At 45.8% G+C, this 72,089-nt stretch overlaps 3 protein-coding genes and 2 non-coding genes across 5 annotated transcripts; 2 read left to right on the top strand and 3 right to left on the bottom strand.

The window, feature by feature from the left end:
- Window positions 1–309: 309 nt before the first annotated feature.
- On the top strand, window positions 310–381 carry trnaw-cca (transfer RNA tryptophan (anticodon CCA)). The gene has a single exon. It is a non-coding gene; the product is annotated as a tRNA-Trp (tRNA).
- A 20,369-nt stretch (window positions 382–20,750) lies between these two features.
- Window positions 20,751–20,833, top strand: trnal-uag (transfer RNA leucine (anticodon UAG)). Its single transcript has one exon. It is a non-coding gene; the product is annotated as a tRNA-Leu (tRNA).
- A 4,488-nt stretch (window positions 20,834–25,321) lies between these two features.
- LOC137362018 (histone H2A-like) lies at window positions 25,322–32,740 on the bottom strand. The gene is made up of 3 exons (XM_068026602.1): window positions 32,417–32,740; window positions 29,712–29,828; window positions 25,322–25,447 (listed from the first exon to the last, which is right to left on the bottom strand). Exons 1-3 carry the CDS (start codon window positions 32,738–32,740, stop codon window positions 25,322–25,324), a joined length of 567 nt encoding a protein of 188 aa, XP_067882703.1.
- An 836-nt stretch (window positions 32,741–33,576) lies between these two features.
- Window positions 33,577–33,801, bottom strand: LOC137362020 (histone H2B 7-like). Its single transcript, XM_068026605.1, has one exon. The coding sequence runs from the start codon at window positions 33,799–33,801 to the stop codon at window positions 33,577–33,579; it is 225 nt and encodes a 74-aa protein (XP_067882706.1).
- A 14,647-nt stretch (window positions 33,802–48,448) lies between these two features.
- On the bottom strand, window positions 48,449–48,751 carry LOC137362012 (histone H2B-like; the record flags this gene model as incomplete). The annotated part of the gene is made up of 1 exon (XM_068026594.1): window positions 48,449–48,751. A coding segment is annotated over one exon (303 nt), but the record flags the coding sequence as incomplete, so codon positions are not given.
- Between the last annotated feature and the right edge of the window lie 23,338 nt (window positions 48,752–72,089).

The following is a 72,089-nucleotide window of genomic DNA, read 5'->3' on the forward strand; positions in this document are numbered from 1 at the left end:
CTCCCGGCTTTGGTTGGTTTTTCAACTTTTGACACATATTAAACTCAACTTCCCAGCAGAGTTAAATGTAATACTTACTGTGTGTGTCCGACCCGGACTCAGTCCAACCTGGACCCAGCCTGACCTGAACCCGAAAGCCAGAACCGGAAGAGCGACCCGACATGCCCCGAACCCGACACAGGTCGTCGGGTTCAGGTCGGATAGCAGGCCTTGACAGAGTGGAGGTCAGATAAGGATTGAATTAATTTCAATCACTGAATCTAAACAAGAAGTAAATCTGTCAGGAATGGAACACTTTGCTTTATCTGTGAGCTTGTGGCACAACGGTAGCGCGTCTGACTCCAGATCAGAAGGTTGTGTGTTCAAATCACGTCAAGCTCAGCTATGTTTTACAGCAGCTCAAGTTCCTGGATTTCATATCAGAAGAGAGTTCGATCTGTTGGAATGTTCGTGCATGGTTGAATTTCGAGATCAACTTCAATAGATGAAAGTCCTGATTTCTGGTTCCGTTCCATTTCCATGCTCAGTTCTTATTTCACACTGTTTTATATCAGAACAATGTTTCAGGGATGTGATGTGTCCATTGTTTGTACAATCGCTCTGTCACCCAGTGTGAGAAATAAAACACAAACCGCCCAGCGTGCGGCTCAAACCCATACCTGGCTCTGTCCATAGGCCGCTTAGTTCAGTTGGTTAGGACGCAGTGTTGATAACAACAAGGCTGTGGATTTGATCCCCATGTGCGCTGTCACATGGTCAGTCATTAATTTGACACATTTTTGTAACACTTAAAATCCAACTTTTAGATGCAAACAAGTTTACATAAAATGTCAAAGGGAATTTATTTTGAATAACATCCATTGCATCTTTGTCACTGGTCTGGAGTAACACAGAATTCTTTCCAGTTATCTTCCATTTGCTGATAAACATTGAACTCGTGGCCTGTTCTCGTTAATGGTCACGAGCAGCAAAAACAGACAGAGTGAGTCTGACCACCCAGAGATGTGGAAAAGGCTTCAGTTTGGGACAAATGCAGCAAATCAAATGTTCACCCGGCCCTGAGAGAGTCAAAAACTGGGGAAAAGGACACAGGGAGATAGAGAATAAGCTAGAGCAGACAATGTAAGTATTTCCCATCCTTGATATCTCTCTATTCCAATCCAACCTTCAGAGTTGGGTAAATAATTTCAGTGTAAATTGTGCAGCTCAAGAGTCAAAACCAAAGGGTGATGCAGAATAAAGGAGAACTGCCAAAACCCCAGATTGAACCAGGGATCTTCAGTCGAACACACTCCCAACTGAGCTATTTCAGTCACACAGGCTTGGGATGATAAATGGCAAGTAACATTCGCACCACACAAGTGCCAGGCAATGACCATCTGCAACAAGAGAGAATCTAACCATCTCCCCTTGACATTCAATAGCATTACAATCACTGAATCCAGCACTATCAACATTATAGGGGTTACCATGGGGAGCCATACAAATAACGTAGCGACAAGAGCAGGTCAGAGGCTTGGAATCCTGAGGCGAGTAATTACAGTGCAGCTGTTGGCTCCACCCCAGGGGCTGAATTTGTTCTGTAAACCATGAAGCAGCTTCCTCTCAAATCCTCTCAAATCAGGTTTATCAATAAATCCTCTTACAAAAGCCCCAAAGTGTGATATATGCCTCTCACTCATCCATGACTCTTGACTCCTCAAAGCCTGTCCACCATCCACAAGGCACAAGTCAAGAGTGTGATGGAATACTCTCCACTTGCCTGGATGGGTGCAATTCCAACTCAAGAATCTCAACACCGCCAGGACAAAGCAGCCCGCTTGATTGGCACCCCATCTGCAAACATTCACTCCCTCCACCATCGACGCACAGTTGCAGAGTGTGTACCGTCTACAAGATGCACTGCAGCAATGCACCACAACTCCTTAGACAGCACCTTCTAAACCAGTGACCTTTACCACCTAGAAGGGCAAGGGCAGCAAATGCAGGGGATACCACCACATGCAAGTTCCCCTCCAAGCCACACACCAACCTGACTTGGAACTATATCGCCGTTCCTTCACTGTCGCTGGGTCAAAATCCTGGAACTCCCTTTCTCACAGCACTGTGGGTGTACCTACCCCACATGGACTGCAATGGTTCAAGAAGGCAGCTCACCACCACCTTCTCATGGGCAGTAAATGCTGGCCTAGCCAGCGACGCCCACATCGCATGAATGAATGAATAAAAAAGTAAAGTATCCCTTGTGTCATTGTTTTGGTAGAAAATATAACCCTGGTGGAATTGCCCCTCCCAATCACACCTCACTTCATAGAACATAGAAAATGGAGAAAATTTACGGCACAGAATGAGACCATTTAGCAATCGTGTCTGTGCCAGTTGAAAAAGAGCGATCCAGCCCAATCCCACTTTCCAGGTCTTGGGAATGGGATCTGAACAGATCTCAGAGCTCACATTATGTGAATGTTCTGTTGAAGTATTGGTGAGCTGATATACCAGGGGAGATTCACACTGTTAGACACAGTGTGAAATACATTCAAGTATTTATAAAACATCACAACATGTGAGTAATATTCCCCATTGATTTCTCAGCACTGATGGATTGTGAAGTGGGAGACAGCCAGAAGTCCCAATGATCCACACTGACCCTGAGCTGAGAATGAAATGAGATAAAGTTCAATCTTCAGCAGCGAGTTGCTGCAGAGAGGTAAGAGTCCTGAATCAAGGAGAGACTTTCTCATACTGCTGTTGAATCTCATTTCAAACACTCCTTGAACTCTCTGCCGAGGAATTCAGAGCTGGAGAATGCCTGTAAAATCAGCCTACAAAGGAAATAAAAAACACCCACCGTGGGGCTCAAACTCAAAAACTTGAGATTCAGAGTTTCATGCTTTCATCGACTGAGCTCACTGGGCCTGAGACAGTGTCCCCGTCCTGTCTGTTATTGGACCGTGCAGCTGTTGCCTCCACCCCAGGGACTGAACTTGTTCTGTAAACCATGAACCAGCTTCCTCTCAAATCCCAGGTTTATCATTAAATCCTCTGGCAAAATCCCCAAAGTGTGATATATTCCTCTCACTCATCCAGAATAAAAGTTACATCTTTTGCTCTTTTTACCTTCTAAACATTGACTTCTATTTTTCTCAGCATTTATTTCTCTCTCCTTTTTATGTTGTGCGTTTCCTAATAAACATTTCATTTCAATTATTTATGAGGGATGAAATGAACAGAAGAGATTTTCTGCAATGGTACCAGGGGTGGTTCGGATCTGGAATACACTGCCTGAGAGTGTGCTGGAGGCAGATTCAATCGTGGCTTTCAAAAGGGAATTGGATAAACACCTGAATAGAGAAAATTTGCAGGGTTACAATGAAAGGGCAGAGGAGTGGAATTAGCTGATTTGCTCTTGCAAAGAGCTGTCATGGACATGATGGACTGAATGGTCTCCTTCTGTACTGTAACCATTTGATTCCTTGATTCTAACTCTGTCAAAGTTGTTCTGAACTTGCTCTGCTCCAAGGAGAACAACCCCAGCTTTTCCAGTCTCTGCACACAACTGAAGTTATGAGGAACCTTCCTCCAGACAGAAATCCAACTGTTCACCACCACTCTGTGACCCAGCTGTTCACAATATATATCAATGATTTGGATGTGGGGACCAAATGTAGTATTTCCAAGTTCGCAGATGACTCAAAACTAGGTGGGAATGTGTGTTGTGAGAAAGATGCAAAGAGGCTTCAAGGGGATTTGGACAGACCTAGTGAGTGGACGAGAAAGTGGCACATGGAATATAATGTGTAAAAATGTGAGGTTGTCCACTTTGGCAGGAGGAACAGATGTGCTGATTATTTCTTAAATGGTAAGAGATTAGAAAGTGTAGATGTACAAAGGGGCCTGGGTGTCCTTGTCAGTAAGTGACTGAAAGCTAACATGCAGGTGCAGCAAGCAATTCAGAAGGCGAATGATATGTTAGCCTCTATCGCAAGAGGATTTGAGTACAGGAGTAGTGAAATCTTGCTTCAATTGTATATAACCTTGGTTGGTCTGCAGTTTGGAATACTGTGTGCAGTTTTGGTCCCCTTACCTTCGGAAGGATATCATTGCCATCGAGGGAGTGCAATGAAGGTTCACCAGACTTGTTCCCGGGATGGCAGGACTGTCCTATGAAGAGAGATTGGGAAAACTGGGACTGTATTCTCTAGAGTTTCTAAGAATGAGAGGTGATCTCATTGAAACTTACAAAGTATTTAAAGGGATATACAGGGTAGATGAAGCTATTTCCTCCGGTTGAGGAATCTAGAACCAGGGGACACAATTTCAACATAAGGGGAAAGCCACTTAGGACAGAGATGAGGAGAAATTTATTTACTGAGAGGGTTGTGAATCTTTGGAATTCTCTACCCCAGAGAGCTGTGGAAGCTCAGTCATTGAGTATGTTTAAAGCAGAGATTGACAGATTTCTAAATACAAATGACATAGGGGAGATGGAGATAGTGTGGGAAAAAGGCATTGAAGTGGATGGTCAATCATCATCATATTGAATGGTGGGGTGGTCTCGATGGGCTGAATGGCCTACTCCTGCTTCTATGTTCCTATCAGTCTGTAAACTTCATACCCATGTTGTCATTGTCCCTTTTATTCCATGGGCTTCAGTTTTACTGGCAGTCCAGTATGTGACATCATCAAGAAGGTTTTCAATAAGTCAAATAAGGAGAAATTGTTTCCAGTGGCAAAAGGGTCAGTAACCAGAGGATGTATTTATCAGGTGATTGAGAAAAGAACCAGAGGCGAAATGAGGAATGATTTTTTATACAGTGATGTGTTGTGATCTGGAATGCACTGTCTGATCGGGACTTGAAAGCAGATTTAGTGGTAACTTTGAAAAGCAATAGGGATAAATACTGGAAGGAAAAATGTACGGATTACAGGAAAAAGCTGAGCAGCAGTTCTAATTGGATAACACAACCAAAGAGACAGCACTGACACAATGGACCAAATGGTCTCCTTCTTTGGGTATCATTCTATGGTTTTATGAACATAATGTTGGTACAATTGCCTGAGTTGGAAGGGAAGTGAACCCAGATTCCGGGTATTCTGCACACCAGACCCAAACCAACTGAACAAGTCTGTTGTTTAATCTCTGTTTTTCACACCAGCTTCTCCTCGCTCTTTCTGTGTTTCCTGCCTGGTCTGTTCCTCTGACCTTCATTCCTGACACTCTATTGAAAATGGCCAACTCACTGCACCTCTCACTCACACCGTCACTCCACCCCTTCACCCACTTCCAAACCTCTCTGTTGAACAGCACCTCACATCTGCTCCTCTGCTCCGTTAATGTAACAGGAAAACATTTTCAAACAGACATTTCCAGATCGTGAACGTTTCAGTGAGACAAGGTAAAGATCAGATTCATTCACTTTCAACACAGAGAGAGCAGCTCTCCCTGTTCAGTCTAAGGAGCAGATGTAGTTTCTCTCCCATTAGTCTTAGAGACATGGGCCAGAATTTTAAGGGACCGTTGGAGACGGGAATGGAGGCCGGGGAGGGGGAGGGGGGGGTGTATAAGATAGGGATGGAAGACGTCGGACCGGATTTTTCTTTCGGCGGCTGACATGGAGGGCAGACTTCGCACATCCACTCGGCAAGAAGGCATTTAAAGTATTTATGAGTCCAATTGTCAGCAATTTTATTCACTGGATCCAATTGAACTAATAGCACACGGGAACCACGGGGCTTCAGAGCCTCGCCTGGTTAAAGGAGGTGACTGGGAGGTGGGAGCTGAGTGTTGGCTTCACTGGGAAGTTGTCGGGTGAGGCAGCAAAACTTGGCAGCAAGGGTGGAGGGGGAAAGGGCATCGGGAAACACTGTCAGGAGTGGGGGCCAATGTGCCAGCTCTGCAGGGTGAGCCACACCAGGGTGTCATTGGGGCAGTGCCACCTCATTGAGGGTGACAAATGAGGTAAATGTCGCTGGGTGCTGTTTACTGTGAAGGCCTTGCACTCAAGGGAGGGGCAACCTGTCATGGGCCTCATTCACCCTGGATTCGAGGCTCCCATTGAGGAGGAGTAGAGAGGGAGGGAGGGAGGCGCAGGCACCAGCAGGGACACCAGAGCAGCTTGGGCGCCCATAGGAGGGCCAGCCTCGAACAGGAGGCTGGAGAAGGAGGCAGAGGAACACGTCAGCCGAGGTTCAACTACCTGCAGATGTCCGAGTGACAGTGTCTCCACAGACTGCACCTCTCCACGGAAGTTGTCACTGATCTCTCGGCCATGATGCAGCTGTGACCCATGGGACTTGGAGGGCACCTGATGCCGGTGTCACTGAAGGTCACCGTGCCACTGAACTTCTGGTCGACCAGATCATTGTGGGAATCCACTGGAGATATGTGAGGAACCCACACAAGGATGCACAGGAGAGGTACAACACCTGCTGCGGGTCAACCCGAGTGACCATCAAGGAGGCCATTGGTCTCCTGAAGATGAGATTGAAGTGCCTGGATTGTTCCAGTGGAGCCCTTCAGTATGTCCCGGCGAGGGTCTCGTATATCGCGGTGGTTAGCTGTGCACAGCACAATCTGGCACTCCAGAGGGGTGAGGTGTTGACTCGTGAGGATATCATGGAGTGCGATGTCTCCTCTGATGATGAGGATGTGGAGGAGGATGCTGCTCCGGCAGTGCCAGATGAAGGACCTCAGGCACAGCAGGAAAGCCACCATGAGATACACACAAGGGAGCCACGAGACAGCCTTATACATTCACGTTTCCTTTGAGCCTTACCACCTTCTGGAACCACAGCAATAAAGTCTTAGCTTTAAACAACCCTGTTGTCGCCTCTTTCCTTCTATACTACAGCGCCCAGGTACACATCGCACAGTGACAAGGCCGAAGCTTTGTGAACTCAGGGCTTGGTCCCTCACTTCAAGCCCCTTGGGAGTAAGGGTTTAAATGAAGTCCCAAAGGGCATCAACAATAGGAAGGAGACATAGTGAGAGAACATCATTTCTTTCTTCCGTGTGACACCAAACACAACCCTATCCATCTGGAATGTACATTCACCCGTGAATCCCTCAGTGAATCTAGGTGCTCTTCTTAAATCTTTTCCGGGTGCTCCAACGTGGTGCTCCCCCTGCTCTGGCAGCTGAGGTGGAGACAGGCTGCTGACCTTGCTGCCCCAAGGCATGGGAAGACATTGGTGGCCGTCCTCTGGCTGCCTGAGGCCTGGAGGGCCCCGGCACACTGAGGGCCTCCTGCACAGGTACAGGGACCCCCCTCTGTCATCGAGGATGATGGAGGCAGGCACTGGCATCACTGGTGTCACTGGCAGAGGGACCTTCGAGCTACTGTCCACACCAGGAGCACCCTGAGAGGAGACCCCAGATGTGGCAGCCAGCTGCTCCTCCCCCTTATGAGACACACTTGTACCTCCCTGCTGACCTGAGAGGGACGTGGACCTGGTGGAGAATTCAGGTGCCTCGTCCCCCCTCTCACCTTGTCACCGCTGGATGGAGCTCATGGACAAAGTGATGGAGTGCAGGTCTGCGCACATCTCCGGCAGCCACTGATTGGTGGGCTGGATCTGGCCCTCCATGATAGTCACCAATCTCTCAATGGAGGAAGCCAGACACACCCCCATCAGAGACAGTGCAGCACCCAAGGCCTGGATGGACTCCTCCATCGTCCTTGTTTGGGTGCACATAGCCTCTGGCAACTCTGCCACATGTTACCTGACCTCTCGCTGCAGTTGTAGTATTTCCCGTGTTGCTGGTGACACCAGAGGCATGTCATCAGCCTGGGTCTCAGTGTGGGCCTGGCCTCCCACAGACCGCCAACGGTCAGTGGCCTCGGCTGTCACAGCCTCCGTCAGCTGCCCGGGCCTGTCTGTGATGTGCTCATCAGTTTGCGTGAGCGTTTCTTTTCTTGTGGAGGGTGCAGGGGAATGATGTGATGGTGCACCATCTGAGGCTCCCTCCTCCTCCTCAGACGTGTCCGGATGTCTCCCAGTCTCTCCAGCTCTTTGCTTTTGTCATTCATCTGGGCCTTCATGAGAAAACAGGGACATTGAAGGGTTAGGGTCTTCCCATCGTGACATTCCAACCACTCCTAACGTGCAGCTCCATTGATGCAGTGGTGAACAGATGAGCAGTGTGGCTCCTTTGCAGCGGATGCTCCGTTGTGCCCCAGGAGATGTTCACTCACTCTCTTGGGTAGGTGCCCCTGTCTCTCCATCAGCTATGGAGCAGCTGCTTTGCTGCCCTGCCTGTTCCATGGCCTCCTCCTCCATCGGGATGAGGACATGGAGATAAGGCACTCCACTGCCGGTCTTGACACGCTCTTTCCGATTGTGGGATGTCTTCTCCTGCAGCCACTATGATGAGCAAAGTTAGTCTCCCAGCGGGGACAAGCCCAACATCTCTGATGGTGATAGTCCAGTAGTCCATGATGTGGACATACATATGCCTCCTGCATGTGGCCCCTCTCGAGGGACTGTGTGAGGTTATACAATGACTGACGTGCGCCTCGCACCAAGATGCAGCCAAGCCTCAGGCAGCATGTCATGCTGCCCTTCCCCAATACACATGACTGGGTGGTCACTCCCTTTCCACCAAACACTCCCTCTCACTCTGCCACATGCAATGTCCAAAGGGTCCAAAGTGTTTTGAGTTCTCACCTGAGCAGCCTGGATCAGGTCATTGAATCACTTCCTGCACTGGATCCATGTCCTAGGGGTGACCCCACGTCTGCTGACCTCACCTACTATCTCCAGCCAGCTTTGCTTGGTAAGGTGGACAGTCTCCACCTCCCATCCCTGGGGAAGAGGATCTTCCACCTTTCTCTTGCCACCTGGAGTAGAACCTGCAGGGAGGCATCGCTAAACCGTGGAACCATGGTCACTGCAGGCTCAGCATTCAGGCAGCAGAGGCAGCAGAACGGGTCCTGGGGCAGCAGAGGTAACAGAACGGGTCCAGGGACAGCAGAGGCAGCAGAACGGGTCCTGGGACAGCAGCGGCAGCAGAACGGGTCCAGGGGCAGCAGAGGCAACAGAACGGGTCCAGGGCAGCAGAGGCAGCAGAACGGGTCCTGGGGCAGCAGAGGCAGCAGAACGGGTCCTGGGGCAGCAGAGGCAGCAGAACGGGTCCAGGGGCAGCAGAGGCAGCAGAACGGGTCCTGGGACAGCAGAGGGCTCTCAGGAAGACACTCCTTTAAACCAGGCAGCAGTGAATGCAGGGCTGGCAACCCTTTAAATATGGTGTCAGCACCTGCCGTTGTGTCAGTTGTCGGTGCCATCGGCACCTCGTTCCCTACCTGTGGTCCTTGTTTACAGGGACCCCACGCCTCCCCTTCATTAATTGGTCGGCTGCTCCGTGATCGGAGTCGGTCGGCCACATTTCACTCGTGTGGTGACGACACCTGCTTCCGGTGCCTCTGCCGAGAGCCGCACCGTTAGTTTAAAATTCAGCCCATGGGATCAAGAGTGGAAAATCTCCCCTCTGATTCTCTCTACTTAAACTGATGGAGACACCAAATTAAAACTGATGAAACCAGGGATTGTATCCTGGTTCTTCAATCTAGTGTTCTCCCAACTGAGCTATTCCATCCTCACTGTGAACTCATCTTCATTGGAGACAAATATAACTCCAGGCGGAATTTCCCCACCCGTTCATTCCTCACTTCAGGGGAATGGGACCCGACCAGATCGCGGAACTCAGATTATGTTAATGTTCTGCTCTTGATATCTTAATATTATCTTGCGTTTGAGCCACTTTTAATCAGGTTCACGGACAAATTCTTCCATCATCCCTTCTCCCACATTCTCTCTCTCTCATTCATTCTTTATTCCTTACAATCCAGAAAGGGTTAGGAATCAGAGCTCACCTCCAAACCCTCTGCACACAGACCTCTGTCTGTCACCCTGTTTGATCCAAGAGACCGGTCAATAAATTACACTCTTTATAAACACAGAAAGCTGCCTCACAGTGTTGGACACAGAGCTAAATACACTGAAGTCTTTTGAAAAAAGTTCATCTTACCTGTTGTGTTACTGAGCCCACTGAGCAGGACAGGCCCAGGCTCCAGCCCCAGCCCAGCCTGTGCTGTGTCAGCTGATGTCACCTGGTGTGATCCTGAGCCTCATGGAGCAGGAAAGGGCCTGGTTGTATTCATGGCCTGTGTTGAGTTAACTGAACCCACCCAATGTGGTAGGATCCACACAGAACAGAATGGGCCCAGGCTCCTTCCTCAGCCTGAGGGGTGATAGTTCTTCTCACACGTTGTTGTCCAGAGCCCCACAAAGAACAGGAAAATCACAGGCTCCATCCCCGGCCTGTGGTATTTTACTTCATCACTCCTGGTATGGTACGGAGCCCCCAGAGCAGGAAAGATCCAGGTTCCATCTCCGGCCTGTGTTGACTTAGCTGATCTGACCTGGTTGGCACTGAACCACAATCAGGGGAGGATGGGCCGAGGCTCCATGTCCTGTGGTGTGTTAGTTATTCTCATTTGGTGAGGTACTGAGCACCATATAGAGCAGGAAGGACCTGTGCTCAGTGAGCTGATCTCACCTTGTGTCGTCCTGAGACCCACACACAGAGCAGGACGGGCCTAGGCCTAATCCTCAGCCTAAGTTTGATTAGCTGATCTCATCCAAAAGATTTTGATAAGGCTCCACACAAGAGGTTTCTCTATAAGATTAAAGTCCCTGGTATCAGTGGTAATATATTGATCTGGATTGGGAACTGACTGGCACGATGTTGGCAGAAAATAGTTACAGATGGATCTGGATCTGTTTGGGTGTAGGTGTAGGGCGCACCATCTGTAAATTTACAGATGATTTGAAGATCTGTGCGAGTGTTCAGACTGGAGACGATGCTCGACTGTTTCAGGCTGATCTTAATGTGTTGGGAGATTGGGTTCATGACTGGTAAATGATGTTTAATTTGGGTTCTTTTGGGCCTCCTTATCTCGAGACACAATGGATACGCACCTGGAGGTGGTCAGTGGTTCGTGAAGCAGCGCCTGGAGTGGCTATAAAGGCCAATTCTGGAGTGACAGGCTCTTCCACAGGTGCTGCAGAGAAATTTGTTTGTCGGGGCTGTTGCACAGTTGGCTCTCCCCTTGCGCCTCTGTCTTTTTTCCTGCCAACTACTAAGTCTCTTCGACTTGGGTAAGTGCAGTGTTATTCATGTGGACAGGTCGAATGCTGAACATTCATACACCCTTCAGGGAAAAACATTAAAGCAGGTGGAGAAAGAAAATAATTTTGAGCAGAGATCTGGATGTTCTAGTGCACAGATCTCTAAAGGTACAGCAGCAATGCTGTGAAGTGATAGTTGGAGCAAATAGAGGGTTGGGCTGCATTCAGAGGATAATTGCATATAAGATGGGGCATATTCTTTCATGGGATGTGAGCGACACTGGCAAGTCCAGAATTTGTTACCCATCCCTAATTGTCCTTGACAAGGTGGCGGTGAGCTGCCTTCTTGAATTACTGCACTCCATGTGGTGTAGGTACACCCACAGTGCTGTTAGGAAGGGAGATCCAGGATTTTGACCCAACATCAGTGAATGAACAGCGATATTGTTGCAGATCAGATGGTGTGTGACTTGGAGGGGAGCTTGCACATGGTGGTGTTTCCATGCATCTTCAGCCCTTGTCCTTCAAGGTGGTGGAGGTCTTCGGTTTGGAAGGTGTTTTCGAAGGAGCCTTGGTGAGTTGCAGCAGTGCATCTGGTAGATGGTACACACTACTGCCACTGTGCGTCAGTGATGAAGGGAGTGAATGTTTAAGGTGGTGAATGGGCTGACAATCAAGGCAGCTGCTTTGTCCTGAACAGTGTCGAGTTTCCAGAGTATTGTTGGAGCTGCACTCATCCTGGCTTGTGCCTTGTAGATGGTGGACAAGTTTTGGAGAGTCAAAAATCATAGAATTGTTACAGTGCAGAAGGAGGCTATTCAGCCCATCGTGTCTGCATATAATCATTGAACATAGAAAGTTTACAGCACAGGAAGGCCATAAATCGGGCCACCCAGCGTAATCCCATTGTCCAGCATTTGGACCGTAGCCCTGCAGGTTCAGGCACTTGAGGTGCACATCCAGACTCCTCTTAATTGAGTTGAGGGTTTCTGCCTCAAAAACCCTTATAGGCAGTGAGTTTCAGACCCCTCGCACCCTCTGGGTGAAAAAACGGTTCCACATCTCCCCTCTAATCGTTCAACGAATCACTTTAAATCTATGCCCCTTAGTCATTGACCTCCCTGCTAAGGTAAATAGACCCTTCCCATCCACTCCATCCAGACCCCTCACAATTTTATACATTTCAATCAAATCTCCCCTCAGCCTCCTCTATTCAACCCCAGCCGATCCAATCTTTCCTCATCGCTGCATTTTTCCAGAGCTGGCAACATCCTCGTAAATCTCCTCTGTAACCTCTCGAGTGCAATGACATCCTTTCTGTAATGAGGTGACCAGAACTGCAGACAGAACTGAAGTTGTGGCCGAACTAATGATTGATACAGTTCCAGCATAACCTCCCTGCTCTTATATTCTATACCTCGGCTGATAAAGGAAAGGATTCCATAAGCCTTCTTAACCAACTTATCAACCTGTCCTGCTACTTTCAGGGATCTGTGGACATTCACTTCAAGGTCCCTCACTTCCTCTACACCTCTCAGTATTCTCCCATTAATTGTGTATTCCTTTGCCGTGTTTGACCTCACCAAATGCATCACCTCACACTTCTCCAAGTTGAATTGCATTTGCCACTTTTCTGCACACCTGACCAGTCCATTTTTCCAGCTCTCCTAATGAGCATTTCACCTCGTGCCTTGAGCTGAATTATTCATTGCAGAATTCTCACTATCTGTTTTACCCTTGTAGCCACAGTTTTTATATGAATGGTCCAGTTAAGCTTCTGTCAATGGGAACCCCCAGGATGTTGATGGTGGGGGGGATTCAGCGATGGTAATGCTGTTGAACATCAAAGGGAAATGGTGACATTCTCTCTTGTTGGAGATGGTCATTGCCTGGTACTTATGTGGTGTGAATGTTACTTGCCACTTAGCAGCCCAAGCCTGAATGTTGTCCAGGTCTTGCTGCTCCTGGACACGGACTCCTTCAGTATCTGAGATGTCCCGAATTTGTCCTTTTATGAAACCTTGGTCAGGACTCACTTGGAATATTGTATCCAGTCTTGGTCTCCTCACATGATGGGTGATATTGAGGCTTTTGACAGGGTACAGAGGAGAGACATTAAACTAATTCCCAGTATAAGACATCTTCGTTATCAAGTTAGACTAAAAGAGTTGGGACCCTACACCTTAGAGAAAGCTAGACTGAGGGGTGATCCGATTCAGGTTCGTAAGTAATGAAGGGTCCAATTTTGCATGGGAGAGGAGTCATAATTGTATATTGTGAAAGGCCAGATGTCACCCGGATCACATTAAATTTCATTTTCAGGATTGGGTTAATGAACCCGGATAGCCGAGTGGTTAAGGTGCTGGACTTAAAATCCAATAGTTACATGTTGTGTGTGTTCAAACCCTGCTCCTGGTATCTGGACTTACAAAATGTTACGTGTTGTTTCCCTGACTTTTGCCTTGCACCATCATCTCTTCTGTCATTTAATCACTCCTGCCTTCCAACCGATCACAGCTTCCTATTATTTGCCCCAGCACCATTCCTTGTCTCTGCTCTTGCTTATAAGCTGGTAAACCTTGAACTTAATCTCCTCTGTACGCTCACAATGACCTTCTCATCTTTCCTGAACTGTGGTTCCTCGCAGGATCCGCTGCCTCTCCGACTCCCCTCCAGGTAACTGAAGGCCCTGAGCCTGGGTCTTGCTTTATACGCTTGCTGGTAGTTGAGTCCTTGCATTTCCAGACTCCTCCAGGAAGGGCTTGCCATAATCTTCCAATCTTCCCTGGATAAGGGGATTGGAGAGTGGCAAATGACACCCTTATTCATGAAAGGGTGTAAGGACAGTCCAAGCAACTCCATGCCAGTTAATTTAACATCAATGCTGGGTAAGGTTTCAGAAATGATAATCAGGGAAAATATCAATGGACATTTAGAGAGGTTTGAGTTAATTCAGGATATCCAGCATGGATTTGTAAAAGGCAGATCATGCTTCACTAATCTAATTGAATTTTTTGATGAAGGAGCAGAGAAGTTTGATGAAGGAAATGCAGTGGATGTTGTTTCTATGGATTTTACGAAAGCATTTGATAAGGTATCACATAAAAGGCTGGTTAACAAAATTCAGGCTCATGGAATAGGAGGGTCAGTGTCCAATTGGTTAAAAAATTGGATTAAGGGCAGAAACAAGCAAGTTGTAGTAAATGGTTTCTTTTCAGACTAGGGGATGGTCGACAGTGGTGTTCCCCGAGGGTCAGTGCTGGGATCACTGCTTTTCTTGCTATGTATAAAATATGTGGATCTTGGAATACGGAACAGAATCTCAAAATTTGCTGACAATACCAAACTTGGAGGTGAGGCAAACAGTGAGGATGATATGAACCGCCTGCAATAGGACATAGACAGGTTATCAGAATGAGCAGAGAGGTGACGGATGGAATTTAATACTGTTAAGTGTGAAGTGATGCATTTTGACAGAAGGAATAGGGAGAGGCAATGTATACTTAATGGCACAGTTCTAAAGAGTGATCAGGGACAGAGGGACCTGGGGATGCATGTGCATCGATCTTTGCAGGTAGCAGGGCATATTGAGAGAGTGGTAGTAAAATATATGGCATCTTGGGCTTTATACAAACATACAAGCATACGAACATATGAATTAGGAGCAGGAGTAGGCCACTCAGCCCTTCCAGCCTGCTCCGCCATTCAATAATTTCATAGCTGAACTGATGACCCACATTTCCAGCTACCCCTGACCACCCCCTTGCTTATCAAGAATCTATCTACATCTGCCTTAAAAATATTCAAAGGCTCTGCTTTCACCGTGTTTTGAGGAAGAGAACTGCAAAGACTCATAACCCTCTAAGAGAAAAAAATTCTCCTCATCTCTGTCTTAAATGGGCGACCCCATATTTTTAAACAGTGACCCCTAATTTTAGATTCTCCCACAAGGGGAAACATCCTTTCTACATCCACCCTGTCAAGACCCTCAGGATCTTATGTGTTTCAATCAAGTTGCCTCTTACTCTTCTAAACTCTGGCGGATACAAGCCAAGCCTGTCCAATTTTTCCTTGTAAGACAGCCCACCATTCCAGGTATTTGTCCAGTAAACCTTCTCTGAACTGCCTCCAATGCATTCACATCCTTCCTTAAATAAGGAGACCAGTTCTGTCGACAGTACTCCAGATGTAGTCTTACCAATGCCCTGGATAGCTGAAGCATAACCTCCCTACTTTTGTATTCAATTCCCCTCGCGATAAACGTGAGCATTCTATTAGCTTTCCTAATTACGTGCTGTACCTGCATACTAACCTTGGGCGATTCATACACTAGGACACCCAGATCCCTCTGCATCTCAGGGCTCTGCAATCTCTCACCATTTCGATAATATACTTCTTTTTTATTCTTCCTGCCAAAGTGGACAAGTTCACACTTTCCCACATTATACTCCATTTGCCAGGTTGTTGCCCACTCATTTAACCGATTTACATCTCTTTGTAGCCCCCTTATAAGAACATAAGAAATAGGAGCAGGAGTAGGCCATTCAGCCCCCAAAGCCTGCCCCACCATTTAATAAGATCAGGGATGATTTGCCCCAGACCTCAACTCCTCTTTCGTGCCAGCTCCTCATAGCCCTCAACTCCCCAATATTTCAAAAATCTATCTACCTCCTCTTTAAATGCTTTCAGTGATTTAGCCTCCACAACTCTCTGGGTAGAGAATTCCAGACATTCACTACCCTCTGAGAGAAGAAATTCCTTTGCATCTCAGTTTTAATTGACTGTCCCCTTATTCTGTAACTATGTCACCTAGTTAGAGATTCCCCCACTAGTGGAAACATCTACCCTGTCAAGCCCCCTCAGAATCTTATACATTTCAATAAGATCACCCTTATTCTTCTAAACTTTAATGTATAAAGGCCTAACTTGTTAGCCATTCTTGATAAGTCAACCCCTTTCTCCCAGGAATCAGCCGAGTGAATCTCTTTTGACTGTATCCAATGCCAATATATCCTTTCTTAAATACAGGGACCAAAACTGTACACAGTACTCCGCGTGTGGCCTCACCAACACCCTGCACAGCTTTAACAAGACTTCCCTATTTTTAAACTCCAACCCCCTAGCAATAAAGGCCAAAATTCCATTTGCCCTCTTAATTACTTGCTGCACCTGCATGCTAACTTTTTGTGTTTCAATCACAAGAACACCCAGATCCCTCTTTTTTGGAGTCTCTCTCTATTTAAATAATAGTCTGCATTTTGATTCTTCCTACCAAAGTGTATGACTTCACACTTTCCTACATTCAACTCCATCTGCCAAGTTTTTGCCCACTCACTCAACCTATCTATATCCCCTTGGAGATTCCTTATGTCTTCATGACAACATGCCCTACCTATTTTTGTATCATCAGCAAATTTGGATATATTACACTCTGCCCCCTCCTCCATGTCATTAATATAGATAGTAAATAATTGAACCCCAAGCACTGATCCTTGTGGCACTCCACCAGTCACATCCTGCCAATGATAAAATGGCCCATTTATGCCTACTCTATGTTTCAAGGAATTGGTAACTTGTGTGTTGGGAAGTGATGTCAGGAAGTGATGTCATACAGTATGTGACAGAGTAGGAGATGGGATGATCCCCGGTAAGATGTGCCTGCAATACTCTCCTGTAAATTGTATATAGTATTGTCAGTCTTCAATAAAAAAAGTCAAATTATTTGTTAGCGTTGATCAGTGTGTGATTGGTAAGTCTGTGTGAAGAACAGGGGTTGGCAACATGTCTGTACATGGACACCAGTGTCCACGTTAAAACAGTTCGGTCCGTGACTGATAATTTCAGGGATGAGAAATTTCCCATTGGCTTCTTCTTCCAGACCTGTCTGACTTTCAATCAAATCGCAACCGTCAGTTTCACAGCTGACAGGTCCTGAGAGCAGAGACAACGTTTCAGAAACAAAAACAAGAAATGCTGGATTCACTCAGCAGGTCTGGCAGCATCTGTGGAAAGAGAAGCAGAGTTAACGTTTCGGGTCAGTGACCCTTCTTCGGAACTGACAAATATTAGAAAAGTCACAGATTATAAACAAGTGAGGTGGGGGTTGGGCAAGAGATAACAAAGGAGAAGGTGCAGATTGGACCAGGCCACATAGCTGACCGTTTCAGAACCTCGGACAAGTTCGGAGCTTTCCGGCAGTTCTGATTTCATTTAAAAGCCCTCCAGAAAAACCCGAGCTTGTCCGAGTTTCGGAAGTGCTGTCTCTGCTCAAAGCACCTGTCAGCTGTGAAACTGACGGCTGCGATTTTTAAAAAAAGACTAACCATAAAGCTGAGAGTTCTCGCTCTCTGCAACTGTCAGAGAGAGGGAGAGAGAGAGAGGAGAGTAAGAGGGAGAGAGGAGACCGGGGGTGGGTGTCGGCAGAGAGAGAAAGGACAACCTGAAAGGTTTACCCCGTATCCTTAGATTATGACCCCTGGTTCTGGACTCACACCCAAATCCCATGAACGAATAAAAAAGTCAGAACTGTGATTGGCTCTTGCAGCGGACTCTGGTTAACAAACAATATTCGGAGCGCCGGCCCCAGACTGTTTTACACTGACTGAGCTGAGAAAATACAACTCACCCCCGAGAATCCGCAGCACAGACCGAGCGGAGGGGAAAACCTGTCCTGGGAACTCTACATTCAGGGAACAGTTTGTCCTGTGAATATGCAGATGTGAATATTGTGGAAGAGTGATTGTATTAAAGGGGAAGGCGGGTTAGTCTGAAGCCACTGTGTTTGTGGGTCCGCTCTCATCGCCGGATTTCAGAGTCATTCTTGTGTAAAATCAAATGATTTTCCAGTCAAAGAACCGCCCTGCTCCCTGCTCAGCCCCAAAGTGGGAATTCGGGATCATTTTTTATTTATTTCAAGACTTCAGTTGAAAAGTAGAGAACATGTCAGCGAGGGGTGAGAGAGGGTGGTCAGTGCAGCAATAAAACCAGGTGAAATGGAAAATGGAGTCCTCAATCCTAGTTAAAGCTTTTCAACAGCAAACATACTGGAGTGAGAGACAGGAAAGATCTAGTCTGGAAGTCTGGAGTCTCTGAATTTCAATGGAATTGGAGAGTTTGTGAGGAGAGAGAAACACAGAGAGACAGCAGGAGCCGAGAGTTGACAGCAGCTTGTCTCCGCTCCGTCCTCTCTCTGCCTTTAAGTTGCTCTGTGCCGCCATCACCGGCTTCATTTCTGACCCAGTTCACATTGACAGAGAGAATTTGTGCAGAGTCCCGGACATAACCGATCGTGCAGCCGCCCAAACGGCTCCTCCAGCCGCCGCCGCCGCCCAAGTCAAGACCCCCAAGAAGAAGAAGGTGGCTCCCCGGAACAAGCCAGCCGGTCTCCTGTTGGGCGAACAGATCCTTAAGATTGTGCCGGCTTTCAGCGATCGCAAGGGGATGTCCCTGGCCGCCATAAAGAAGGCTCTGGGTAGCAGCGGTGTCGATGTGGAGAAGCTCAGGACCCAGATCAAGCAAAGTATCAAGAGGAATGTGAACACAGGCTCCCTGGTGCAGAGCAAGGGACAGGGAGCCTCCGGCTCCTTCAAAATCAGCAAGAAGGAAAACCCAGGGAAAAGTGGGAAAGAAGGTGAAGAAACCAGCAGACAAGAAATCTTTAGTGAAGAAACCAGCAGACAAGAAATCTTTAGTGAAGAAACCAGCAGACACGAAATCTTTAGTGAAGAAACCAGCAACCAAGAAATCTTTAGCGAAGAAATCAGCAGCTAAGAAATCTTTAGTGAAGACACCAGTAGACAAGAAATCTTTAGTAAAGAAACCAGCAGACAATAAATCCTTCGTTAGAAACCAGCAGACAAGAAATCATTGGTGAAGAAACCAGCAGCCAAGAAAGTGACAACAAAGAAAGTAACAGCCAAGAAAACGAGCAGCAAGGTGGCGGCAACGCCAAATAAGGCGGTGAAGAAAGCAGCGCTTCAGAAAAAGTCTCCTGCGAAGAAGGTCAAAAAAGGCAAGAGTGCGGCGGGTGGAAAGGCGCTGAAGAAAGTGCAGACATGGACGAGCAAGGTCAAGCCTAAAGCAGCGAAGGCTCAGAAAGCAGGGTCTGGAAAGAAGTGAAAGAGCGCGGGAAACTTGTAAACATCTGAACACAAAGGCTCTTCTCAGAGCCACTCACATCTCTCAGGAAAGAGCTGATCCCCTGATCAAATGATCCCTGTCCCGGCCCCGCCTGCAGATTCCACATGGAAATGATTTGGAGTAAATCCAGGATCCCTGGTGACTCGCTGAGACCCCCTCCACCCAGCCCTTTCCCCACTCTCTGTAATAAAACAGAAGGATGTCCGGCCCTCACTCTAACTGGAGATGTGTTCGGTGTAGTCTCAGTTCACAAATTCAGGGGGAGAGTCCTGTAAGGTAGCTCGGTCACTCTGACTGAAACCGCCAGTTCCCCGGGGCTGCAGCCACTGACACTGCGGGGAGAGAATCCCTTACTCTACCCCGCCGCCGGGGGAACAAACAACTTTGTGTCCGGAGAATAGGGAGAGCCGGGGAGAAGGCACATATTGAAGCGCTGCAGTGGACTCAGCTCATGTGTGTGCACAACTCTCACTGATTCCGTCCTCTGGGAACAGTGCGGTCTAAACAGATCAGGTTAGCAGAGAAACACACAGCCCGAGAATGGCCTCTTTCTTCCTGCATTTACTCTGTTCTGGGAGCAGATTCTCATTGAGAAGTGGCGCTCAGATCACCGGAGAGAAAAAAAAAACACAATTCAAACTGTCCAAATGAAAAACAGAGAATTAACCCGGACACTTCCATTATTAAATTAATTCATCATCTCCGAACCAGTTCCCGTTAATGTACCGGGATAATCTCGGGATTTATCAAATCGAAGGCAGCGGGATTTATTAAATTGTTGATTCTGACACGCTGTAGTTCAGTTCTTCACTTAACTGGAGGGTGAGATGTGTGAGCAGAGAAACAGAGCGAAATCCAGAGAGGGAACTGAAAAGACAACTGGACAGATGTGAAACAGATCAATCCACTGTTACAATAACTCCAACTCTGATTCCCTCCTGACAGTAACCAGCCCTTTCACAGAGACTGTGGGTGGCTCTGAAAAGAGCCTTTGGTTTATGAGATGACATTTTGGCCGCTTTACTTTTTCTGGGAGCTCTTGAGCGCTGGTTTTCTTGGGCAGCATCACGGCCTGGATATTTGGCAGCACCCCGCCCTGAGCGATAGTCACCCCTCCCAGCAGCTTGTTGACCTCCTCGTCGTTGCAAACGGCCAGCTGCAGGTGTCTGGGGATGATGCGGGTCTTCTTGTTGTCCCGGGCAGCGTTACCGGCCAGCTCGAGGATTTCAGCGGTCAGATACCCGAGCACAGCAGCCAGATAGACCGGGGCTCCGGCTCCCACACGCTCAGCATAGTTGCCCTTTCTCAGGAGCCTGTGAACACGGCCCACCGGCAACTGCAGTCCAGCCCGGGAGGAGTGAGACTTGGCCTTGGCCCGAGCTTTCCCGCTGGTCTTTCCTCTTCCAGACATTTCCACAATCTCACAAATACTTTCACAAAGAATGAATAATTTCCTTAGCATTTATAATAACCAGTAGGCGGTCAGGATGGCCGAGCGGTATAAGGCGCTGCGTTTAGGTCACAGTCTCTATTGGAGGCGTGGGTTCGAATCTCACTTCTGACACCTTGTGTTTTGACTGCACTGGAGGCGTTTGGGAGCAGCGGTGAAGAGCAAAGAGAGAACAGGAAAGAACATGGACAAGCAAAATAACAATGGACCCAAAGATGTTGCATCAAAACATTAGAGGAAGAGGCAACTGAGCAAACAGCAGGGCACAGAAAAGATCAAAAATGTAACCTTTGTATCGGGGTGGAAGATGTTGCCAATATCCTTAATGAATACATTACTGTCTTCTCAAATGAGGGGTGATGCAGATATTGTCATGAAGGAGGAGGAGTGTGAAGTATTGGACGTGATAACTTAAGGAGAGAGGAAGTCTTAATGGGATGAGCATCCTTGAATGTGGATAAATCACCAGGACCAGATGAAATGTACCCCAGGCTGTTGAATGAAGCCAGGGAAGAAATAGTGGAAGGTCTGACCATCGTTTTCCAGAGGATTGGAGGTCTTGTAACGTTGCAATAAAAGCAAAATACGAGGCAGATCAAGCATGGCTGAGCCTTCAGAGTAGCGAAACAGGGCTGAATTCCCTGAACCAGTGCTACAGCTTTCAGAATAGAAGGAGCCTAGACAAACCTGATGGGTTCCACTTAAACAAAAGAGCTGGAGGTGTTGACAGTCAGAACAGATAAAATGTGGAGGAGTGTTTGAAGCAGATTCTGTGTGGTTACTGTCGTTGTACTATGGCGTTATTTCAAGGAGGTGATTCTGAATGTAATGGATCAACGTGGACCCACCCAAGGCAAAGGTCACTGAACGTGGCAACGCAGGTGGATAAGGTAGTCAAGAAGGCATACGGCATGCTTGCCTTCATCGGTCGGGGTATAGAGTATAAAAATTGGCAAGTCATGTTGCAGCTGTACAGAACCTTAGTTAGGCCACACTTAGAATATTGCCTGCAATTCTGGTCGCCACACTACCAGAAGGACGTGGAGGCTTTGGAGAGGGTACAGAAGAGGTTTACCAGGATGTTGCCTGGTCTGCAGGGCATTAGCTATGAGGAGAGGTTGGAAAAACGCAGATTGTTTTCACTGGAACGACGGAGGTGGAAGGGCGACATGATAGAGATTTACAAAGTTCTGTGTGGCATGGACAGAGTGGATAGTCAGAAGCTTTTTCCCAGGGTGGAAGAGTCAGTTACTAGGGGACATAGGTTTAAGGTGCGAGGGGCAATGTTTAGAGGGGATGTGCGAGGCAAGTTTTTTACACAGAGGGTGATGAGTGCCTGGAACTTGCTGCCAGAAAAGGTGGTGGAAGCAGATACGATAGCGACGTTTCACAGACATCTTGACAAATACATGAATAGGAAGGGAAAAAAGGGATATAGGCCACGGAAGTGCAGAAGGTGTTAGTTTAGGCAGGCATCAAGATCGGCGCAGGCTTGGAGGGCCGAATGGCCTGTTCCTGTGCTGTACTGTTCTTTGTTCTTTGTTCTAAGCTTCCCTGTGGTCCAGCCTGGTTGAATGGAACTGAAGCAAACAAATCATCCAGAAGAGGAAAAGATGTATAAGGTCATGAAAGCACAGAATTCAGATGGATGCAATACCAGATGGTATGGCAAGAGTGTAAAACAGCAACAGACTGGTGAATAAAACTTTCCCATTGAATAAGACAAGAGAAGAGAAGGGTAATAATAGTGTCAGAGGTGAGTTGTGACACTATTCACATTCCACCTTGATCTGAATAGGACTGTGGAAGGGAGTGATTGAGAAGAATAGAGGAGAAATGAAAAGAAAGGAGAAATAAACAAAAGGTCTTTTGATTTTAGAATGCTTGTTTTTGGAAATGACAGACTGTAAAGTGTATGTGTCAGAAGATATAGAGCGAAGTTGGGTATGACAAGATCACAGGAAAGTTGTGCCCTGAGACAAGGTGTGTGTTGACAGGAAAGCTGCTTTCTTTTGCACAAAATGTAATTTATTCATATAATTTGTGCAATTATATTGCAAAGCAGTTCAATTTTAATATTACATAAGGTACAATACAGATCAGTTTCCTTCAATAAAGTACATGAGGTATCTCACTATCCCTGCCAGCACAGGTTATATTTACAGTATTTACATTACACATCAAACATTCTCTGGTGCAAACAGCCCGAGGGGTTTTACACAGGTTCCAGCCCCTCGCTGTACTAGGGCCTTAGTCTGTCGCCTTTCCATTGAAGCTCCATGGTGGCTTCTCCAAGCTTTAATGCCATCCCACAGCACATATGATGGAATGTGCCAGTCTGCAACACTCGGTCATGGACAGCTCTTTGCACTGGAATACCTGTCCAACGGCCGGGCTCGTTCTCAAAAGAGAGCATTTCAAATGAACATTTCCTAAATCCGTGCTTTCTCTCTCGCAATAAGAGAACAGGATGTCTGGCAGATTCAGTGTGAGACGATAACACTGCCGGGTAAAAGCCACTTTCCAACTCCAATCTTAACACAGGAGATTCCCCAAACAGCTGCAGTAAGGTGCTGTAAACTGCTGGAAGCGCATGTGTGTGGAAATGGTGATGTTACTGAGGAGGTTTCTTGGTATAGAATGGACTGTGTTTCGGTGGGAATATTACTGAGTGTTAATTGTAGCGGGACCATATTTAAAAACTCTGTCTTTCTGGAAAGCCTTGAAAGGTCGAGTCTGGAAGGGTTTGCGTGGAGAGCTGGGTTTCGGTTCGACTGTTAATAAAGGGTTTGAAATTGGCAGCCCGGAGGAAACAGGAGGTGGAGCTGAAAGATAAGGGGCCGTTCTCTCTCTGTCTGTCACTCTGGGTGTCTCCTTCCCTCTCGCTCTCTGTTTAATCTTCACTCTTGTCTCCTCCCCTCCCTGCACTCACTCTGCCTTTCTCAGTCCGGGCGGCCTGTAAAAAAGAAGGAGGCTGACGGAATCAGTCTCTTTTATTGTGCACTGATTTGAGGCAAGAATTATCAGGGTGGCTGTTGTGGGGAAGAGACGGTCGCCCACCTCCTCCTGGAATGTGTCTTTGCAAAGCAGGTGTGGAAAGGGATGCAGTGGTTTTTGTCGAGGTTCATCCCAAGCAGCTCTAGAACACAGGAGTCTGTGCCCTACGGGCTGTTCCCAGGGACGCACACCGAGACAAACATCAACTGCTGCTGGAGGACTATCAATTCGGTGAAAGACGCCCTTTGGTCTGCCCGAAACTTGCTGGTCTTCCAGCGCAAAGAGTTGTCCACGACCGAATGTTGCAGACTGGCACATTCCAAGGTCCAGGACTACGTGGTGAGGGACGCACAAAAGCTTGGGGCAGCCACAGCAAAGGCTCAATGAGGAAAGACCACTGTGTAAGGTCCACCCACCAAGCTGAGCGGAGGGGCTGGATCCATGGGAAACCCCTCGAACCTATCGGGAAAATTTTGTGTGCTGTAAATGTAGAAATGTATATGGCATGACAATGAAATGGAAGAGTTGTGAGGCAACTCGTGATTGTATAGAAGGAAACTGATCACCTTTGCACTGTTTGTATTTTTTGACTTGATGCTGTTTTAAATTGTTTGGGAATGTAATTTTTACAGATTTTTATGAATAAAGTATATTTTGAAAAGTAAAAAAAAAAGTCTGGCAGTATACCAGAGTATGGTCCTGGTCGGCAGCATATTAGAATCCATGAGGAAAGGCATCATCACCCTCATCTACAAGCGGAAGGGGGAGGGGGCCGAAATCAGAAATTGGCGGCCCATCTCACTGCTTAACATCGACTACAAGATTCTGTCAAAAGTCATAGCCAGTCGAGTCAAGTCTGCTCTGGAGTTGGTGATTGACCCTGATCAGACCTGTACTATATTAGGCAGGAAGATCTCTGATAGTCTCGCGCTATTCAGGGATACGATCACCTATGTATGGGACAGGAGGGTGGCACCTGCCTCATCAGCCTGGACCAGGAGAAGGCTTTTGATAGGATATCGCACACCTACATGATGGACGTACTTTCCAATATGGTGTTTGGGGAGGGAATCTGCAATTGGATCAAACTGCTCTACACAAACATCAGTAGCGCAGTCTCAATCAATGGGTGGGAATCAGAAAGTTTCTCGATCCAATCTGGAGTCAGGCAGGGCTGTCCTCTCTCCCCTGTCTTGTTTGTTTGCTGTATTGAACCCTTTTCTGAGTCTATTAGGAAGAATGCGAGTATCAGAAGGGTAACAATCCCAGGCAGTGGAGGCACTCAGGTTAAAACCTCCCTGTACATGAATAACGTCGCCATTTTCTGCTTGAACCCGCTGCCTGTGCGCAGACTGATGAGCATCTGTGACCAGCTCGAACTGGCCTCGGGAGCCAATGTTAAACACGGCAAGAGCGAGGCCATGTTCTTTGGGAACTCAGCTGACCGATCCTTTGTCCCCTTCACCATTAGGTCAGACTACCTGAAGGTGCTGGGGTATGGTTTGGAAGGGCTGGGGCGTGCACCAAAACCTGGGAGGAACGAGTAGCCAGGGTACAACATAAGCTGAACATGTGGGAGCAGCGATCTCTCTCTATTGTGTCAGGTTACTGTACGTGGTGCAGGTCTGGCTCATACTGCACTCCTACACTGTGGTGATCACCTGAGCCATTTTCCGTTTCATCTGGGGATCCAAAATGGACCAGGTCCCGAGGAACACGATGTTCAATCCTCTGGAGAAGGGCGGGAAAAATGTACCCAACATCGCCCTCATCCTGATGGTTACCGTTGTGTGCGGCTGGATCAAGCTGTGTGTAGACCTCCAGTACGCAAACTCCAAGTGTCACTCCGTGCTGAGGTTCTATCTGTCCCCGGTGTTGCGAAGGATGGGCCTGGTCGCATTGCCATGGAACGCTCCATCCAGTTGGACTGTGCCGTACGTAACACCTATCCTTCATGGAAAAGTTTCTGCGGAAAAACACCTTTGACCACCAATCCATCAGGCACTGGTCTGCACAGAATGTTCTCAAGACCCTATGGGAAAAGAAGATGGTGGATCCTGTCGGATGGTTTCCCGAGCAGACTTCCAAAGTCATTTGGCGGAATGCCCCATCACCAGAACTTTCAAACAAGCACCAAGATGTAGCTTGGCTGATGGTGAGAAGAGCCCTCCCCGTCGGATCCTTCCTGCATGCCCGAAGTCTCACCCCCTCTGCACAATGCCCTCGAGATGGCTGTGGTGGGGAAGAGATGGTTGCCCACCTCTTTCTGGAATGTGTCTTTGCAAAGCAGGTGTGGAAAGAGATGCAATGGTTTTTGTCGAGGTTCATCCCAAGCAGCTCTGTAGCACAGGGGTCTGTGCTCTACGGGCTGTTCCCAGGGACGCACACCGAGATAAACATCAACTGCTGCTGGAAGACTATCAATTCGTTGAAAGATGCTCTTTGCTCTGCCCGAAACTTGCTGGTCTTCCAGCGCAAAGAGTTGTCCACGACCGAATGTTGCAGACTGGCACATTCCAAGGTCCAGGACTACGTGGTGAGGGACGCACAAAAGCTTGGGGCAGCCACAGCAAAGGCTCAATGAGGAAAGACCACTGTGTAAGGTCCACCCACCAAGCTGAGCGGAGGGGCTGGATCCATGGGAAACCCCTCGAACCTATCGGGAAAATTTTGTGTGCTGTAAATGTAGAAATGTATATGGCATGACAATGAAATGGAAGAGTTGTGAGGCAACTCGTGATTGTATAGAAGGAAACTGATCACCTTTGCACTGTTTGTATTTTTTGACTTGATGCTGTTTTAAATTGTTTGGGAATGTAATTTTTACAGATTTTTATGAATAAAGTATATTTTGAAAAGTAAAAAAAAAAGTCTGGCAGTATACCAGAGTATGGTCCTGGTCGGCAGCATATTAGAATCCATGAGGAAAGGCATCATCACCCTCATCTACAAGCGGAAGGGGGAGGGGGCCGAAATCAGAAATTGGCGGCCCATCTCACTGCTTAACATCGACTACAAGATTCTGTCAAAAGTCATAGCCAGTCGAGTCAAGTCTGCTCTGGAGTTGGTGATTGACCCTGATCAGACCTGTACTATACCAGGCAGGAAGATCTCTGATAGTCTCGCGCTACTCAGGGATACGATCACCTATGTATGGGACAGGAGGGTGGCACCTGCCTCATCAGCCTGGACCAGGAGAAGGCTTTTGATAGGATATCGCACACCTACATGATGGACGTACTTTCCAATATGGTGTTTGGGGAGGGAATCTGCAATTGGATCAAACTGCTCTACACAAACATCAGTAGCGCAGTCTCAATCAATGGGTGGGAATCAGAAAGTTTCTCGATCCAATCTGGTGTCAGGCAGGGCTGTCCTCTCTCCCCTGTCTTGTTTGTTTGCAGTATTGAACCCTTTTCTGAGTCTATTAGGAAGAATGCGAGTATCAGAAGGGTAACAATCCCAGGCAGTTTAGGCACGCAGGTTAAAACCTCCCTGTACATGAATGACGTCGCTATTTTCTGCTTGAACCCGCTGCCTGTGCGCAGACTGATGAGCATCTGTGACCAGCTCGAACTGGCCTCGGGAGCCAATGTTAAACACGGCAAGAGCGAGGCCATGTTCTTTGGGAACTCAGCTGACCGATCCTTTGTCCCCTTCACCATTAGGTCAGACTACCTGAAGGTGCTGGGGTATGGTTCGGAAGGGCTGGGGCGTGCACCAAAACCTGGGAGGAACGAGTAGCCAGGGTACAACATAAGCTGAACATGTGGGAGCAGCGATCTCTCTCCATTGTGTCAGGTTACTGTACGTGGTGCAGGTCTGGCTCATACTGCACTCCTGCACTGTGGTGATCACCTGAGCAATTTTCCGTTTCATCTGGGGATCCAAAATGGACCAGGTCCCGAGGAACACGTTGTTCAATCCTCTGGAGAAGGGCGGGAAAAATGTACCCAACATCGCCCTCATCCTGATGGCTACCGTTGTGTGCGGCTGGATCAAGCTGAGTGTAGACCTCCAGTACGCAAACTCCAAGTGTCACTCCGTGCTGAGGTTCTATCTTCCCCGGTGTTGCGAAGGATGGGCCTGGTCATATTGCCGTGGAACGCTCCATCCAGTTGGACTGTGCCGTACGTAACACCTATCCTTCATGGAAACGTTTCTGTGGAAAAACACCTTTGACCACCAATCCATCAGGCACTGGTCTGCACAGAATGTTCTCAAGACCCTATGGGAAAAGAAGATGGTGGATCCTGTCGGATGGTTTCCCGAGCAGACTTCCAAAGTCATTTGGCGGAATGCCCCATCACCAGAACTTTCAAACAAGCACCAAGATGTAGCTTGGCTGATGGTGAGAAGAGCCCTCCCCGTCAGATCCTTCCTGCATGCCCGAAGTCTCACCCCCTCTGCACAATGCCCTCGAGATGGCTGTGGTGGGGAAGAGATGGTTTCCCACCTCTTTCTGGAATGTGTCTTTGCAAAGCAGGTGTGGAAAGAGATGCAATGGTTTTTGTCGAGGTTCATCCCAAGCAGCTCTGTAGCACAGGGGTCTGTGCTCTACGGGCTGTTCCCAGGGACGCACACCGAGATAAACATCAACTGCTGCTGGAAGACTATCAATTCGTTGAAAGATGATCTTTGCTCTGCCCGAAACTTGCTGGTCTTCCAGCGCAAAGAGTTGTCCACGACCGAATGTTGCAGACTGGCACATTCCAAGGTCCAGGACTACGTGGTGAGGGACGCACAAAAGCTTGGGGCAGCCACAGCAAAGGCTCAATGAGGAAAGACCACTGTGTAAGGTCCACCCACCAAGCTGAGCGGAGGGGCTGGATCCATGGGAAACCCCTCGAACCTATCGGGAAAATTTTGTGTGCTGTAAATGTAGAAATGTATATGGCATGACAATGAAATGGAAGAGTTGTGAGGCAACTCGTGATTGTATAGAAGGAAACTGATCACCTTTGCACTGTTTGTATTTTTTGACTTGATGCTGTTTTAAATTGTTTGGGAATGTAATTTTTACAGATTTTTATGAATAAAGTATATTTTGAAAAGTAAAAAAAAAAAGTCGAGTATGGTCCTGGTCGGCAGCATATGAGAATCCATGAGGAAAGGCATCATCACCCTCATCTGCAAGCGGAAGGGGGAGGGGGCCGAAATCAGAAATTGGCGGCCCATCTCACTGCTTAACATCGACTACAAGATTCTGTCAAAAGTCATAGCCAGTCGAGTCAAGTCTGCTCTGGAGTTGGTGATTGACCCTGATCAGACCTGTACTATATTAGGCAGGAAGATCTCTGATAGTCTCGCGCTACTCAGGGATACGATCACCTATGTATGGGACAGGAGGGTGGCACCTGCCTCATCAGCCTGGACCAGGAGAAGGCTTTTGATAGGATATCGCACACCTACATGATGGACGTACTTTCCAATATGGTGTTTGGGGAGTGAATCTGCAATTGGATCAAACTGCTCTACACAAACATCAGTAGCGCAATCTCAATCAATGGGTGGGAATCAGAAAGTTTCTCGATCCAATCTGGAGTCAGGCAGGGCTGTCCTCTCTCCCCTGTCTTGTTTGTTTGCTGTATTGAACCCTTTTCTGAGTCTATTAGGAAGAATGCGAGTATCAGAAGGGTAACAATCCCAGGCAGTGGAGGCACTCAGGTTAAAACCTCCCTGTACATGAATGACGTCGCCATTTTCTGCTTGAACCCGCTGCCTGTGCGCAGACTGATGAGCATCTGTGACCAGCTCGAACTGGCCTCGGGAGCCAATGTTAAACACGGCAAGAGCGAGGCCATGTTCTTTGGGAACTCAGCTGACCGATCCTTTGTCCCCTTCACCATTAGGTCAGACTACCTGAAGGTGCTGGGGTATGGTTCGGAAGGGCTGGGGCGTGCACCAAAACCTGGGAGGAACGAGTAGCCAGGGTACAACATAAGCTGAACATATGGGAGCAGCGATCTCTCTCCATTGTGTCAGGTTACTGTACGTGGTGCAGGTCTGGCTCATACTGCACTCCTACACTGTGGTGATCACCTGAGCCATTTTCCGCTTCATCTGGGGATCCAAAATGGACCAGGTCCCGAGGGACACGATGTTCAAACCTCTGGAGAAGGGCGGGAAAAATGTACCCAACATCGCCCTCATCCTGATGGCTACCGTTGTGTGCGGCTGGATCAAGCTGTGTGTGGACCTCCAGTACGCAAACTCCAAGTGTCACTCCGTGCTGAGGTTCTATCTGTCCCCGGTGTTGCGAAGGATGGGCCTGGTCATATTGCCGTGGAACGCTCCATCCAGTTGGACTGTGCCGTACGTAACACCTATCCTTCATGGAAAAGTTTCTACGGAAAAACACCTTTGACCACCAATCCATCAGGCACTGGTCTGCACAGAATGTTCTCAAGACCCTATGGGAAAAGAAGATGGTGGATCCTGTCGGATGGTTTCCCGAGCAGACTTCCAAAGTCATTTGGCGGAATGCCCCATCACCAGAACTTTCAAACAAGCACCAAGATGTAGCTTGGCTGATGGTGAGAAGAGCCCTCCCCGTCAGATCCTTCCTGCATGCCCGAAGTCTCACCCCCTCTGCACAATGCCCTCGAGATGGCTGTGGTGGGGAAGAGATGGTTGCCCACCTCTTTCTGGAATGTGTCTTTGCAAAGCAGGTGTGGAAAGAGATGCAATGGTTTTTGTCGAGGTTCATCCCAAGCAGCTCTGTAGCACAGGGGTCTGTGCTCTACTGGCTGTTCCCAGGGACGCACACCGAGATAAACATCAACTGCTGCTGGAAGACTATCAATTCGTTCAAAGATGCTCTTTGCTCTGCCCGAAACTTGCTGGTCTTCCAGCGCAAAGAGTTGTCCACGACCGAATGTTGCAGACTGGCACATTCCAAGGTCCAGGACTACGTGCTGAGGGACGCAGTAAAGCTTGGGGCAGCTGCAGCAAAGGCTCAATGGGGAAAGATCACAGTGTAAGGTCCCCCCACCTTAGTGAACTGAGGGGCTGGATCCATGGGAAACCCCTCGAACTGTAGCCAGAAATTATTTGTTTGCTCTAAAATGTACATGGCATGAGAAATGAAATGGAAGGGTTGTGAGGCAACTCACTCCTGTATTGAAGGAAACTGATCTCCTTTCCACTCTTTGTATTGTTTGACTTGGTGCTTTTTGGAACTGTTTTGTAATGTATTTTTTTTACAGATTTTTATGAAGAAAGTATATTTTGGAAATTAATAAAAGAAAGTCTGGCAGAGGTAAAGGAGGCAAAGGACGGGGCAAAGGCGGAGCAAAGCGGCACCGCAAAGTGCTTCGTGATAATATCCAAGGCATCACCAAACCAAAAATCCGCCGCCTGGCTCGCCGTGGCGGGGTCAAGCGGATCTCGGGTTTGATCGATGAGGAGACTGGCGGGGTGTTGAAGATTTTCCTGGAGAATGTGATCAGGGATGCGGTCACCGACACTGAGCACGCCAAGCGCAAGACGGTCACTGCCATGGATGTGGTGTTCGCTCTGAAACGGCAGGGCCGCACAACTCGACCCTTTCCAGCAAACACACAACAAAGGCTCTTCGAAGAGCCACCCACCGTCTCACAGAGAGAGCAGTGACCTGGAAACGGGAGCTGGGATAGGCTGTTCAGAACTGTCTGGAATAAATCTGTGCTGTATTCGGGTATAAAACTGGAATCCCCGAAATTGACATTTCATTTGCAGCAAGGATGTGCAGTGGATTTGATTTTCTAAACGGGCTGTGTAAACAGTGCCCGAGGCTCTGCAGTTAGTTATTTCCCCCGTCCACACATGACCTCAGTGCAAAGCCACATCACTCCTCCAGAATCACTCATTGTTTTCATAGAATTTCAAAATGATTTCGCTGCAATGAGGGAATCCGGGAGTTCTGCAGCAGCCGTTGAATCGGTCACTGGAACCAGACCCACTTGTGATGTTACTTTTCACGAGACGGTGTTTCCTGCACTGAAACTGACAGGGTTTGTGAAACTGATCAGTTTCAGCTCATTCATTCAGGGACCTGGAATTCCCGCAGTTTGAGCCCGCGCGAACCCATGCCCACTTCTGATTGGTCACCCTCTTCCCATTCGCATTTCTTAACCAATCGCAGAGCCTCGAATTAGGGAAAATGCAGCAAATCATTGGCTTAAATTGTCGAAATTGGCAGAACGTTTGAATTCGAAAAAGGCGCCAATTTCAGTGTCGGCAAAAAGCGAATTACTGGAAAATCTATTTAAAGTTGTTCGTAAAATATTTTCCACCAACCTTTAAAAACCTTTCTTTATTCCGCTATTATCGCCACAAATTCCTGGCGCTATTTTACGCACAGCTTTAACCTCTCATTTCCCCCCCCACTGCTTATCTGTAACCGGCGGTAAAAGACTCCATTCAGCAATCCTTCAGGGACCAATAACTCAAACTCGGTGTGAAAAGGAATAAATTATACTATTGGTAGTTCCCCTTCACACAGGGATCAGGGGAACAGTGAGAAGCCACTGACATAGTTGCTCATAAACATTTTAAATAGTTCCTATTCTGTTCTGTTACTGACATGCTGGAATCAGACAGTAATCAGCCCTTTCACAGAGACTGTGGGTGGCTCTGAAAAGAGTCTTTGGTTTATTAGATGACATTTTGTCTGTTTTGCTTTTTCTGGGAGCTCTGAGCGCTGGTTTTCCTGGGTAGCACCCCGCCCTGAGCGATGGTCACCCCTCCCAGCAGCTTGTTGAGCTCCTCGTCGTTGCGGACAGCCAGCTGCAGGTGTCTGGGGATGATGCGGGTCTTCTTGTTGTCCCGGGCCGCGTTACCGGCCAGCTCGAGGATTTCAGCTGTCAGATACTCGAGCACAGCAGCCAGATCGACCGGGGCTCCGGCACCCAAATGCTCAGCATAGTTGCCCTTTCTCAGGAGCCTGTGAACACAGCCCACCGGGAACTGCAGTCCAGCCCGGGAGGAGCGGGACTTGGCCTTGGACCGAGCTTCCCTGCCGGTCTTTCCTCTTCCAGACATTTCCACAATCTCACAAATACTTTCATAAATGGATAATTTCCGCAGCATTTACTTTACTTAAAGACTGAGAACTCTCCTCAATGGTCGGTACTTAATTCACCTCATTTGCCTATATTCTTCACCAATCAGGTCACTGACCAACAGAAGAGGGCGGGATTTACCCGCCACGACATCAGAAGCAGAGAATTTGTCAATTTCAAAAAGCCCGCCAATTTCATCGTCGGAAAGGAGCGGATTAAAATAAATGTCATCCTTAGTCAAAGATTTAAAGTCCCTTCTCTTGATTTTGTTTTATTCAACTTGTAAAATGTTATTTAAATTGTGACTCATTCTACAATCGCTTTCAAACTGTCACGGGTGGGGCATTCATTGGCCTGAAGTGAAATACTCAGTTTAGCTTTGAATCAGAGCCCAGTGTCCTTCTCTGAAAAGAGGGAGCCGGATCAAGTCCTCAAACGGCCCTTAACTTGCTCTACAATAATCCCATCCCAGGCTGTTACACTGCGGAGAGTTGCTGTTAATAAAATGATTAATCAGTGAAGGGATGAAGGTCTAATCCTTACCGCTGAAATCAGCTGTTAATGCGGTCATTCAGGGGCTGTGAAAAACGAGAATAAGAGCAGCTTTAAGCAAAACAAGTGAAGGCGGGTGATCAGATTATGGGTTCATGTTCGGTTAATAACAGGAGATACAAACACAGCATTGGGATCGTTATCATATTATACATTGTCTTCAAGTGATTTCATAGAGATGTCGGATGCAGCTTTTTCAGAGATTGTTGGTGGCTCTTAAAAGAGCCGTTGTGTTTGATCTGTTTTTCAGTCCATTGTGCAGTTTCACTTGGAGCTGACGTACTTGGTCCCTTCCGACACGGCGTGCTTGGCCAGCTCCCTGGGCAGCAGCAGGCGCACGGCGGTCTGGATCTCCCGGAGCTGATGGTTGTTGTAAGGGGCCAGGCGGGAAGCATCACCCGCGATACGCTCGAAAACATCGTTCACAAACGAGTTCATGATGCTCATGGCCTTGGAGGAGATGCCGGTCTCGGGGTGAACCTGCTTCATCACTTTGTAGATGTAGATGGAGTAACTCTCCTTCCTGCACTTCTTGCCGCCCTTTGTTGATGGTTTATTTAAGGTTTTCTTGGCGCCCTTCTTAGGAGCTGCTTTCTTCTCTTTTTTTATTTCCAAAATAGACTTTATTCATAAAAATCTGTTAAAAATACATTGCCAAAGTGTTTCAAACAGCACCAAAAAATACAAACATTGCAAGGGAGATCAGGTTCCTTCAGCACAATCATGAGTTGCTTCACAACCCTTCCATTTCACATTTGTCATGCCAATTACATTTTTACATTTACAGCAAATGAAAATTTTCCCGATACAGTTCGAGGGGTTTCCCAGGGGTACAGCCCCTCAGTTCAGCTTGGTGGGGGGACCTTACCATTTTCAGTTTCAGATACAGAAATAAACCAAACCCCTTCCGAATGCGGATTAAATAGACAATCCCACACCTCTATGCTAATGAGGGATGGGAGAAAGTAAAGATTGTGATTGGGTGATTGGCAGTGATGTCACAATAGTTTTATATCTGCAACCAATCGCAAACTGCATTCAGGAATTCCATTTCCCAAAGACTCTCTCCAGCCCCAGTTTCTATTGAAAAATCCACAGGGAAATGACGCCTGGCTGCGAGGGTCTCTTATTCTCAGCCTCTAAGTTGAGCGCATTGTTGGGCGGAAATATTTATTCAGGCAGTTTCAACAGCTCAGAGCCGACACTGGGTTAGAAACGAGAAATGGGAATACGGGTCACAAACAGGGAGTTTATGCTGAACCTTTATAAATCTCACTGGTTATCGGCCTCAGCTGCAGCATTGTGTCTAATTCTAGGTTCCACATTTTAGCAGGGATATCAAGGCCTGAGAGAGAGTGCAGAGGAGATTGACTAGAATGGCACTAGAGATGCGTGAAAGAATAGTAAAGCTAGGGTCGTTCTTCTTGGTGCAGAGATGTTAATGTAATATTTAATAGTTGTGTTCTACATTGTAATGGGTTTAAGAGGAACTGTTCCCACTGGCAGAAGGGTCTGTAACCAATGGACACAGAATTGTTAAAAGAATCAGGGGAAGATGAGGTGATATTTTAGCACGCGTTCTGATGATCAGAAATGTACTGCTTGAAAAGGGAGGTGAAAACAGATTCAACAATAACTTTCCTGAGGGAATTGGATCATTATTTGATGGGGACATTACAGGGCAATGTGAAAATGACAGGGAGGTGGGACTGATTGGATAGATCTTTCAAAGAGCAGCACAATTGTTCAAATGAACTCTTTCCGTGTTGTACAATTGTGATTATTGCTGTTCAGAAACATCCTGACACATCCTGAAACATCATGTCGCCTTTCAGTTCACCAGTTTTAAACACCTGGAACTGAGCTGAGTATTCTATTGGCTGTGATTATAGCATCAGAGACCAAAAGACAGCGGCCCAGTTCCAAAGTCCACAGAAAGACTCAATGTATTGCTCCATGTGAGCGATGCTGTTAGAGCAGTGAGCATAGCTGCTTTCCAAACAGCTGGAATAAAAACAGAAAATGCTGGAAATACTCAGCAGGTCAGACAGCATCTGTGGAGAGAGAACATAGTTAAGGTTTCAGGTCAATGACCTTCCAAGCAGCTGTGCCCGGGTTTGATTCCCATCCATTACAGTTTGGCGTTCCTTAAATTCCTCAGATGAGAAACTGAAAGATAGGAACGGAGTTGGGTGCTGTCTCAAAGGAATTTTGTTTCCCAAACCAAGAAGTGTATAATATGAATAAACATATTTCCAACACTGATTTCCTTCAAATTATAGTTAAATTGAACTCTGATTTTACACCTTTTTATTGATAATTATTATTTAACCTGAATCATACAGTGGACTCAGAATAGAATTACTCAGATTCATTTTCCCACAGCTATTCCCGTTCCTTATAAGAAACAATTCCTGGATTCTGGAAGCTGTGGATTGGAGGGTAACAAACATATCCACACTATTCAAGAAAGGAAGGATAGAGAAAGCAAGGAACTAGAGGCCAGTTTGCCTGACAGCAGCAATATGCTACAATCTATTATTACAGACATGGTAAAGGGTGATGTGGAATATCAGAATATGGTTGGGAAGAGTCAACATTGATTTATTAAAAGGAAATTGTCAATGACAAACTTATTAGAATTTGTTGATGTTGTAACTGTCAGGGTAGATAAGGGGAACCAGTGGATGTAGTCTGTTTGGATTTTCAAAAAGCATTCGATAAGTTATCAAACAAGTGGTTATTACACCAATGTAGGTCCCATGCAATTTGGGGATAATATATTAGTATAGATTGAGTAGTAGTTAACAGACAAAAAACAGAGAGCAGGAATAACCGAGTCATTTTCGGCAGGAAAGCTGTAGGTAGTGGGATACTGCAAGGATTGGTGCTCGGGACTCAGTTATTTCCATTCTGTATCAATGACTTTGATGAGGTGACCGAATGTAATGTTATCCATGTTTGCCGATGATATAAAGTGAGGTGGCAAAGTAAACTGTGAGGAGGATGCAAAGGGGGAAAAAAGGGATTTAGACAGACTAAGTATGTGGGCAAGAATGTGAGAGATGGAATATAATGGGGAGAAGTGTAAAGTTACACACTTTGGCAGGAAAACAGCAATACAGAACATTTTTGAAATTAGTGAGAGACTGGGAAATGTTTACATTCAGAGGGACCCAAGTGTCCTTGTCCAGGAATCACAGAATGTTAACGTGCAGGTACTCAACCAATTAGGAAAGCAAATGATATGTTTGTTTTATTGCAAAGAGATTAGAGTATGAGTATTTATTGCAATTATACAGCGTGAGATCACATTTGGAGTGCTGTGCTGTTTTGGTCCCCTTATCTAAGAAAGGATATACTTTCCTTAGAGGGAGTACAGAGACGTGCCACTAGGCTGCTTCCCAGGATGAGGGGATTGTCCTATGAGAAGAGATTGAATAGACTAGGCCTCTATTCCCCAGAATTCAGAAGAGTGAGAGGTAATCTCACTGGCAGATAAAATGCTCAGTTGCTTGACATGGTAAATGCTGGGAGGATGTTTCCTTTCGCTGGGCAATCTGGAATGAAGGGTTACACTCTCAGTGTAAAGGCCTTGGTCATATTTGACTGAGAAGAGGAGATTTTTTTTCAGTCAAAGGGTTATGAATCTTTTGAATTCTCTATCCCAGAGAGCTCTGGATGCTCAATCATTGTGCATATTCAAGAGAGATCGATAGGTTTTTGGATACTAAGGGAATCACGGGGGCTGTGCCAGTGTGGTAAGATGGAGTTGAGGTAGGAGAACAGCTGTTATATTATTGAATGGTGGAACTATTTCGATGGGCAGAGTGGCCACTCCTGATCTTATTTCTTATGCAAACTTTCATTCCCTCCCAGGGATTGTTTTATTCTTCAAAAAGAGAAATACTGCAGCCGCTAGAAATCTGAATAACAGAAGATTCTGGAAACACTCAGCAGTTCCAGCAGTAGCTGCGGAGAGAGGAAGGGAGGAGCAATGTTTCAGGTCTATAGAAGGGTCACAGAACTGGACCATTAACCCGAGCTTCTCTTCTCCACAGTTGTTTCTGGACTGGCTGAGTGTTTCCAGTATTTTAGCTTTTTTTCTTTCTATATGTTATCTCTTTCCCTTTTGACTGTTTGCTGTGAAACTTTCAGCATTGTGCTCAGTTCTTTGTGCAGTTCTGTTTTCTTTATTTGAAGTAATGCAAATAGTATCCGGAAAAATCAGACAGAAATACTGCTCAATGTAGTGTAATATATAACAGGGCACATTTACAAATATCAGATCAATGTAGTAAACATTTTTATTAAGAATTGATTACTTTTATTTTCAGTATAAAAATGTGAAGCAATATGAGTTTATTACAAAGTTTATTACCTCACATTACCTGTTTATTAACCCTGACAGACTGTGCCAATTTCTGCTTCTATGTTGCAGTTCTCACTTTCAGCTAGCAAATGTCAGCAATCTGTGATACAGTACAGATCAGACAGTCAAAACAACATGCAATAATTGTTCAGATTATGTAGGACAGGTGGGATTTAGAAATACTGGGAATGGAGATGAGTTGTTATTACACTGAGTTTGCCCAAAGATTAGAGACACCATTGTGGCAAATCAGTCTGTTGTCCAGTACATGAGAATGAGAATCATTCTGTATTTGTGGCTATCTGTAAGTCTCTATTACTGAGTGGGAGTGTGGGATTCATGCTGCATTGGTCAGTCTCTGGTACAAAGTGTGATATTCACTCTGAATGTATAAGGCTCTGGAACTGTTTGTGTGTGTGGAATTCATTCTGTATCTGTCAATCTCTGGTACTATATGTGAATGTGGCATATATGTTATAGCTCTCAGTGTCACTGTATGTGTGTGTGGGTTTCATTTTGATATCTGTCAGTCTCTGTTTCTGTACACGACTGTCAGATTCATACTGTGCCAAAATGTCCCTGATGCTGTATGTGACTGTGTGATTCATTCTGTATCTGTCATTCCCTGGTACTATGTGTCAGTATAGACTCATTCTGTATCCCAGTCACATGCACTCTATTTGAGAGTGCGATTAATTCTGCACCTTTAAGTCACTGGTATTATATGTAAGTGTTGGATTTCTGTTGGATCTCTCAGTTATTGTTTCTGTTGTGAATTTGGGATGGACATAACATCTGTCAGTCTCTGGTACTGCCTGTGAGTGTGTGTTTTGTTCAGTATCTGTCAGTCTCAGGTACTGTCCGCGTGTGTACTTTTTGTTCAATATTTTCAGTTTCTGGTACTGCCTGTGAGTGTAGGTTATGTTCAATGTCTGTCAGTCTCTGGCACTGCCTGTGAGTGTAGGTTATGTTCAGTATCTGTCAGTCTCTGGTACTTCCTGTGAGTGTGGGTTTTGTTCAGTATCTGTTAGTCTCTGGTACTTCCTGTGAGTGTGGGTTTTGTTCAGTATCTGTCAGTCTCTGGCACTGCCTGTGAGTGTAGGTTATGTTCAATGTCTGTCAGTCTCTGGCACTGCCTATGAGTGTAGGTTATGTTCAGTATCTGTCAGTCTCTGGTACTGCCTGTGAGTGTTGGTTTTGTTCAGTATCTGTCAGTCTCTGGTACTTCCTGTGAGTGTGGGTTTTGTTCAGTATCTGTCAGTCTCTGGTACTGCCTGTGAGTGTGGGTTTTGTTCAGTATCTGTCAGTCTCTGTTATTTCCTGTGAGTGTGAGTTTTGTTCAGCATCTGTCAGTCTCTGGTACTGCCTGTGAGTGTGGGTTTTGTTCAGTATCTGTCAGTCTCTGGTACTGCCTGTGAGTGTGAGTTTTGTTCAGTATCTGTCAGTCTCTGGTACTGCCTGTGTGTGGGATGCATTCAGTAGCCATTAATCTCTGGGTTAGTTTGTCATTCTGGATTCACTCTACACAGAATTACATAGTATTTACAGCACAGTGACAGGCTTTTCTGCCCAAGTGCTGGTAGTTCCAATGAGGTTACTCCAACCCTACTTCATCTAATCCTATCAGCAAATCTCTCAAATTGTTTCTGCCTCATTTAATCATTTAGCTTGACGTTAAATGTAACACTGTTCAGTAGCTCAAGTGCTGTCAAAGCAGGGTAAAGAAGATTCCCCTGAGTTATTTATTTAATTTATTACTGACTATTTCATATCGACAGCTTTGGACTCCACCACAAGTGGGAAACATCTCTACCTCTACCCTAACAAAACCCTTCATATTATTCAATGCTTCCATTAGGTGACCACTCAGAGAAAAGAGCCCAGGCTTGTTCAATAGTTTGAACTCCTGTGGAACATATAGTTCGGTTTGCATTTATGGAATAAATACTGTATCTCAGTCTGAAACTGTATGTGATTTTAGATTGGCATATAATGTGTAGCTCAGGCTGCAACAAATAACTGAGACAATATCTGTCACTCGAAGACTATAGTTTTGTGGAGTGCTATGTTATCTGTCATTCAGTCTGTTCTGATAGAATATATAATGATACCTTTAAGTCTGAGGCAATGGGGGGTCAGGTACAGGGTCCGGGGGTGCCCAATTGGGGCGGTTGGAGCTTTGAGGGTGGCCCTCCATGGGGATCAGGGTGCCTAATCAGGAGGACCCCCACCCCCCCCCCGCAACCCGCAAGAAAGACGCCTGGTTTTATCAGGCAGGGTTCTTGGTGCCTTTGCCACACTGCCTCCCCGCCCCCAACCCAACCGAGGATAAAATACCTGCAGCAGAGAGAGGAGGCCCATAAGTGGCTGTTAATTGGCCAATTAAGGGCCTTGATTGGCCTGGGGCAGACAGGCTGTTTCTCCCCACCGCCGTTCCATGTAATATTGCAGTGGGTGTGGGAGGGGGTCAGAAAATTTCCATCATATTGGAAGTTGGCAAATGTTACACTGCTTTTCAGGAAAGGAGGGAGAGAGAAAACTGTGCACTACAGGCCAGTTAGCCTAACATCAGTCATTGGGAAAATGCAGGAAGTCTGAACAATGCACTGAGAAAAGCATTCAAACAAGTCAACATGATTTTCCTGAAGGGAAATCTTGTTTGACAAATTTATGAGAGTTTTTTGTGGATGTAACTAGCAGGGTAAAGGGAAACGAGTCGTATTCCTGGATTTCCAAAAGGCATTCAATAAGGTGCTACATAAAAGGTTACTAGAGAAGATAAGGGACTCATGGAATTGTGGGTAATATATTAGCATGGACAGAGGATTGGTTAATGGACAGGAAGCAAAGAGTGGGTATAAACAGATTGGCAGGCAGTGAATAATTTAGTGTCGCAAGGATAAGTGTTGGGGTCTCAGCTATTTACAATCTAAATTAATGACTTAGATGAAGAGACAGAGAGTAATGTATCTAAGTTTGCTGATGATACAAAGGCAGGTGGAAAGGGAAGCTGTGGGAGGACATAGAGAGGCTGCAAAGAGATATAGACAAGTTCAGTGAGTGGGCAAGAAGATGGTAGATGGAGCATAATGTAGGGAAGTGTGAAGTTCTTCACTTTGGTCATAAGAATAGAAAAGTAGAATATTTGATAAAAGGTGTGAAACTTGTAACTGTTGGTGTTCAAAGAGACTTGGGTGTACTTGTGCAAGTAATACAGAAAGCTAGCATGCAGGTACAACAAGCAATTAGGAAGGCAAATGGCGTGTTGGCCTTTATTGCGAGGGGATTAGAATACAGGAATAAAGAAGTGAGTTACAATTGTACAGGATTTCGGTGAGACCACATCTGGAATACAGTGTGAAGATTTGGTCTGCACACTTAAGAAAGGATATATGTGCATTGGAGGCGGTGCAGCAAATGTTCACTAAATTAGTCCCTGGGATGAGGGGATTGTCCTGTGATGAGAGGCTGAGTAAATTGGGCCTATACTCTCGAGTTTAGAAGAATGAGAGGTGATTTCATTGAAACATACAAAATTCCGAAAGGGCTGGATAGGGGAGACACTGAGAGATTGTTTCTGCTGGTCAGAGAATCTAAAACATGGGGACACAGTGCCACGATAAGGGCCTGATCATTTAGGACTGATATGGGGAGAAATTACTTCACTCAAAGGGTTGTGAATCTTTGGAATTATGTACTCCAGAGGATTGTGGATGCTCCATCATTGAATACATGTAAAGCTGCAAAAGACAGATTTTTGATCTCTCAGAGAATCAGGGGATAAGGCGAGCAGGCGGGAAAGTGGAATTGAAGCCTAAGATCATCCACGGTGGTACTGAATGGCGGAGCAGGCTCCACGGGCCACATGATCTAACCCTGCTCCCATTTTGTGTGTTTTTATGTTCTGACCAGTTCTGCTGTCGGTGATTGTGGAATTGATGTCTCTGCTCTCTGTGAGTGATACTGTACTTACTGTGTGTGAGGGGCTGGCTGCACTTCCTCTTGTGTCGAGGAATCACCACATTTATTCAGCTTCCTCAAGTATTGCCTGTAGAAAGAAAAAGTATTTATTATCATTCAGGAAGAGATGTGGTGGAAGTTACAAGAGAGACCAAAGCAATTTTTCAATGAATAATCATTGTGAACAATCACAAAGGAAACCCAGCAATACAAACAGAATCAGTGTCTGATTCCACTGCAGTCCTGCAGCCCCCAGCTACTGCATACCAGGGGCTTTGGCCATTTTACAACAATTAAATAACATCCAGAAACAATCCACTGGGCCATGAATGGGACTGACCGACGGAACAGGGACTTTTACGCAGGTCGGATTTCCAGTTCCCGCTCCCATGGTCTAACCGTTCAAGTGAAACCAAACAGCCACTGTTTAAAATGTGTCCTTCACACTTCTCACCTAGTGCCGATAATAGATTCCCTTTGTGTAACTCCCCACATCCTGACTGTCTGCTTCTGTTTCCACACTTCACTGTCCAATAACAAGAAACTGTGGGAACAGGCTATATCCCTCTCATTCCGCTGGCGCGGACATGATGGGCCGAATGGACTCATTCTGTGCCGGAAGTTTTCCACGTTTCTGGCTGAAGTGTTGCAGAAATCTGGGCCTGCGCTCCCCTCCCCCAGCACTACCTGTGAGCGGAAGAAGATGGTTTAAAACAGCCGCGAATGGAGAGATCCCGGTCCCGGGGCAAGGCAGCAAACAGCAGCCTCCTTCCAGCAGCACATCGCTTTGGGAGCGTGTCCGCAGATAGACTCAGAGATCAGCATCGAGTCTGGGGAAAGTTCAGGGGGAGGCGGGGGCTGTTTGTAAGAGGCGGAGTGGATCTGGAACTGGTCTCGGACCATGGAGTGAGTGGAGAGGCCATTCTCCGGTTGTGTGTGGACAAGGGGATGGAGACAGAATGGGAAGAAACTTATTGTAGTGGAGTGAAACACTGACAATATTTGTGTTGCGGTGGTTCTTTTGCGGGTATCAATAATGATTATTATTTGAGAGATTAAATTCATTAAAACTCTATATCTTTGATCTCACCTGTATTTTAGTTACAAACATACTTTTGTTCAAACAGGCAAATGATTGAATGAACCAGAATAAATGTGATGTTTCCTCCACCCAAGTTACATGGAAGAGTGCCACCAGCTCCTTCTCACACACAATACGTACATTATCACTCACAGAGCGCAGAGACACAGTCTCAGACAGCAGAAATCGTTCCAGAGACACATTTTCAATCCATCAATCAAATAGAGCAGGAAAGACAGACGTTGTTTCCATGTCACCCCAACTCATAACCACTGACAGGTAGATACATAAATCCCAGTCCAACCTCTCACCCACAATCAAATTATCAGTGTGTCAATGCCACAATAGTACAACCTCAGCTACAAATTAAACACACAGAGAACTGACACGTGGTTCCTGTTTCAAAGTTACAGAATTAACCTCAATAATGTACTCTGAGATTCAAGTTAAATACCAGCCCAATATTTACACAGGTTTTGAGTTTATTATCAGTATTAATTCCCATCATGTTTCCAGACATAAACATTAGACTCAAGTCCATAATCAGATTGAGAGATTCTGAAATATCATATAACCTGAGATCCAAACTCAGATTCCAGTTTAAAACTCATCCGGATTGTGAAACTAAAAGATACATTATAAATTTGATCAGTATAATCTGACCTATAAATTACATAGCAGTCCTGAAACCTCATAGTGTCAGATGGAAGATACTGTACAATTCCAGACTGAGCTCATTTTACATGCAAGTCCAAGATACTCACTCAGACTGAATGGCACTGATCAAATTGATTAGTACAGCCTGAGTTACACTTGCACATCAATCCTGTATCAGATTGTAGGATACATTATCTTTCACTATTGTGTTCACAGTGACAAATATTTAATACTAACCAAAACCTCAAATATATTGTCTGCTTAAAACTTACCACATCAGTGGCCTGTTGCTGTGCTGACATTTTATGGAGAATAAATCCAGACTTGCCATCAGTCCCAGGGACGGAAGATTATATAATGAATCCCACACTCACACAGAGTACCAGATACTGACAGATAGAGAGTGATGCTGAAACACATGCTCAGTGCCAGATGCTGAAAGATATAGGTTGATTACTGCACTCACTCACAGTACTTCAGCCTGAGTCATCTAAAGCAACCTAACACAAAAAATAGCAGTGAGAGAGTAAGAAAGAGTCCAAAACTCAGATAGAGTACCAGACACTGATAGATACAAACTGAAAACTAAACACACATGGATATAGGATTGGCTAACTCACAGGAAACAGAGAGTGGGGATAAATGGGGCATTTTCAGATTGGCAAACTGTAACTAATGGAGTGTCACTGGGACCAGTGCTGGTGCCTGAACTATTTATGATCTATATTAATAATTGCATGAAGGGACTGAGTGTACTGTTGCCAAATTTATGGATGGTACAAAGATAGGTAGGAAAGAAAGTTGTGAGGAGGACATAAAGTGTCTGCAAAGAGATATAGATAGGTTAAGTCAGTGGGCAAATGTTTGGCAGATGGAGTATAATATAGGAAAATGTGAGATTGCCGACTTTGGCAGGAAGAATAGAAAAACAGAATATTACTTACATAGAGACAGACTGCAGAATGCTGCTGTACAGAGGGATCTGGGTGCCAGGTACATGAATTACAGAAAAGTTAGCATGAAGGTATCGCAAGTAATTAGGAATGCAAATGGAATGTTGGCATTTTTAGCAAGGGGAATGGAGTATAAAAGTAGGGAAGTTTTGCTGTAACTGTACAGGGCATTAGTGGCATCCCAACTAAAGTACTCCATACAGTTTTGGTCTCCTTACTTAAGGAGGGATATACTTGTATTGGAATCAGTTCAAGGAATGTTCACTAGGCTGATTCCTGGGATGAAGGGTTGACTTGTGAGAAAAAGTTGAGCAGATTGGGCCTCTACCCGCTGGAGTTTAGAAGATTGAGAGGTGATCTTATTGAAACCTATAAGATTCTCAGTGGGCTGGACAGGTAGATGCTGGGAAGATGTTTCTCCTTGTGGGGGAATGTAGAATTATGGGCCACAGTTTCAAGATAAGTGGTCTCCCATTCAAGAAAGAGATGAGGAGGAATTTCCTCTGTCAGAGGGTTGCTCATCTTTGGAATTCTGTTCTCCAGAGGACTGTGGAGGCTGGGTCATTGAATATATTCAAGGCTGTGATAGACAGATTTTTTGATGTACAAGGGAGTCATTGGTCAATGGGCACAGGCAGGAAAGTGGAATTAAGGCCTCAATCAGAACAGGCATGATCTTATTGAATGGCAGAGCAGGATTTATGGGCCACATGGCCTTCTGGAAGCGATCCTGAGTGTCATTGTCGATATCTGCCCTTGGTGACAGGAGGTTCCCAAGGTATGAGCAGTGATCCACATTGTCCAGTGATTCGCCGTGGATCTTAATAGTCGGGGGCAGTGTCGGGGAGCAGGCTGGCAGAGGACCTTAGCTTTCCGGATGTTTTGCTTCAAGCCAATTCTTTCATACGCCTCCATGAATGCATCGATGAGGGTTTGAAGCTTGGCCTCTGAGTGTGCGCATATGCAAGCATTGTCAGCATACTGCAGCCCGATGACAGATGTTGGAGTGGCCTTGCTTCAGGACTGCAGGAAATGTAGTTTCAATAGTTTCCCACTTGTCCTGTAGAGTAGATCTGCTTACACGAACTAAAGAACAGCTGATGGGCTGAAAGAGTGCAGGAAATACAGCAACTTGCTGACAGCCACGACATGTGTGGATTCTTCAGCACCATCAAGACCATTTATGGCCCAAATTATCAAGGACCTACCCTACTGAGAGTAAAGAATGGAGTGACACTGATCAAGGTCAGAGAGGCAGTCATCACTCGTTGGAAGTAGCACTTTTAAGATCTTCTCAATCGCAACTCAGTCCTTGATGCAAGTGCCACATTCCACAGCATGTTACCTACCATGACGTCAGCACAATCCCAGCCCAACAGAAATTGAAAAGGCAATCTAACAGGTTAAAAAAAATGAAGACCACCGGCATAGATGGAATTCCCTCTGAAAATCTAAAATACGACAGAGAAGAACACTTAACACAAATACATGGTCTCAGTTTCCTCAGCTGGAAGGACGAGAGCATGCCAGAGATCTCTGAGATGCCGTCATTGTGATCATCACCAAAAATGGTGACAAGACCGACTGTGGTAATGACAGAGGGGTATCCCAGCTGTTCACTACAGGGAAGGTCATCATAAGAGTCCTTCTCAACTGTCTCCTCCCCGTGGCTGAAGATCTCCTACTGGAATCACAATGTGGATTCTGTCCATCAAGAGACACAGTGGACATGATCTTCACAGCAAGACAACGCCAAGAAAATGTAGGGAGCAGCAGCAACCTTTCTACCTGGTCTTCTCTGACCTGACAAAGGCCTTCAACTCTACCAACCAGGAGGGATTATGGAACGTCCTCCTCAAATGTGGCTGCCGGAAAAATTCGTCACCTACCTCCAACAACTGCATGATGACATGCAAGCTGTAATCCTTCCCAACGGACCTACCACTGACCCAATCCCAATGCAAACTGGGGTCAACTAAGTCTGTGTCATCGCACCAACGCTCTTTTCCATCTTTCTCACCGCAACACTCCACCTCAACTCCTCACACTCAAACACAGCAACAGAGACTGACAGATACAGAATGGATGTCATACTCAAACACAGTACCAGAGTCTGACAGATACAGTGGTGCAGTGGTTAGCACTGCAGTCTCACAGTTCCAGGGACCCGGGTTCGATTCTGGGTACTGCCTGTGCGGAGTTAGCAAGTTCTCCCTGTGACCGCGTGGGTTTTCGCCGGGTGCTCTGGTTTCCTCCCACCGCCAAAGACTTGCAGGTAAATTGGTCATTGTAAATTGCCGCGAGTGTAGGTTGGGATTACTGCAGGGTTAGTATAAATAGGTGGTTGTTGGTAGGCACAGACTCGGTGGGCCGAAGGGCCTGTTTCAGTGCTGTGTCACGAAATAAATAAATACGGAATAAATCCACACAGCACCAGAGACTGAGAACTGCTGAACGACAGAACACACTCAAACACAGGAGCAGAGAATAAAAGAAATGGAATTAATTGCACACTCACATGCAAAAGCAACGACACAGAATCATCAATAAGCGTGCTCTCAACAACATGCAGAACATTTCCAGAGAGCTTGACACAGGGAGCGGCTCTTTCAATGTAAACTGCAGCTGGAGAGAGTCTTTGTGAAACATACTTCCTGATTGCAGTACGAATGTTTGTGATTGGCTGCAAAGTTTGAATGTGATTGGATGGTGAAGGACACCAATTATAGTATTGCAATATAAAACCATTGTGACATCACTCCTAATCACAATCTTTACTTTCCCCCATCCCTCATTAGCATAGAGCTGTGGGATTGTCTATTTAATCCGCACTCGGAAGGGGTTTGGTTTATTTCTGTGCATGAAATTGAAACTGAAGATGGTTGAGGAGAATAAGAAAGCAGCTGCTAAGAAGGGCGCCAAGAAAACTGTGAGTAAACCGTCAGCAAAGGGCGGCAAGAGGCGGAGCAAGTCGAGGAAGGAGAGTTACTCCATCGAAATCTACAAAGTGATGAAGCAGGTTCACCCCGACACCGGTATCTCCTCCAAGGCCATGAGTATCATGAACTCGTTTGTGAACGATATTTTCGAGCGCATCGCGGGTGAGGCTTCCCGCCTGGCCCATTACAACAAGTGCAGCACCATCAGCTCCCGGGAGATCCAGACCGCCGTGCGCCTGCTGCTGCCCGGGGAGCTGGCCAAGCACGTCGTGTCAGAAGGGACTAAAGCGGTGACCAAGTACACCAGCTCCAAGTAAAACTGCACAATGGACTGAAAAACATTCCAAACACAACGGCTCTTTTAAGAGCCACCCACAATCTCTCTGAAAAAGCTACATCATCTCCCTGGTTTTGATTTGTTTTGTTTTTTTATACGAAGAGTCTGGAATTTTCTAATTGCCTTTCTGATCTTTTTTAACCCCATGGATTCTGGGTGATTCAGTTTCACTGTCTGAGATCTTTGTGTCTCTACTTAATAATGCCGCGTAAATTAATTACTGATCACTGAGCCCATGTGCGCTTTGATCTCGGACTATTCTCCATCCTTTTTGAAACAGTCTGTAAGCGGCGGCAGAAAGTCTCATTCACAGCATTCTGGAAGCGGATACATTTCAGATCAATCTTTGTCAAGATACCGCATCACTGATTCTAGATTGAACCTATTTGTGGGAGACAAAAGCGGAGAGAAGTGTTTTACTGTCAGGAGTTGAAATGAGAGACTGAGGTTTCCTGCAACAGCAGGGTTTCTAGAAAATGTACTTATTATTGAGGCCGAGCTTGAACAAGGGAAACAAGTGTCTGAGAACTGATCTGTCAGCTTATTGACGAAATAGTACAATAGCGAAAATGAACGCGCACATGGGGTCAGTGATCAGTAATTAATTTACACGGCATTATTAAGTAGAGACACAAAGATCTCAACAGTGAAAGTGAATCACCCAGACTCCATGGGGTTAAAACAGATATCACAAAGGCAATTAGAAAGTTCCAGACCCTTTGTATAAAAAAAAAAATTGATACCATCGGGATGATGTTGTAGCTTTTTCAGAGAGATTGTGGGTGGCTCTTAAAAGAGCCGTTGTGTTTGGGATGTTTTTCAGTCCATTGTGCAGTTTTACTTGGAGCTGGTGTACTTGGTCACCACCTTTGTCCCTTCCGACACGTCGTGCTTGGCCAGCTCCCCGGGCAGCAGCAGGTGTACGGCGGTCTGGATCTCCCGGGAGCTGATGGTGCTGCGCTTGTTGTAATGGGCCAGGCGGGAAGCCTCACCCGCGATGCGCCCGAAAATATCGTTCACAAACGAGTTCATGATGCTCATGGCCTTGGAGGAGATACCGGTGTCGGGGTGAACCTGCTTCATCACTTTGTAGATGTAGATGGAGTAACTCTCCTTCCTCGACTTTCTCCGCCTCTTGCCGCCCTTTGCTGACGGTTTACTCACAGTTTTCTTGGCGCCCTTCTTAGCAGCTGCTTTCTTCTTCTCCTCAACCATCTTCAGATCCAATTGCAGACACAGAAATAAACCAAACCCCTTCCGAGTGCGGATTAAATAGACAATCCCACAGCTCTATGCTAATGAGGGATGGGGGAAAGTATAGATTGTGATTGGGTGATTGGGAGTGATGTCACAACGGTTTTATATTGTAATTCTCTAATTGGTGTCTTCCGCCATCCAATCAGAATAAATATTTGCAACCAATCACAAACACCCTTACTGCAATCCGTAAGTATATTTCACAAAGACTCTCTCCAGTCCCAGTTTATAGTAAAACAGCCGCTCCCTGTGAAAAGATCCCTGGAAATGTCCTGGCTGTTGTTGGGAGGACACTTTTTGACTGATTCTGTGTCGTTGTGTCTCTGCTATTGCATGTGAGTGTGCAATTAATTCCGTTAATTTTACTCTCTGCTACTGTGTTTGAGTGTTTTAAGTAATTTGGTAGCTCTCAGTCTCTGGTTCCGTGTCAGTGCGCCATTTTCCCACACTCTCTTGGCCAGTCAGGACATACCAGTGGAAGCCTTTCCCATGCACTTGTTGACTTTTGCATCGGGAGACTGGTTACTGGTGATAGTTGAGCCTGGATAGGTAAACTCTTGAACCACTTCCAGAGCGTGTTCGCCCATATTGATGGATGGAGTATTTATAATGTCCTGTCCCATGATGTTCGTTTTCTTGAGGCTGATGGTGAGGCCAAATTCGTTGCAGGCAGCCGCAATGCTGTCAGTGAGTCTCTGCAGGCACTCTTCAGTGTGGGATGTTAATGCAGCATCGTCAGCAAAGAGGAGTTCCCTGATGCGGACTTTCTGTACTTTGCTCTTCGCTCTCAGACGGGCAAGGTTGAACAAACTGCCATCTGATCTTGTGTGGAGGAAAATTCCTTCTTCTGAAGACTTGAACGCATGTGAGAGCAGCAGGGAGAAGAAGATCCCAAACAGTGTAGGTGCGAGAACACTGCTATGTCCAGACTGGCCAAGTGAGTGTGGGGAAATGGCACACTGACACGGAACACAAAAGTCCAAGTTATTAAAGCCTGTGTCCTCAGTACTTTGCTCTACGGCAGCGAGGCCTGGACAACGTATGTCAGCCAAGAGCGACGTCTCAATACATTCCATCTTTGCTGCCTCTGGAGAATCCTTGGCATCAGGTGGCAGGACCGTATCTCCAACACAGAAGTCCTTGAGGCGGACAACATCCCCAGCATATACACCCTACGGAGCCAGCGGCGCTTGAGATGGCTTGGCCATGTGAGCCGCATGGAAGATGGCAGGATCCCCAAGGACACATTGTACAGCAACCTCGTCACTGGTATCAGAACCACCGACCATCCATGTCTCTGCTTTAAAGTCGTTTGCAAACACGACATGAAGTCCTGTGACATTGATCACAAGTCATGGGAGTCAGTTGCCAGTGTTCGCCAGAGCTGGCGGACAGCAATAAATGCGGAGCTAAAGTGTGGTGAGTCGAAGAGACTTAGCAGTTGGCAGGAAAAAAGACAGAAGCTCAAGGGGAGAGACAACTGTGTAACAGCCCCGACAACCAATTTTATCTGCAGCACCTGTGGAAGAGTCTGTCGCTCCAGAATTTGCCTTAATAGCCATTCCAGACGTTGCTTCACAAACCACTGACAAGCTCCAGGCGCTTACCCATTGTCTTTCGAGACAAGGAAGCCAAAGAAGAAGAAGAAGAAAGGAAGTCTCCGGTGCTGTGTGGATTCATTCTGTATCTATCAGACTCTGGTACTGTGAGTGTGACATCCATTCTGTATCTGTCAGTCTCTGGTACTGTGAGTGTGACATCCATTCTGTATCTATCAGACTCTGGTACTGTGAGTATGAGGAGATGAGGTGGAGTGTTGCGGCAAGGATGATGGAAAAGAGCATTGGTGCGATGACACAGCCTTGCTCGACCCCAGTTTGCATTGAGATTGGGTCAGTGGTAGGTCCGTTGGGAAGGATTACAGCTTGCACGTCATCATGCAGTCGTCAGAGGATGATGATGAATTTCTCTGGGCAGCCAAATTTGAGGACGTTCCATAATCCCTCCTGGTTGGTAGAGTCGAAGGCCTTTGTCAGGTCAGAGAAGACCAGGTATAAAGGTTGCTGCTGCTCCCTACATTTTCTTGGAGTTGTCTTGCTTTGAAGATCATGTCCATTGTGCTACTTGATGGACAGAATCCACATTGTGATTCCAGTAGGAGCTCTTCAGCCACGGGGAGGACGCAGTTGAGAAGGACTCTTGTGATGGCCTTCCCTGTGGCGGACAGCAGGGATACCCCTCTGTAGTTACCACAGTCAGTCTTGTCACCTTCTTTAAAGATGATCACTATTACAGTGTCTCGGAGATCCCCTGTCATGCTCTCCTCCTTCCAAATGAGGGAAATGAGACCATGTATTTGAGTCAAGAGTGCTTCTCTGCCAGATTTTAGAATTTTGATGGGAATTCCATCTATGCCAGCGGCCTTATTGTTTTTTAGCTGTCAGATGGCCTTTTCAATCTCTGTCAGCCTGGGATTGTGCTGACAGCACGGTGGGTAGCATGCTGTGGAATGCGGTCAAGGGTACTCGCATCAAGGACTGAGTCACAATTGAGGAGATCTTCAAAGTGCTCCTTGCAACGAGTGCAGACTGCCTATATGTCCTTGATCAGTGTCACTCCATTCTTTTGCTCTCAGTAGGGTAGGTCCTTGGCTGCGTGGGCCGTGAATGGTCTTGACTGTGCTGAAGAATCCACACATGTCGTGGCTGTCAGCAAGTTTTTGTTGTTCCAGTGTTCTTTCAGCCCATCAGCTGTTCTTTAGGTCGCATGTGAAGATCTACTCTACAGGACGAGTGGGAAACTCTTTAACCTATGTTGCCTCCAGTCCAGATGTAAGGCCACTCCAACCTCTGTCATCAAGCTGCAGTATGCTGACGACGCCTGCGTATGTGCACACTCAGAGGCCATGCGTCAAACCCTGATCAATGCATTCACGGAGGTGTATGAAATAATTGGCCTTAAGCAAAACATCCAGAAGACAAAGGTCCTCTACCAGCCTGCTCCCCGACACTGCCCCTCGACTGTCAAGATCCACAGCGAACCACTGGGCAATGTGGATCACTGTTCATACCTTGGGAACCTCCTGTTACCAAGGGCAGATATCGACGATGACACGCAGCATCACGTCTAGTGTGTCAGGGCAGATTTCAGTCATCTGAGGAATAGAATGTTTGATGACAAAGAACTCAAATCAGCCACCAAGCTCATGGTTGACATGACTGCAGTGTTACCTGCCCTCCTGTATGTGTCAGAAACATGGATACTGTACAGCAGACATCTCAAAGCCCTGGAGAGATATTACCGGTGGTGATTCCGCAAGATCCTGCAAATTCAGTTGCAGGACAGGCGCTGCAATATCAGTGTCCTCTCTCAGGCCAACATCCCCAGTATCGAGACACTGGTCATGGCTAGTCAGTTATGTTGGACGGGCCACATCATCCCCATGCCTGATGCCAGAGTCCCAAAACAAGCTTTCTACTCTGAACTCCATCAGGGCAAGAAGCTACCAGGAGGGCAGAAGAAACAATACAAGAATTTCCTTCAAGACATCCTGAAAAAACGTGACATCTGCACTGATTCATGGGCATCTCTTGCCTGAGAACACCCAAAATGGAAAAGAAGCATGCGCGAAGGTGCCAGCCAGTTTGAAATTCGTCGACATGCCCAGGAAGCAACCAAATGCAAACAGTGGAAGGAGTATTTGGAAATTGGAGAATCCCATTCACCCACTTCACCATGCACCATCTGCCCCACCTGTGGCCGAGTGTGTGGATCAAGAATTGGACTATTCAGTTGCCTAAGGAACCACAACCCTGGAGTGGAAGAAAGTCATCCTCATTCCCGAGGGAGTTCCGAAGAAGTTGTTTAGTGTGACATCCATTCTGCATCTGTCAGTCTCTGGTTTTGAATATGAGTGTGGGATTCATTCAGTATCTGTCAGTCCCTTGTACTGTGTTTGAGTGCAGTTTTCAGGCTTTATCTATTAGTATCTTGTGTGTGAGTTCTGTATTCATCTGCATCTTTCAACCTCTAACACATTATTTGAGTTTTGTAGTCATTCTGAACTGACCCTTGGTAATGTATGTGTGATTGAGGTTGATCGTTTACTTGTTAATCTGTTGTACTGTACATGAGTGTGAAATTCATTCTGTATAACTCTATCTCTGTTCCTGTTGTGGGTGTATGATTCATTCTGTATGCTCCATCTCTGGTATCGCATATATGTGTGGTATCAATTCCATTTCTGTCATTTCTGGTACTGTATGTGAGTGTTTACTTCATTCTGTAACTATCAGTCTCTGGCACGGTCTGCACATTCTGGATCCATTTTGTAACTATCAGTCTCTCGCAGAGTGTGAATGTGGAATTAATTTTGTATCTCTCCATCTCTAGTGTCATGTGTAAATTTGGAGTTCATTCTGAATTGGTCATTGGTACTGGATCTGCCATTCTCTAGTACAGTTTGTGAATGTGGGATTCGTTCTGTACCTGTCACTCACTGGTACTTTGTGAAAGTGTGCGATACATTCTGTATCTGTCGGCCTCTGGTAGTGTGTGTGATTGTGGGATGAATTAATTAGCAGTCAGTGGTGCTCGATGTGAATGTGGAAATCATTCTGTAACTCAGTCTGATATTGTTCTGTGAGGGTGGGAATTACATGTATCTTTCAATCCCTGGTGCTGTGAGTGAGCATGGGATTCATTCTGTACCTGTCAGTCATACTGTATGTATCTGTGGGATTTATCCTGTACCTTTCAGTCGCTGGTATTTTGTACGAAAGTGGGAATAATTCTAGATCCACTGCCACACACTGGTTGAGTGTGTGTGTGTGCAAGAAGAGAAAAAAGATACAAAATAGGAGCATGAGATGGCCATTTGGCCCATCGAGCCTGCTCCGCCATTCAATAAGATCGGGGCTGTTCTGATTGTGGTCTTAACTCCACTTTCCTGCCTGCGCCCATGACCATTGACTGCCTTTTAGATCAAAAATCTGTCTATCACAGCCTTGAATATATTCAATGACCTCCAGCCTCCACAGTCCTCTGGAGAACAGAATTCCAAAGATGAACAACCCTCTGAGCGAAGAAATTCCTCCTCATCTCCTTCTTGAATGGGAGGCCTCTTATCTTGAAACTGTGGCCCCTAATTCTACATTCCCCCACAAGGAGAAACATCCTCTCAGCATCTACCTGTCCAGCCCACTGAGAATCTTATAGGTTTCAATAAGATCACCTCTCAATCTTCTAAACTCCAGTGAGTATAGGCCCAACCTGCTCAACTGTTTCTCATAAGACAATCCAACTTCCCAAGTATCAGCTGAGTGAACCTTCTCTGAACTGATTCCAATGCAAGTATAGCCCTCCTTAAGTAAGGAGACCACAACTGTGTGGAGTACTTTAGTTGGGATGTCACTAATGCCCTGTACAGTTACAGCAAATCTTCCCTACTTTTAAACTCCATTCCCCATGCTAAAAATGCCAACATTCCAGTTGCCTTCCTAATTACTTGCGATAGCTGCATGCTAACTTTTTTGTAATTCATGTATCTGGACACACAGATCCCTTGGTACAGCAGCATTCTGCAGTCTCTCTCTATGTAAGTAATATTCTGTTTTTCTATTCTTCCTGCCAAAGTAGACAATCTCACATTTTCCCATATTATACTCCATCTGCCAAACTTTTGCCCATTGATTTAACCTATCTATATCTCTTTGCAGACACTTTGTGTCCTTCTCACAACTTGCTTTCCTACCTATCGTTGTCCCATCCATAAATTTGGATTTACACTCGGTCCCTTCATGCAAGTTATTAATATAGACCATAAAGGTTGAGTCACCAGCACTGATCCCTGTGGCACTCCATTAGTTACAGTTTGCCAATTTGAAAATTCCCCAATTATCCCCACTCTGTTTCTTGTGAGTTAGCCAATACTATATCCATGTGCGTGCAGTTTTTAGATTGTGTCTATCAGTGTCTGTTACTCTGAGTTTTGGACTCTTTCTCAATCTCTCAGTGCTACTATTTGTGTGTTAGGTTGCTTTAGATGACTCAGGCTGAGGTACTGTCAGTGTGTGCAGTAATCAACCTAAACCTTTCAGCATCTGGCACTGAGCATGTGTTTCAAAATCACTCTCTGACTGTCAGTGTCTGGTACTCTGTGTGATTGTGGGATTCATTATATAACCTTCCGTCCCTGGGACTGGTGCAAGTCTGGAGTTATTCTACATAAAAATTCAGCACAGCAACAGGCCACTGATGTGGCAGGTTTTAAGCAGACAGGTAGATACATAAATCCTGTTTGAGGTTTTGCCTAGTATTAAATAGTATCTGTCACTGTGAACACAATAGTGAAATATAATGTATCCTACAATCTGATACAGGATTGATGTGCAAGTGTAACTCAGGCTGTACTCATCAATTTGATCAGTGCCATTCAGTCTAACTCTGAGTGAGAATCTTGGACTTGCATGTAAAATGAGCTCAGTCTGGAATTGTACAGTATCTTCCATCTGACACTATATGAGGTTTTAGGACTGGTACGTAATTTATAGCTCAGACTATACTAATCAAATTTATATTGTATCTTTTAGTTTCACAATCCGGATGAGTTTTAAAGTGGAATCTGAGTTTGTACCTCTGCAATCTGATTATGCACTTGAGATTTGTATCTAATGTATATGTCTGGACACATTATCGGAATTAATACTGATAATAAAGTCAAAACCCGGGTAAATATTAGGCTGGTATTTAACTTGAATCTCGGAGCACTTCATTGAGATTATTTCTGTAACTTTGAAACAGCAACCATGTGTCAGTTCTATGTGTATTTAATTTGTAGCTGAGGTTGCTCTATTGTGGGATTGACACACTGATAATTTGATAGTGGCTGAGAATTTGGACTGGGATTTGTGTATCCTCCTGTCAGTGGTATTGAGTTGGGGTGACATGAAAACAACGTGCGTCTCTCCTGCTCCATTTGATTGATGGATTGAAAATGTGTCTCTGGATCTATTTCTGCTGTCTGAGACTGTGGAACTGATGACCTGTCTGTGTCTCTGCGCTCTGTGAGTGATAATGTACGGACTGTGTGTGAGAAGGAGCTGGTGACACTCTTCCATGTAACTTGGTGGAGGAAACATCACATTTATTTTGGTTCATTCAATTATTTGCCTGTTTGAACAAAAGAATGTTTATAATTCAAATACTGGTGAGGTAGAAGATACAGGATTTTAATGAATTTAATCTCTCATGATAATTATAAACGCCCACAAAGGAAGCCCAGCCATACAAATATTATCATTGTTTGACTGCACTGCAGTAACAGTTTCTTCCCATTCTGTCTCCATCCCCTTATCCACACACAACCCGGGAATGGCCTCTCACTTCCCACACTCACTCCATGTTCCGGGACCAGTTCCTGCTACACTCCGCCTCTTACAAACAGCCCTCGCCTGCCCTTGAACTTGCCCCGGACTCGATGCTGATCTCTCAGTCCATTCGTGGACACGCTCCCAAAGCGATGTGCTGCTGCAAGGAGGCTGCTGTTTGGTCCCTTCCACTGGGACCTGGATCTCTCCATTGCCGGCTGTTTCAAACCATCTTCTTCCGCTCACAGGCAGTGCTGGGGGAGGGGAGCGCAGGCGCAGATTCAGGCAACAATTCCGCAAACAGAAAGATGGAAAACGTCCGGCACAGAATGAGGCCATTCGGCCCATCATGTCCGTGCCAGCGCAAAGAGAGCGATCCAGCCTGATCCCACAGTTTCTTGTTATTGGACAGTGAAGTGTGGAAACAGAAACGGACAGTCAGGATGTGGGGATTTACACAAAGAGAATCTAGTACAGGCACTAGGTGAGAAGTGTGAAGGACACATTTTAAACAGCGGCTGTTTGGTTTCGCTTGAACGGTTAGACCATGGGAGCGGGAACTGGAAATCTGACCTGTGTAAAAGTCCCTGTTCCGTCGGTCAGTCCCATTCATGGCCCAGTGGATTGTTTCTGGATGTCATTTAATTGTTGTAAAATGGCCAAAGCCTCTGGTATGCAGTAGCTGGGGGCTGCAGGACTGCAGTGGAATCAGACACTGACTCTGTTTGTATTGCTGGGTTTCCTTTGTGATTGTTCATAATGATTATTCATTGAAAAATTGTTTTGGTCTCTCTTGGAACTTCCACCACACCTCTTCCTGAATTATAATAAATACATTTCCTTTCTACAGGCAAATACTTGATGGAAGCAGAATAAATGTCGTGATTCCTCGACACGCGGAAGTGCAGCCAGCTCCTCACACACAGTAAGTACAGTATCACTCACAGAGAGCAGAGACATCAATTCCAAAATCACCGCCAGCAGAAGTAGTCAGACTGGCACTGATCCCACGTTCCAGAGACCAACAGTCAATCCAACAGTCACACAGAGCAGGAAAGAGTGAACTTGTTTCCATTTCACCCCAACTCAGTCCCACTGACAGGTAGATACATCAATCCCAGTCCAAAATCACACCCACTATCAGATTGCAAGACACTGTGTCACTCTCACAAGACAGCATCCTGAACTACAAATTCAATGTCAGATGGAACAGCCAAACAGTACCTGATTGTAAAGTACAGAATTAATCTCAATAATGTACCCAGACTGCAGACTGAGCTCCATGTTACACACCATTCCACAAATTTCACAATTAGTCAGAGTGGAAGACACAGTATTAATTCCATTATTGCAATCTGAATGAACCTGACCATTACATACTAGGACATAAAACATATTGTAAGATGAAAGGACACAGACCTGAAATGTTAATTCTGTTTCTCTCTCCACATACGCTGCCTGAACTGTTGATTATTTTGAGCATTTTTGTTTTTTTAAACTTCATATTTCCTGAATCTGCAGAATTTTGCTTTTATTTTAGAGTGAAAGAAACATTGCATTGTGAGGTGAGAGTGACTGCCCTTGACATCAAGGCAACCTTTGACCATTAATGGCACCAAGGAGCCCTAGCAAAACTAGTGTAAATGGGAATCATGGCAAAACTCTCTGCTGGTTGGAGTCATACCTAGCACTAAGGAAGATGGCTGTGGTTGTTCAGGTCAATCATCTCAGTCTCAGGACATTACAGCTGGAATTCCTTAGGCTCGTGTTCTAGGCCCAACCATCTTCAGCTGCTTCATCAATGACCTTCCCTCCATCACAAGGCCGAAAGTGGGGATGTTCACTGATGATTGCGCAATGTTCAGCACCATTCATGACTCTTCAGCTACTGAAGCAGCCCGTGCCCAGATGCAGCAAGACCTGGACAACATCCAGGCTTGGGCTGATAAGTGGCAAGTAACATTCGCGTCAGATAAGTGCCAGGCAATGACCATCTCAAACAAGAGAGAATCTAATCATCTCCTCTTGATGTTCAATGGCATTACCATCACTGAATCCCCCACCATCAACATTGGGTGGGGGGGGGGTTACCATTGACCATAAACTGAACTGGACCAGCCACATAAATGCCGTGGCTACAAGAGCAGGTCAGAGGCGAGGAACTCTGTGGTGAGTAACTTACCTACTGTCTCCCCAAACCTATCCACCATTCACAAGACACAAGTCAGGAGTATGATGGAATACTCTCCACTTGCCTGGATGAGTGCCGCTCCAACAACACTCAAGTAGCCTGCTTGATTGCCCCCAAGCACCAGCTTCAACAATCAGCCCATTCACCATTGATGCACAGTGGCAGCAGTGCGTACCATCTACAAGGTGCACTGCAGCAACGCACAATAGCTCCTTTGACAGTACCTTCCAAACCTGGAACTTCTACTACTGAGGAGGACAAGGGCAGCAGTTGCAAGGGAACACTACCACTTGCAGATTCCCCTCCAAGCCACACAACATCCTGACTTGGAACTATATCGCCATTCCTTCATTGTCGCTGGGTAAAAATCCTGGAACTCCCTTCCAAACAGCACTGTTGGTGTTCCTACATCTCAAGAACTGCAGCGGCTCAAGAAGGCAGCTCACCACCACTTTGTCAAGGGCAATTTGGATTGGGCAATAAATTCTAGCATAGCCAGTGATGCCTACATTCCACAAACAAATGAAAAAAGTGAGGAAATAGTGAAGGGCTTTTATAGAGTACATGGAGACATGTTTCCACTTGTGGTGGCGTCTGAAACAAGAGCCAAAATATAAAATCGTCATTCATAAAACCAATGAGGAATTCATGAAAAATGTATTTACGCAGTGAATGGTTCGAATCTGGAATTTGTTATCACAGGGAGAGGTTGGGGTGAATAGTATCGATGCACTGAAGGGGAGGTGGAATAAATGAACAATTGTATGTGGAAAAAGGAATCGAGGGATATACATATCGGGCTTCATTTTAAAAAAATTTTTGCATGTGAAGCAGGATGTCTGGAAATATATGTAGAGCATAGAGCAGTTGGGACGATCCCAGTGCAGTGTTTTGTCTGGATGGATCTGCCCAGAACACTTGCGATGCAGGAGCTGGGAGCTTCAGTACTTCAGTGGAGGCAGATAATGACACCGGTTTTCATTTGTGGATGTTCTTAATGATTATTGATTGAGAAATTAAATTGACCTCTTTGATATTATGCACCGCATCTGTTCTTGAGTTATCAGATATATCTTTTTCTTCATACAGGCAAATACTTGAAGATATTGTGATGAATGTGATGGTTGCTGCACTCGAGGCACAAGGAACAGTGCAGCCAGCTCCACTCACACACAGTCGGTACATTATCACTCAGAGTGCAGAGGTACAGATAGTTCATCAGTTCCCTGGTCTCAGACTGCAGAAATAGTCAGGCTCACATTGATCCCAAGTTCCAGAGACACATTTGCAATCCAACAACCAAACAAAGCAGGAGAGAAAGAGGTTTTTTCCATTTCACCCCGATTGAGTCCCACTGACAGTCAGATACTTCAATCCCAGGTCAAAATGACACCCACTAGCAGATTGAAATGCAATGTGTCAATATAACAAAGAACAAAGAACAGTACAGCACAGGAACAGGCCATTCAGCTCTCCAAGCCTGCCTGCCTAAACTAAAACCTTCTGCAGTTCCGGGGTCCGTATCCCTCTATTCTCATCCTATTCATGTATTTGTCAAGATGCCTCTTAAACGTCGCTATCGTACCTGCTTCCACCACTTCCCCCGGCAGCAAGTTCCAGGCACTCACCACCCTCTGTGTAAAGAACTTGCCTCGCACATCCCCTCTAAACTTTGCCCCTCTCACCTTAAACCTATGTCCCCTAGTAACTGACTCTTCCACCCTGGGAGAAAGATTCTGACTATCCACTCTGTCCATGCCGCTCATAACTTTGTAAACCTCTATCATGTCGCCCCTCCACCTCCGTCGTTCCAGTGAAAACAATCCGAGTTTATCCAACCTCTCCTCATAGCTAATGCCCTCCAGACCAGGCAACATCCTGGTAAACCTCTTCTGTACCCTCTCCAAAGCCTCCACGTCCTTCTGGTTGTGTCGCGACCAGAATTGCATGCAATATTCTCAGTGTGGCCTAACTAAAGTTCTGTACAGCTGCAACATGACTTGCCTATTTTTATACTCTATGCCCCGACCGATGAAGGAAAGCATGCCATATGCGTTCTTGACTAGCTTATCCACCTTCAGTGACCTGTGGACCTGTACGCCCAGATCTCTCTGCCTGTCAAATATAATGCAGACTGAGCTAGCAATTAAATATCAGATAGAATTGGCACACGCTACTGATTGAATGGCACAGAATCTAACCTAGTGATGTACCCTGAGATTTAAATTAAATATCATACCCAAAGCTCACACCCATTCATTATAAAGGATGTTTAAACATCCCCATAGTGTACCCTGAGATACAAGTTACATACAAGTCCAACATTCATTGCAGTGAATGTTTCAAAGGTGCTGAAAGATATTGTAAGCTGAGACACAAATTAGATACCAGTTCAGACCTCGCCCACACTGTGAAATTGAAAGAGACAGAATCAATTCCATCAGTGTAGATTGATATAAACATTATATACCATTCTAAAAAGTGATGCAATATCAAACTAAAATAAAGTATCAATTCCACCAGACCCCCACCACCCTCTGGCTAAAAAATCTTTTCCTCATCTCCCCTGTGATCTTTCTGCCAATCACTTTGAATCTATTTCCCTAGTCACTGATCTCTTTGCTAAGGTAAACAGTCCCTTCACTTCAATTCTATCCAGACTCCACAAATTTTGTACATGCCAGTCAGATCTCCCCTCAGCCTTCTCTGTGCCAAGGAGAATAGCTCCAGCCTATCCAATCTTTCCTCAAAGCTGCATTTTGCCAGTCCCAGCAACAATCCTCGTAAATCTCCTCTGTACCCTCTCTAGTGCAATTACATCCTTTCTGTAATGAGGTGATCAGAACTGCACACAGTACTCAAGTTGTGGCCTTACTAATGATTTATACAGTTCCAGCATAACCTCCCTGCTCATATATTCTATACCTTGGCTAATAAAGGAAAGGATTCCATATGCCTTCTTACCACCTTATCGACCTGCCCTGCTACCTTCAGGGATCTGTGGACATTTACTCCAAGGTACCTCACTTTCTCTACACCTCTCAGCATTTTCCTCTTAATCGTGTATTCCTTTGCCTTGTTTGACCTCCCCAAATGCATCACCTCACACTTCTCTGGATTGAATTCCATTTGTCATTTTTCTGTGCATCTGACCAGACCATGAAGATCTTCCTGCAGCCTACAGCTATCCTCCTTGCTATTTATCACACAGCCAATCTTTGTGTCATCTGCAACCTTCTTGATCATGCCCCCTACATTTACATCCATGTAGACTACATCAACTGCACTCCCCTCATCTATTTTCCTTGTTAATTCATCAAAATTTCAATCAAGTTGGGCAGACAAGATCTTCCCTTAACAAATCCATGCTGACTATCCTTGATTAATCTGTGCCTTTCGAAGTGACATTTTATCCTGTCACTCAGAATTAGATTCCAATAATTTGCCCACTACTGAGGTTAGACTGACTGTCCTGTAATTATTCGGTCTATTCCTCACTCCCTTTTTAAACAGAGGTACAATGTTCACAGTCTTCCAATCCTCCAGCATCACACCTGTATCCAGTGAGGTCTGGAAAACGATGGTCAAACCTTCCGCTGTTTCCTCTCTTGCTTCTTTTAACAGCGTGGGGTACATTTCATCCATCCCTAGTGATTTATCAACTTACAAATATGCTATTTGTATGTCCTGTCACTAATATGTCCTCTCTCCCTCTATTGATCACATCCAATACTTCATACAATTTTTCCTTAACTCCAATATCTGCATCATCACCCTCTTTTGTGAAGACAGATGCAAAGTATTTATTAAGAACAGTGCCAACATCTTCTGCCCCTACACATAGGTTACCTTCATGATCTTTTATGGGCCCTACTCTTTCCTTAGTTATCCTTTTTCTGTTAATGTATTGATAAAACATCTTTGTGCGAACCTTGATTTTGATTGCCAATATTCTTTCATGCCCTCTCTTAGCTTTCCTAATTTCAATGTTGATTTCCCCCCTCCACATTCGATACACCTCTCGGCTTTCAGTGGTATTGAGTTCTCTGAGTCGGGCATAAGCTTTCCGTTACTGCCTTATAATACTACCTTATAAGATCCATGGGGCTCTATATTTGGCCTTCCCACCCTTTTTCTTGGTGGGAACATATTGACTCTGAACCCCTGGAATCTCCCCTTTGAGTGCTTCCCACTGCTCTGACATTGATTTACCTTCAAGTAGTTGTTTCCAGTCCACTTTTGCTAACTCACTCCTCAGCTTAGCAAAGTTGTCCTTGCCCCAACTGAAAACTTTAACTCCTGTTCTATCCTTGTCCTTTACATAATTATGTTAAAACTGACTGAATTATGATCACTACCACCAAAATGCTCTCCCACTGCCACTCCTTCCACCTGCCTATCTTCATTTCCTAAAACTACATCTAAAACTGCACCCTCTCTTGCTGGACTTGCTACATATTGGCTAAATAATTTCTCCTGAATGCACCTCAAGAATTCTGCTCCCTCAATTTCTTTCACACTAAAAGTATCCCAGTTCATGTTGGGGTGGTTAAAATCCCCTACTATTACTGCCCTATTGTTCTTGCACTTCTCAGAGATTTGCCTACATATCTGCTCTTCGATCTCCTGTTTGGGGGTCTATAGCACACTCTCAGCAGTGTGATTGCCCCTTTTTTGTTCCTCAGCTCAATCTATACGGCCTCATTTGATAAACCTTCCAACATATCATCCGTCTTCAGAGCTGTAATAGTTACTTTGAGCAAAACTGCCACTCCCCCTCCTTTCTTATCCCCCTCCCTATCACATCTGAAAACCCTGTAACCAGGAATGTTGAGCTGCTATTCCTGTCCCTCCTTAAGCCATGTTTCTATAATAGCTGTGATACCATGCTGCCACATGTCTATTTGTGCCCTCAGCTCATCTGCTTTATTTGCTATACTCCTTGCATTGAAATAGATATGCTTGAGCACTGCCAAACTCTTTTTAAATTTTCTAACCTTTGTTTCCTCTTTCTTCCAGACTCATCCATTAATTTTCTTCCTTCCATTTTAATTTCTGATTTTGTCCCATCTGACTCTACCTTCCGGTTACCATCCCCCTGCTAAATGGGTTTAAACCCTCGCCAACAGCACTAGCAAAATGTCCCGCAAGGAACTCTGTCCAGGCTCTGTTCAACTGCAATCCGTGCGACCTGTCCCAAGAATCTAAAGCCCTCCCTCCTGCACCATCTTTCCAGACACACCGTCATCTGTCTTATCCTTTTATTCCTGTACTCACTTGCACGTGGCACTGGGGATAATCCGGAGATTACTACTTTTGATGCCCTGCTTGCTAATTTCTTACCAAGCTTCATAAATTCTGACTTCAGGACAACATCCTTATTTCTACCTATGTTGTTGGTTCCGATGTGGACCACAAATGCTGGCTGTTCACCCTCCCCCTTCAGGATGCTCTGTAACTGCTCAATGACATCCTTGACCCTGGCACCAGGGAGGCAACACACCATTCCTGGATTCACGTCTGTGGCCACAGAAACAGCTGATTGTTCCCTTCACTATTGAATCATCTATCACTATGGCTTTTCCAATCTTCCCTGTACCCACCTTTGCAGCTGAGTCACCCATGGTGCCATGGACTTGGATCTGGCTGCACTCCCCATGTGAAGCATCACTGTCCTCCGTATACAGAACTGAATACCTGTTGGAGAGTGAGATGCGCTCAGTGTGTCCTGCATTACTTGCCTGATTCTTTTTGACTGCCTTGTGGTCACCCATTCCCTCTCTCCCTGCAAACTCTTAAGATCTGGGGTGACCGCATCTATGAACATGCTTTCCATGTAACTCTCCTCATGAATGCACAGCAGTGTCTCCAGCTGCTGCTCAAGTTCCAAACCCAGAGCTCAAGCAGCCGCAATTGACATCACTTACTTGAACAATTTTTTTTTTATTTCCAAAATATACTTTATTCATAAAGATCTGTAAAAAATACATTACAAAACAGTTCCAAACAGCACCAAGTCAAAAAATACAAACAGTGCAAAGGAGGTCAGTTTCCTTCAATATAGGAGTGAGTTGCCTCACAACCCTTCCATTTCATTTTTCATGCCATATACATCTTATGGCAAACGAAAATTTTCCTGCTGCAGTTTGAGGGGTTTTCCATGGATCCAGCCCCTAAGTTCAGCTTGGTGGGGGGAGCTTACATGGTGGTCTTTCCCCATTGAGCCTTTGCTGCGGCTGCCCCAAACTTCAGTGCGTCCCTCAACACGTAGTCCTGGACCTTGGAGTGTGCCAGTCTGCAACATTCGGTCGTGGACAACTCTTTGCGCTGGAAGACCAGCAAGTCTTTGGCAGACCAAAGGGTGTCTTTCACCGAATTGATCGTTGTGCAGCAGAAGTTGTGGTTATCTCGGTGTGCGTCCCTGGGAACAGCCCGTAGGGCACAGACTCCTGTGTTACAGAGCTGCTTGGGATGAACCTCGACAAAAACCACTGCATCTCTTTCCACACCTCCTTTGCAAAGACACAGTCCAGAAGAAGCTGGGCAAGCGTCTCATCCCCAGCACAGACACTTCGAGGGCATTGTGCGGAGGGGGTGAGACTTCGGGCATGCAGGAAGGACCTGACGGGGAAAGCTCTTCTCACCACCAGCCAAGCTACATCTTGGTGCTTCTTTGAAAGTTCTGGTGATGAGGCATTCCGCCAAATGACTTTGGCGGTCTGCTCGGGGAACCATCCGACAGAATCCCCCGACTCCTTTTCCCGTAGGGCCTTGAGGACATTCCGTGCAGACCACTGCCTGATGAATTGGTGGTAAAAGGTGTTTTCCGCAGAAACTGTTCCACGAAGGATAGGTGGTACGGCACAGTCCAACTAGATGGAGCGTTCCACGGCAATGTGACCAGGCCCTTCCTTCACAACACTGGGGACAGATAGAATCTCAGCTCGTAGTGACACTTGGTGTTGGTGTATTGGGTATCTGCACACAGCTTGATGCAGCCGCACACGAAGGTAGTCATCAGGATGAGGGCCACGTTGGGTACATTTTTCCCGCTCTTGTCCAGAGATTTGAACACCGTGTCCTTCCGGACCCGGTCCATTTTAGATCTCCAGATGAAGCAGAAAATGGCTCGGGTGACTGCCACAGCACAGGAGTGGGATATGGGCCAGACCTGCGCCACGTGTAGCAACAACGTGAGCGCCTCGCACCTGATGACCAGGTTCTTGCCCACAATGGAGAGAGATCGCTGCCCCCACATTCCCAACTTTTGTCGTACCTTGGCTACTCGCTCCTCCCATGTTTTGGTGCACGCCCCGGCCCTTCCGAACCATATCCCCAGCACCTTCAGGTCGTCTGACCTGACGGTGAAGGGGACAAAGGATCGGTCAGCCCAGTTCCCAAAGAACATGGCCTCGCTCTTGCCGTGGTTAACATTGGCTCCTGAGGCCAGTGCGAAATGGTCGCAGATGCTCATCAGTCTGCGCACAGACAGCGGGTCCGAGCAAAAGACCGCGACGTCATCCATGTACAGGGACGTTTTAGCCTGAGTGCCTCCACTGTCTGGGATTGTCACCCCTCTTATACTCGCATCCTTCCGAATAGACTCAGCATAGGGTTCAATACAGCAAATAAACAAGAAGGAATAGAGGACAGCCCTGTCTGACTCCAGATTGGATCAGGAAACTTTCTGATTCCCACCCGTTGATTGAGTCTGTGCTACTGATGTTTATGGAGAGCAGTTTGATCCAATTGCAGATTCCCTCCCCAAACCCCATTTTGGAAAGTACGTCCATCATGCAGGTGTGCGATATCCTGTCAAAAGCCTTCCAGGCTGATGAGGCAGGTGTCCACCCTCCTGTCCCGTATGTGGGTGATCGTGTCCCTGAGTAGGTACAGTACAGGTCTGATCAGGGTGGATCACCAACTCCAGAGCAGACTTGATTCGACTGGCTATGACTTTTGACAGTATCTTGTCGTCAGCATTACCAGTGAGATGGGCCGCCAATTTCTGATTTCTGCCCTCTCCCCCTTCCCTTTGTAGATGAGGGTGATGATGCCTTTCCTCATGGATTCTGACATGCTGCCGGCTAGGAGCATACTGTCGTATACTTCCAGCAGGTCCGGGCCGACCCAGCCCCACAGGACCAAATACAACTCAACCGGTAAGCCGTCGCTTCCGGGAGTTTTACTTATCTCGAAGGACTTGACGGCCTTAGTCAGCTCATCCAGAATTAGCGGTTTGTCCAGTCTCTCCCTCCTGCTGTCATCTAAGACCTCTGTGATAGATGACAGGAAGGACTGGGAGGCTCTGCTGTCTGTGGGCTTCACGTTATACAGCCCAGCACAAGAGGATTTGCTGATCCTTAGTATGTCGGACTGCGAAGACGTTACCGAGCCGTCCTCTTCCTTCAGGCTGCTGATAACAGAGCTCTCTCTGTGTACCTTTTGGAAGAAGTAACACGAGCACATCTCATCCTGCTCAATGGAGCGGACTCTGGACCGGAAGATGATCTTGTCGGCCTCTGTGGCAAAGAGCGAGGCCTGCTGGCTCTTCACCTCATGAAGGTCCTCCTTGACCTTGACCCCCATCGACTGCAGCCAGAGCAGATTTTTCATACTTTTCTGGAGTCGTGACATTTCCATCAGTCTATCTCTCTCGCCCTCTGAACCCCTTTGAAGATAAAGAACCTCTTGATGTTCTGCTTGATCGCTTCCCACCAGTGAACTGGAGACTCAAAGGTGGGGTTTCACGTTCCACCAACCTTTGTAATCCCTTTTGAGTTCCTCAACATTCTCTGGGGTTTGCAGTGCAGCATTGAGCTTCCATGTCCCCCTGCCAACCCGCTGGTCATCCTGTAAGTGAAAGTCAGCCAGTAAGAGGCAATGCTTGGAGAACACCGGCTTGACGTAGGTGGATCTGACCGTGAAACCACGGGACACAAATAGGAAGTCAATCCTGGAAAGGGCAGACCCGTCCGTTCTTGACCATGTGTATCTATGCTGCGCTCCGTCTGCAGGTTTGCTGAAGACGTCGTGCAGTTTGGCATCTTTTACTGTTTCTATTAAGAATCTGTACATAGCTCGTGGTGTTAACGGGTAATATATTATTTATTGTATTTATTTTGAGATACAGCACTGAAAAAGGCCCTTCAGGCACCGAGTCTATGCTGACCATCAACCACACATTTATACTAATCCTACATTAATCCCATTACCCTCTCACATCCCCAACTTCCCTCAATTCCCCTACCACCTACCTATACTAGGGGCAATTTATAATGGCCAATTTACCTATCAACCTGCAAGTCTTTGGCTGTGGGAGGAAACCGGAGCACCTGACAGAAACCCACGCGGTCACAGGGAGAACTTGCGAACTCCGCACAGGTAGTACCCAGAATCGAACCCAGGTCGCTGGTGCATGCTTACTAACAAGAAACAGAGAATTAGGATAAATGGGTCATTTTCAGGTTTGCAAACTGGAACTCGTGGAGTGCCGCAGGGATCAATGCTGGGGCCTCAACTACCTACAGCCTATATTAATGATTTGGATGAAGGGATCGAGTGTATTGTAACTAAATTTGCTGTTGATACAAAGAAAGGTGTGAAAGCAAGTTGTGCAGAGGACACAATGAGTCTGCAAAGAGATAAAGACAGGTTAAGTGTGTGGGCAAAATTTGGCATTTTAAGTATAATGTGGGAAAATGTGAAGTTATCCACTTTGGTATGATGGAGAGAAAAGAAGAATATTATTAAAATGGGGAGAGATTGCAGAATGCTGTGATATAGAGGGATCTGGGTGTCCTCTTATGTGAATCACAAAAAGTTAGCATGAAAGTACAGTAAGTAATTAGGAAGGCTATTGGAATTTTGGCCTTTATTGTAATGGGGTTGGAGTAGAAATGTAGGGATGTCTTGCTACAACTGTACAGCGTGTTGGTGAGACCACACCTTGAGTGTGCATACAGTTTTGGTCTCCTTATTTAAGGAGGAAAATACTTGCATTGGAGGTAGTTCAGGCAAACATCACTGGCTTGATTCCAGGGATGAAGATGTTGTCTTATGAGGAACGTTTGACCTGGTTGTGCTACACTCATTGGAGTTTAGAAGAATGAGAGGTGATCCTATGAAACATATAAGATACTGAAGGGGCTTGACAGGGTATTTACTGAGATGATGTTTCCCCTCAGTGGGGATGATGTTTCCCCTCAGACTCGGTGGGCCGAAGGGCCTGTTTCAGTGCTGTATCTCTAAACTAAACTAAACTAAAACTAAACTCATGAGGGAATCAAGAACAAGGGGAACAGTTTCAACATAAGGGGGCTCCCATTTTCGATGGAATTGAAGATGAATTTCTTCTCTCAAAGGGTTGTTGTTCTTTGGAATTCTCTACCCAAGAGGATGGTGGAGGCTGGTCATTGAATATATTCAAGGCTGAGTTTGACATACTTTTGGTCTCCAAGGGAGTGAAGTGTTATGGGGGCAGGCAGGACAGTGGAGTTGAGACTATGATCAGATCTGCCATGATCTTATTGAATGGTGGAACAGACTTGAGTGGCAGAATGGCCTAATCCTGCTCCTAGTTATTATGTTCTTGCATTATAATGCCAGGTGGAATTAAAAACATGACTTGTGCAAATATCCCTGCTCCAGCAGGTATTCCCATTCATGGAGCAGTGCAGATGTTGGGTTGTTCCTGGATGTCACTAAATTGTTATAAAACTACCAAAGAAAACCTGATCAGCAGAAGCTGAGTGCTACAGTGGAATCAGACACTGACACTCTTTGTATTACTGATCATCCTTTGTGGTTGGTCATAATGATTATTAATTGAAATATTACATACATGTCTTTTCTAGCTTCCACTTCAATTGATCTTGAGTTACAAGAAATATTTATCTTTCTTTCTGTCGGCAAATACTTGAAGGAACCAGAAGGAATGTGATGATTCCCCGGCACAAGAACATGTACAATCCACTCGTTCTAACACAGAGTAGGTACATTATCACTCCCAGAGAACAGAGACACAGACAGGCCATGAGTTCCACAGTCACAGAGAGCAGAAGCAGTCAGACTCACACTGATCCCAAGTTCCAGAGACACATTTTCAATCCAGCAGACAATCAACCAAAGCAGGAGATGCAGAAGTTGTTTCCAATTCACCTCAACTCAGTACTGCTGAAAGCTAGGTCCATCAATCTCAGTTCAAAATCACACCCACTATCAGATTGAAAAGTACCAGATCTATCCCACAAGGGTGCAGCCTAAGCTACAAATTAAATATCAGGTAGAGCAGCTGATGGAAAGGTACAGAATGAATCCTAATAATGTAGCCCAGACTGCAGACTGAGTGACAGATTACAATGTAGTACAAACATTTGATACAGTATCAAAAGGAAAGTTACAGTATTATGTCAATTAGTGCACACTGCACTACACATTACATACCAATCCAATAATCTCTCTAAGAGCTGTACTGAATGATATCATATCAATTGAATGATTCTGATTATACTGAGCATGCCATGAGTGAGTTTGAAATATCTGTTGTCATTCACAAATGTGTTCATACAGTTCCAGAAAAAATACTATTCCAAAAAGCTCAAACCACAACTCAGTAATACACACAGTTAAAATGTGCAGTGATCTATATTTTAAAATACTAGTGAGACAAGAAAATGGTGATACATTATGGCATTAAACAAATAGTTCTCAACACCATCCCATAGATACATATTAAGTACAGGTACAGAAGAATTCCACACTCATACAGCACCAGCGTCACATAGATACAGAATGTACACTTGCAGACATAACCAGCAGCTGAGAGATACAAAATTAATCCCACTGTAATGGACTGTCCAAGAGACAGACACATAAAAAATGAATTGTAACGCATATTTCGTACCAGAGACTGCCAAATGCAAAATGAGCCCTGGATATACGCACGCAGACTGTACCAGAAACTGACTGATACAGAATGAGACCCATACTCAAAAGCGGTACCAGAGGCTAACAAGTAAAGATTAAATACAATATACACTTCCAGTACCAGAAAATAATATATGCATGACAGATATCACTCACGTACAGTAGCAGAGATTGACAGACAACAGAATGAATCCCACAATCTCATGCAGTACCAGATACTGACAGGTACAGAATGAATCCCATACACACTGTACTAGGCACTGAAAGACATAGGAGGAATTGCACATTCACATACAATAGAAAACACTGACAGATACTGTAGGAGTCACATGCTCACAGTCAGTACCAGATGCTGTTGAAAAGAGAGTTAATCCCACACTTGCATTCATTGCGAGAGACTGACAGATACATAAAAGGTATCCACACTCACATAGAGTAACAGAGACTGACATGCAGAACTTGAAACACACATATGCATAGTAGCAAAGTCTGAAAGGTATTGAGTCAATCCCATAATCAGATACAGTGTCAAAGACTGACAGGCACATTCGAGTTCACTTGGATAGAATACCAGAGATTTTCACGTACAGAATGAACCTTATTTCTCATTCAGTCTGGATACTGATAGATACACAATGAATCCTACAATCATACTCGATACCAACTTCAGACAGACACCATATATATTCCCCTCTTATTCACAGTATCATAGACTGACAGGCACAGAGTGAGTCACAAAATCAATTAATTTCAAAGACCAGCAGATAGAGAATTAATCTCACTCTCACAGAAAGAACCAGAGATTGACAAATATACAGTGAGACCATAAAATGACTCACATAAAATGACAGACACATAATTAAAACCACTGGCATATATAGTACCTTAGACTGACACATAGAGAATGAACCATACAGTCACATTCTGACTGTAAGATTGATGCATACACAATGAATCTCACACTCACATTTAGTTCTGGACACTGACAGATACAGAATGATATCCACATTCAGCCACAGTAGCAGATAGATAAAGAAGCTGCCACACATTCACATACAATACTCATGATTGACATACAGAATGAATCTCACACTCACATTTAGTTTCATAGACTGACACTGAAATAATCTCACACTCAGACACAGTACCACAGACAGATGGATGTAGAATTAAACTCGCTGTCACATAATGTACCAGAAAGTGTCAAAATTAATCTCATACAGTCCAAAAGATGGATTGAATTTGTCTCACACTCAATGTAATAGGTTTTAAGTAATTGAAGCGGGGGTGGGGGGGAGGTGGGGAAGAGAAGAAAAGGGAAGGTGTGTAATAGGGCAGAGGGCAGGAGAGATTAACTGACAAGGAGGTCATGGGGCAAAGGCAAAGGGAGTGTGCTAATGGTGTAGTGAAAGACAAAATATTAGTGCAGAGAGAGTGTTAATGACAGAATAATCAATAGTTCTGTCCAAAAGCACATACTTGAAAAACCAAGTTTAAGGCAGGCACATGGTTAAAAAAAAAAGATAAAATAAAATAATAAAAAGGGTTGAGAGCCCTGTCAACCACAGTGACAGGGAAATCGGAAACGATGTTGATGAAATTTTCAGTTCGGAGCGGGAGCAGGAAATGACACTGATCCAGTCATCATTGTACCGGAAAAAGAGCTGGGGGTGGGGTCCTGAGTAGGACTGGAAAAAATAATGTTTGACATACCGCACAAAAAGACAGGCGTAAC

This window comes from Heterodontus francisci, unplaced genomic scaffold (genome assembly GCF_036365525.1).
Source record: "Heterodontus francisci isolate sHetFra1 unplaced genomic scaffold, sHetFra1.hap1 HAP1_SCAFFOLD_86, whole genome shotgun sequence".
NCBI classification, from domain to species: Eukaryota; Metazoa; Chordata; class Chondrichthyes; order Heterodontiformes; family Heterodontidae; genus Heterodontus; species Heterodontus francisci.

Excerpts from the sequence above, each read along its gene's own strand:
- LOC137362018 (XM_068026602.1), bottom strand. The coding sequence starts at position 32,740 with ATGTCTGGAAGAGGAAAGACCGGCAGGGAAGCTCGGTCCAAGGCCAAG. Across the intron at positions 29,829-32,416 it reads CCATCGCTCAGGGCGGGGTG|AGGTTTGAACATCGTGTCCC; the intron begins CTACCCAGGAAA and ends GCCCTTCTCCAG. Across the intron at positions 25,448-29,711 it reads ATGAGCCAGACCTGCACCAC|AGGATTGAACATCGTGTTCC; the intron begins GTACAGTAACCT and ends GCCCTTCTCCAG.
- LOC137362020 (XM_068026605.1), bottom strand. The coding sequence starts at position 33,801 with ATGAAGCAGGTTCACCCCGAGACCGGCATCTCCTCCAAGGCCATGAGC.